At 40.1% G+C, this 69,595-nt stretch overlaps 6 protein-coding genes across 15 annotated transcripts in view; all 6 read left to right on the top strand.

The window, feature by feature from the left end:
• Nucleotides 1-3,126, top strand: part of LOC115796038 (solute carrier family 22 member 5-like) — a 15,403-nt gene extending 12,277 nt beyond the window's left edge. For both annotated transcript variants that reach the window (XM_030752244.1, XM_030752245.1), the window contains exons 5-10: nt 240-381; nt 557-651; nt 798-1,012; nt 1,112-1,294; nt 2,293-2,428; nt 2,806-3,126. In XM_030752244.1, coding sequence (XP_030608104.1) covers nt 240-381; nt 557-651; nt 798-1,012; nt 1,112-1,294; nt 2,293-2,428; nt 2,806-2,893 — 859 coding nt within the window. In that variant the 3' untranslated portion in view covers nt 2,894-3,126. The remainder of the gene's footprint in view (nt 1-239; nt 382-556; nt 652-797; nt 1,013-1,111; nt 1,295-2,292; nt 2,429-2,805) is intronic.
• A 1,419-nt stretch (nt 3,127-4,545) lies between these two features.
• Nucleotides 4,546-12,922, top strand: map2k2b (mitogen-activated protein kinase kinase 2b). The gene is made up of 11 exons (XM_030752252.1): nt 4,546-5,469; nt 5,551-5,761; nt 5,875-6,021; nt 6,601-6,678; nt 8,810-8,861; nt 10,053-10,177; nt 10,418-10,631; nt 11,123-11,175; nt 11,281-11,342; nt 11,488-11,533; nt 11,760-12,922. The coding sequence occupies exons 1-11, from the start codon at nt 5,381-5,383 to the stop codon at nt 11,868-11,870; spliced, it is 1,188 nt and encodes a 395-aa protein (XP_030608112.1). The 5' UTR covers nt 4,546-5,380; the 3' UTR covers nt 11,871-12,922.
• A 3,381-nt stretch (nt 12,923-16,303) lies between these two features.
• On the top strand, nt 16,304-42,199 carry tcf3a (transcription factor 3a). 7 transcript variants are annotated; one of them, XM_030751704.1, is made up of 20 exons: nt 16,304-16,879; nt 20,567-20,666; nt 21,076-21,148; nt 28,720-28,793; nt 29,431-29,506; nt 30,140-30,180; nt 30,318-30,453; nt 30,847-30,896; nt 32,267-32,366; nt 32,773-32,900; nt 33,032-33,182; nt 33,291-33,349; nt 33,462-33,540; nt 36,124-36,200; nt 36,290-36,454; nt 36,589-36,700; nt 36,862-36,991; nt 37,224-37,465; nt 39,514-39,660; nt 39,754-42,199. In XM_030751704.1, exons 2-19 carry the CDS (start codon nt 20,613-20,615, stop codon nt 39,651-39,653), a joined length of 1,887 nt encoding a protein of 628 aa, XP_030607564.1. In that variant the 5' UTR covers nt 16,304-16,879; nt 20,567-20,612; the 3' UTR covers nt 39,654-39,660; nt 39,754-42,199. The 7 variants fall into 7 exon arrangements, with proteins under 7 accessions (XP_030607564.1, XP_030607562.1, XP_030607561.1 ...); XM_030751702.1 differs by lacking the exon at nt 37,224-37,465 and adding an exon at nt 38,861-39,102 and having other exon boundaries at nt 32,773-32,909; nt 36,293-36,454; XM_030751701.1 differs by having other exon boundaries at nt 32,773-32,909; nt 36,293-36,454.
• Nucleotides 42,200-49,449: 7,250 nt separating this feature from the next.
• Nucleotides 49,450-53,715, top strand: uqcr11 (ubiquinol-cytochrome c reductase, complex III subunit XI). The gene is made up of 3 exons (XM_030752192.1): nt 49,450-49,588; nt 51,069-51,199; nt 53,400-53,715. The coding sequence occupies exons 1-2, from the start codon at nt 49,455-49,457 to the stop codon at nt 51,187-51,189; spliced, it is 255 nt and encodes an 84-aa protein (XP_030608052.1). The 5' UTR covers nt 49,450-49,454; the 3' UTR covers nt 51,190-51,199; nt 53,400-53,715.
• A 695-nt stretch (nt 53,716-54,410) lies between these two features.
• Nucleotides 54,411-61,294, top strand: mbd3a (methyl-CpG binding domain protein 3a). 2 transcript variants are annotated; one of them, XM_030752117.1, is made up of 7 exons: nt 54,411-54,612; nt 56,304-56,460; nt 57,537-57,674; nt 57,867-57,957; nt 58,077-58,254; nt 60,332-60,487; nt 60,617-61,294. In XM_030752117.1, exons 1-6 carry the CDS (start codon nt 54,599-54,601, stop codon nt 60,480-60,482), a joined length of 729 nt encoding a protein of 242 aa, XP_030607977.1. In that variant the 5' UTR covers nt 54,411-54,598; the 3' UTR covers nt 60,483-60,487; nt 60,617-61,294. The 2 variants fall into 2 exon arrangements, with proteins under 2 accessions (XP_030607977.1, XP_030607976.1); XM_030752116.1 differs by having other exon boundaries at nt 60,332-61,294.
• Nucleotides 61,295-62,338: 1,044 nt separating this feature from the next.
• LOC115796194 (RNA-binding protein MEX3B) lies at nt 62,339-67,077 on the top strand. 2 transcript variants are annotated; one of them, XM_030752486.1, is made up of 4 exons: nt 62,339-62,704; nt 63,227-63,797; nt 65,521-65,762; nt 65,863-67,077. In XM_030752486.1, the coding sequence occupies exons 2-4, from the start codon at nt 63,290-63,292 to the stop codon at nt 67,075-67,077; spliced, it is 1,965 nt and encodes a 654-aa protein (XP_030608346.1). In that variant the 5' UTR covers nt 62,339-62,704; nt 63,227-63,289. The 2 variants fall into 2 exon arrangements, with proteins under 2 accessions (XP_030608346.1, XP_030608345.1); XM_030752485.1 differs by having other exon boundaries at nt 63,224-63,797.
• Nucleotides 67,078-69,595: the final 2,518 nt, after the last annotated feature.

The raw sequence follows: 69,595 nt of genomic DNA, 5'->3' as shown, positions 1-69,595 counted from the left end.
TTGTTTTGTTTTTCAGAAACAAGAATGGCACAAAAAAGGTGAATGAAAATATTTCCTCAAAGTCAAAGTTCACTCGTGATCGGTTCAGACATGATAACACTGTTGTCAGTCAGCCTGAACAACATTTGGGTGATATTTGTGTTAGATAGCCTGTGTTTTCACTCAGTCTAGAAAAATCCTGTTTTGAGGTGCATGTTTTTCCATATGCTCTATGAACTTTTCTCTGCTTGTGTGCACAGCTTGATTCCCGAGTCACCTCGTTGGCTGTTGCAGAAAGGTCGAGTGGAGGAGGCTGAGCTTGTCATACGTAAGGCTGCCCAATGGAACAGAGTCCCCGCCCCTGAGGTCATATTCAGGGCTGGGGACTGCTTGGAGCTCATGGTACTATTTTTTTTAACTCTTTGTGCTATGAAAGCCATTGTGCTCCAGTATGAAATATGCTCTAAATTGTAGGAATCACATGGTACTTTTCCACCATGCAATCTGAAAATATATATTTGGCATGATCAGCAGATGTTGCTCTGTAATGTTCTGTTTCTTTCTTTGTCTAATTCAGCAAAATAAAGATGAAGAAGAGCAGACATACACTTACATGGACTTGATACGCACCCATAACATAAGAAACATAACAATTTTTGGTGTTTTCATATGGTAATGTGTTTTCTTTTCTATGTTCACAACTTTCCTGAAACGTACAATAATGCCAGATATTGTGTTGGGAAATGTGAACAGTCATCACATCATTGCGTTAATTATGCAGTGTAATGTAAACACACTGAGTCTTGATTTTTTTACAGGATGTCTGTTACCATGGTCTACTATGGTCTCTCGCTCAATAGTAGCAACCTGAATGGAAACATCTACCTCAACTGCTTCATCTCTGCAGCCATCGACATCGTAGTGTATGTAGCCACTTGGCTTCTGATTAATAGGGCCCCGAGACCCACTTTCCTCTTCTCCACACTGATGTTCTGTGGTATGATGCTTCTGGTTATAAAGCTGGTTCCTGAAGGTCTGTGTGCAATATCAACCATACCAGGAATTAACTAGTAGGCAAAATACATTAGGACATTGTTTATACCTTTACTAATCACTGCATTTTTCTTTTCAGACATGCCTGTCATGTTCCAGGTGTTGGCTTTGGTGGGAAAGATTGGTGTATCTGCTGCTTACTGCTTTATCTACGTGTTTTTCACTGAGCTGATGCCCACTGTGGTCAGGAACATGGGCTTAGGGATCTGCTCCACAGCTGCACGAATAGGAGCCATCATCTCTCCTTATTTACTTTACATAGGCAAGTTTTCTTTCCTGTTTTGAAGCTCTGTTTGTTTTTCAAAGTACTTAGAGGGTTGCGGGGAGGGATCAAAACTGAGAAACAATATGTATGCATGCTTAGGAATAATCTACTCCTATTTCAGTTAGTATTTCACTTTGCTAAGAGGGTCAGTGATGGTGGTGCAGTGTTTAGCATTGTCGCCTCACAGCATGCCACGGAAGAACCTGTGACAAGGGAACTGATGTTAATATGTAAAATCATCTGAGACCACTTTCAAAAATATATAGTCTACTTCATGATTGAGCGTTTAATAAATGACACTATGCATGCAGTCATTATATGTAATCACCAGTGATTATGTGAGATCACATCCTCCTTTCTACTGCAACCTAGAGTTTTCAGGTATGACTTTAAGATATATCTTAAAACATTTGCAGCAAAACACGGTCGTGATTACATTTGAAATATAGACATGATATAGTGAAATATCATATGAAATATAGACTTGAAATTACTATTAGTTGGTAACATTTGTAAAGACAAGGCTCCTTTGTGTATTATACACTTTCTTGATGTTTTTCTCATTGTCTCTGGACTTTAAATATCTTTTTAATTTTGAATGCCACTGGCAGCATCGGGGCATTTTCCTTCCTTTATTGTGTACAATAGAATTTTGCATAGTGACATTTTCAACAGAAGCAGCAGGAAAACATATATGTGAAGTTAACATTAATCACAGTCTGCTGCGAGCTAGGTGTTTGGTTTTATTTTGACTTTTTTCCTCTGTTATACTGTATGTTCTACACTTTATTGAAATTTCATTTTCCTTTTTTCCGTCTTGTTTTGCTGTTGCACGTGTAGTGCTTAATTGGTTTTATTTTAAATATATTTGTATATTTTATAATTTAGTGCTTAATGCCTGTGCATTGTGTACATTTTCACAAGGTGAAACTCCTTTGAACAATGAAAAGATCTCTCACAGTTCAGTTTTAAGTGCCTTTTATTTTTTCTTGTAGGTGTTTACAGCAGGATCCTTCCATATATTATTTTTGGCACAGTCAGCATCATGGCTGCTGTTGTTAGCATGTTGCTACCAGACACCAGAAACAGCAAACTCCCTGACCTTATCACCCAGACCAAACACATCAGACGGTAGGTTGGTGGTGGATGCAACGAGTTCAGATTTCTTTCTCTTCTCTTCTCTTCTCTTCTCTTCTCTTCTCTTCTCTTCTCTTCTCTTCTCTTCTCTTCTCTTCTCTTCTCTTCTCTTCTCTTCTCTTCTCTTCTCTTCTCTCTCTTCTCTTCTCTTCTCTTCTCTTCTCTTCTCTTCTCTTCTCTTCTCTTCTCTTCTCTTCTCTTCTCTTCTCTTCTCTTCTCTTCTTTAAAGGTGTAATGTGTGTGGGTGTGAGAATAAACATGACCTGACATGAAGATGGTTGCTGAACTACAGGTTACTCCCTTTTTCAGTGCACTTTAACAAGTCTAATATCTTTGTTCCTTCTGCCTCAATTTCTCTTTATATCTTTAAGCTGCCCCTGCTTTTCAAAGGAAACTTCTTCAACCCAATCGGATCCCACTGAAGGCAACAAAGAAGCGCACAAGAGTGCCATCTGCTGAAAGGAAATCATACCACAGGAGTGGAGTGACCTCAGGCATTTGAGGCTGCATTGTTATGGCATAAGATACGTCTGTAAGACGTTAACCCGAGGAAGGTTCACTGAACTTCTCTGCTCTTGTCACACAGAGTTAATGATATATTTACATTCCTGGGTTTTCCCCATCCACAGTTTATTACCGGAGCTTTGGTTTTTAGGCTTCATCTTTGTTTGTTTGTTTGCCCAAATGTAACATTTTATGCACTGTTTTATTTACTTGAATGAAAATAAATGGCACCTCACAACAAGGTTTTCTTGTCATTTCTTTAAGTAGTCTTCAGGAATAGTTCTCCAGGCTTCTTGAAGGACATTCAAAGCTCTTTTTTGGATGTTGTTCTGTTCTCTGTCCACACTGCTTCAATAATGTTGAGGTCTGATCTCTGGGGAGGCCAATCCATGACTGATGGTGTTCCACTGTGTGTTTTTTTCTATCCAGGTATGTTTTTTACTGCATTGGCAGTGTGTTTGGGGTCACTGTCACATTGAAAAATCAAGCCATTCCGAATCAGATGCTTTCCTGATCGTATTGCATGGTAGAAGAAAAGCTGACAGTTGACAAAAAGCTCTCCAACACCACTGGCTGAAATACAGCCCCAAACCATCCAAACTGTAACAGGGCCTCAACTGTATTTTGCAGATGGCTGTAGACATTCATTGTTGTACCTCTTTCCTGACCTCCTCCATGCACACTGGCGTTGATTTAAAGCATTTGAACCATTCCTCTGAAAATGGTCAGGTACAAGGACAGGACTGAAAATCACTGAAAAAGCAGGCAATAGCCTGAGAACTACTGCCCATGATGACTTTAAAAAAAAAAAAGTCTTAGCAAAGTCTGGGTACTTGGAAGCAGAATTTAAAGAAATGAGTGGTGGCTGGAGACCTTTGCACAGTAATGCACATTCTAATGTACAAATTCTCAGACCTGCATTTTGTGCTTCAGGTGGTCCATGGATGAATTACAACCCAAGCAAAACAGGCAGCTTGGCAAGGCTACAGATTCAAAAGACTTTCAAGCTGCATGGTCAGCTTCATGGTTATTTTCAAAAGTCTGTGTTTCTGATAATATACTCCAGAAGCAAGGCATATTACTTTGTCTATCCTTATGTCTTTGAAGGCAGGGTAACAAACAAAACAACTCTAAAACTTCTGTTTATTTGTTTTGTTTACAACTTTTTTTTCTTTTTTTTTTTTTTACAACTTTCTTTCTGAACAATATGACAACCAAAAAAGGCACAGCATTTATCCACAAAAGCCCTTTGTGCAAAAGGTTGCACGTTTGAAGAAAAAAAAACAAAACACCAGTATTTGATGTAAAGAAAGGAATGTAAATACACAAGTAACATGATTTAAAAAAAAAAAAAACTAAATCATAACCTTTATCTTTTAAAGAAAAGCAGATCTCAAATTTATTTTAAATGATGAAATAACGCAACTAATCTACGAGATTTCTTGTTACTGTTTGTTTTAGCGACTTATAAGAGATTATATTAATTCGGACATCTGTATATGCATGGTTTGATTTTAAAGTATCTATTCGTTAGGTGACATTATATCGCCGTTACACTGCTGGCAGTACAAGTCTGTTACTATCAAACATATCGCGAGATCGGTCCCACGATCACTCCAGGCGCAGTGTGCCGTGCTACTGACTGCGCTGCACCCCCATCATCATACCTGCCGAAGACACTGGAACCCGGTGTCTGCGGCACACACCTGCCAGCGGAACGAGCACACTGGGATAAAACAGCCAGCTAAGCTGATATTTCTAACTTAAATAAGTGGGGAAAGGCACCGGAAGAAAATTAAAAGCAGCCACCTGCTCTCGGCTCGCATTAAATGTGCGGCTCTCACGCAACAGCTAGCAGATGAAGTTAGCTAGCTAACGTGTGGGTGCTTGTAGTTATGGCTTTAGCTATGAAAATCTTCTGTTTGCCTTTACGTTGTAGCTAGTTCAGCGTAGATTAATTAAACGTTTACATTTTGGCGCATGTGCGGCAAGTTACCGTCACTGATCCAACGTTAACCTAGCTGACGCTAGCCAACTAGCTAAGGTTAGCGTCGGATTACCGTATTGACTTTCATAATTTGATGTTCTGCTCTTCGTGTTGTAAATCAGATAGTGTTAATTTAAACAGAGTCAGAGGTGAAGCCGGTGTTGAATTGAAGACAGAAGTTAGATCAAATTTATTCAGGCTAACAGTCCTGGCTGATAAAAGCTAAACTGACAGGAAACCTCAAGTTAGTGCAGGTATCGTCTAGCCTACAACACAGTGTTTGCCTGTTAGTTACAATACAAAGTTACATGTGCTAATCACAGATAACTTACCTTTCCAGTAATTTCTACGTCATAGGTTAGGTGAATAGGTTTATTTAAACGCAGTATCTTATCATCTGTAGCCCGGAGTAAAGTGTCGCTCACTCCCAGTGCATAGTTTATCCTCAAGTAAACATGGCTCCTAAAAAGAGACCAATGCCCTTAAACATTCCTCCTACTGGTGATGGATTATCCACCTCCACCAATACAGAAGTTGCATCTGAGTAAGTTAACCTGCCGTTTTTGAAAAATATTGCAGTTGTTTGAAAATATCTGTTGTTCGAAACTGTAACTTAATTTCTCAGGGCCAATTTAGAAGCACTGAAGAAAATCCTGGAAGAGCTGGACCTGGATGAACAACAGAAGAAAAGGCTAGAAGCCTTCCTTACTCAGAAGGCCAAGGTTGGCGAGCTGAAAGATGACGACTTCCACCGTATCTGTGAGCTGGGTGCAGGCAATGGAGGAGTGGTCAACAAGGAGTGCCACAAACCTTCAGGCATAATCATGGCCAGAAAAGTGAGATTTTGCCATTACTCATCCTGGTGAAAAAGTCCTTGAGTTGTTCATTCTGTTCTGAGGGATCACACCATGAAACACATTCAATATAATTTTTTTTTTTTTCTGTTTAGCTTATACATTTAGAAATAAAACCTGCAATAAGAAATCAGATCATCCGAGAGCTTCAGGTACTACACGAGTGTAACTCTCCCTACATTGTGGGCTTCTACGGAGCTTTTTACAGTGATGGAGAGATCAGCATCTGCATGGAACACATGGTAAGAGCTCAAGGAATGTATTCTCATTTTGATCCTCACCAAGATATAATTTATCTTCTGTAAGCATGCTGAAGTCTTACACAAAGAAGGAGTAGATTAATTTTTTTTCTGTAATTAGTCAAGATTTTACCTGAATAATTAAATGGTCCTTTCTAAAATGCTCTATACATTTGCCCTTTTTCTTTGTAAATGAGTTGCATCTATAAAAAATTTTATATGTATGCAGTGGTAAATTGTTGGAAGTGGGTTAATAAGGCACACAAGTGGTTTTGATGTCACTTAATGCTGTTCCTTGGGGAACTAAAACTGCAGGTACCAGGCTGATGTCCAAACTCTGAGCACACAGGGGAGTCTAAGTCTGAGAGTCTGCGTATTTATTAATCTGCAAAATGATCATTAAAGTTGATGTTTGTCCTTTGTTTACATTAGGTATTGAAAGTCAGTGCATTAATGTTTTTTTGTTTTTTTTTAAACAAGTAGTTATGCTTTTGTAAATATGTAGGTCTTTTATTACATTTTCATTTACTTGCTGTCATTTTAGCACTTTGATTCTGAGCTCCTGTAATCTCTCTTGTGCAGGATGGTGGCTCTCTGGACCAGGTGCTGAAAGAAGCAAAGAGGATCCCTGAAGAGATTCTGGGCAAAGTCAGCATTGCTGTAAGTATACTTTTATCTGCTCTAGTGTCATAATGTTGATAATAAGGGGCAGGCATTAATGAAACACTGCAGTGCTTACATAGTTTTGTTTACATAAAAAGTTTAATTTAGACGTTATAAAAAATCAAGTTCTGTCATCACTGTGTTATGGCCCTTTCAGTTTACTGTAAATAAACAAAACACTTGCTTTCCACCCACATTATATGCATCTAGACCACATGTGTCAAACTCAAGGCCTGCGGGCAAGATCCCCCCCCCCCCCCGCAAGATAATTTAATATGGCTATGGTTAATGGCCTGCCAGTAAATAGCGCTCCCGCCACTTAAGCCGCGTTTCCATAGGGGACAACTCTGCGCGGTTTGACGGCGTTTCCATTAGTAACTGGTACAAGTTTGCAGGTACTTTTTCGTACCCACTCACCTGAGGTTCTAAGCGATACGAGGCGATACAAAAATGACAGCATGCCACTGATTGGCCAGGGAGTGTCTTCACTATCGGAGGCATGAGAGCGACTCCTTCACCAGAATCAAGCCTGCCATTTTTAAAACCCGACAGCAAGAAACTGGAGGCACGCAAAGCACCGGTTGAATCCCCAGACCAACAGTTTGCAGCAGTAGGTTTGCAACATGAGAGCCATCTGAAACGCTAACACAGCATACATATTATAACCCTATACTGCCGGGTGATTGCTGCTGAGGCACCAGTTACCTGCCCCTACTAGCCAAACAGCTGGTTAGCACAGAGCCGGCAGGAGGGCTGATCAAAGGAACTTTGAATTACTGTAATAACGCGACCGTTTGTCCTATTGGAAAAATTCAAACAGTTTCTGAAAGCTGAGAAACTGCACTTCACAACCAATATAGGGTAATACTGCGGTGTTATTACGGTAATTGTTGCCGTAAGTCCGCAAACGGCAGCTCTTTTGAAGTACACTGAGCCGATTATGTTCGCGGTATAGGGTTATACTTAACAATGATAACCTTCATCCATTAACACATTGTACGGGGAGTTATGCATGATGATGATATTAAACTGGCATTAGCTGTTAACTTGCCTCTATCTCATCTATTGTTGTGTTGTGTTTTGAGCCGCACACGAGTCAGGTCATGAGACTACTGCCCGCGCTGCTATATTGACTCCACCCACACTGTGGTGGTCCTCAATTGCAATGGAAACACAACACGACCGTGCCGAGTTGCGTTGACCGAGTCGACCCGTGCCGAGTCGTCCCGTATGGAAACGCGGCTTTATACTACAAATCCCACTATGCACTGCAACAGTTGCCGTGCAAGTCAAGCCCTGTGCATTAACCTGTTTCCCTGCATTGCCCATGACACATTGATCAGTGGTCAGCAGATAAAAACATCAGTCAGCACTTTTTATGGTGACATTTAAGCTAGTCTCACCCCCAAAAATGGCCAAATGAAAAGTGGACTTTGAAAACAGGTGGGAGGCAAAGGACCTGTTCGTTCATATCGGAGGTAAACCCTGTCTCTTTTCCCCACCTGCAATGTGCAGGGAAAAGAGTGAAATTGTGGGACGGATGTGGGAGAAAATGCAGAAGGAGACAGAACGAGTCATAAGCACCGTAATACAGACAGTGAACTTTATAAGAGGCAAAGGTTTAAATCACCGGCAGTTTTGGTCTTTTTCTGGAGGAAATAGCTTCTGAATTTGGTGACGTGCCTTATCACACAGAGGTGCAATGAGCTGCCTGAGGAAATCTGTCAGTTCATGGAAAGTAAGAAAGAAATGGAATAAGAGAGAAAACTAAATAGTTTGTTTGTTGTTTCTGGACTTTTTGCTGATATCACATCAAAAAAGAAATTTGCAAATTTTTATCAACTTGAAATGTCCTCATTTTCCCTGATGATATTTTTGATGAAAAATACTATATTTTATTTAATGTGTTGAGGAAAAAGTTGCTGTAGTATGGCCATTCAAATTCATATTGCTGATTAAAATATTTTCAGTTTTAGACAGTTCAATAAAGGTTAATCCTGATCTAAACACTTGGATCTGGGCTGAGTTTGGTCTGGTTGGTTTTTTTTTGTTTTGTTTTGTTTGTTTGTTTTTTTAACATTCTATTTAAGGTAATTGACTTCTTTTATTTTTCTTCCTTTTGAAACAGGTTTTGAGAGGCCTTGCCTACCTAAGAGAAAAACATCAAATCATGCATAGAGGTATACGCATTTTCATTAAGTTAATGATTGTATTTAGCATAATTGAGTTTTATCTGTAAGCATGATGTGCAATAGTGGAGCAGTTTGTGTTAAGAATTACCATTATAGAACAGGATGTGAAATTGATTTCAATTCATTGGTCACATACAGCCTGTTTTGATCTCAAGAAGGTCAAATCAGTAAAAGAGCTGCATAATAAGTTAACATCTTACTCTAAAAATCGTAGTGTATGTCTGTTCCCTGACCCCTCTTAGATGCATTCATTAATCTTGATTAAACTAACTCTATAAACTGCCTAGGGTACCAGGATTATCTGCATCTTAAATAGCTTTTGGGAATTATTTTTATAATACTCAGATGTTTACAAAAGATATATAGAATGCCTTTATTGTCATTACACAGAATGTATAGACTGTACAATGAGATTGGAGGTATTGGAGATATTATGTGTAGTAGCTGATCTCAAAACAAATGGCTACATTACCTGTATTTTGTTGTTAGTAGATAAATTCAGCTAAACAATTTCTAGTGCAGTGGTACTTCGGGGTCACTGGAATGTGTTATGCATATCTGTAAATAAGTGTTCATCAAACAGTGACATTAATAATACCTGTAATTTATTATTTTGTCTTATGAATATGTAGCTTGCAAAGAAGAAGGATAAATATATGTATTTATTACTCATTTCTTCTGTGTTTATGAACAGATGTTTCTGTCTATATACAGTGATATAATGAAGACAAAAAGAATAACATGATAAATTAACATGTCTTTGTTTTAATACAAGCAAAGCAAACAAACCTGCAGACTAGTTCTTTTAATTTAAAGAAGTACAAGCATGCTCTAAAAACTTTAATATTCAATAAATCATCCATTTACAAAAACAGATGAACAGCCTGAAATGTCTTTAAAAAATAAATCCAAGTTCAAGAATCTGTAATGCATAAAAAAAATGTATGCTACATATGCATCGCCTATCACAGTGGACCTACAAAAGCACAAAACCTTCACATAGAGATTTTAGAACTATAATAATTGAAACAAGTTTTTGGGCTCTAGAAATATTTTTCATACAGATTCACTCCTGGGTAGTAATACTGGCATCACCTTTCCAGCAATAGCAGTGCAGCTTATTGGAAAATAGGAGATATTAATGACTTTACTACAATAAAATTTCCTTTTTGCCCTCAGATGTGAAGCCCTCAAACATACTGGTGAATTCACGTGGTGAAATCAAGCTGTGTGACTTTGGTGTGAGCGGGCAGCTTATAGACTCCATGGCCAATTCCTTCGTTGGGACGAGATCCTACATGTCGGTATGCTTGATCCTCTTCATGAAATCAGTTCACATACAGTTTCAAATCAGTGTTCATTTTATGTGAGGTGTCATATTAACTCAGTAACTTCAATTATTTTCTGTTAATTTTCATGAGGAGGCGTATCCACTGGTACATATTTAACTCCAGATTAATTGAGCCTTTGAACAGTGTTCTACAGTTTTGTATTACTATAATACTGAATTATTTCTTTTTATGTGTTATTTGTTTGATGTCTAGCCTGAGAGATTGCAGGGGACTCACTACTCTGTGCAGTCTGATGTGTGGAGCATGGGCTTGTCCCTTGTAGAGCTGTCAATTGGACGCTATCCCATCCCCCCTCCAGATGCTAAAGAGCTGGAGGCCATATTTGGACGGCCAATCTTGGATGATACCGAGGGAGGGACACACAGTACGTCCCCTAGACCCAGACCACCGGGTAGACCTGTCAGTGGTAAGCAACACAATCATTTATTTATTTATTTATTTTATTTTATTTTGGCCACAGCGGCTTTTCATGACAGTGGAGAGAGACAGGAAATGGGGGGAAAGATACAGGGGAAGACACGCGGGCAAATCAGCGACAGGTCGGGACGCGAACCCGCGCCGCCCGCAGCGCAACGCGACGTGTGTATGCGGTCGCCAGCTTCACCACTAAGCCACCCAGGCGCCCGCAACACAATCATTTATGTACATGTTTCAGGTGGCAATTTGAAACTGCAGTAGGCAAATTTGCTTGCGCACTGCTCCAGGTTTCCACCTGAGAAATCACGTAAGCTGCTGATATCAGTGAATTGCACACTCTGATTTATGAACCTGTCTGCTCCATGATTGCGTGATGCCCCAAAGGAATATTTGGTGTGTTTTTAATTGAAGCTTTCTTTTCTCAAGTTCTCACTTGTTTTACATGATGTTAAATTGAGTTCATCATGGTTTCTTTCCTAGGCCACAGTCCAGTAATGGCTATCTTTGAACTACTAGACTACATAGTCAATGAGGTAAGAGTACAAGAAGTTGTCCAAAGTAGGATTTATTGTCAACCATGTAAAATAACTAAGGAGTTATTTTCTGCTGTTTACAATTTTTTTTCTTTCAACTTTCAGCCACCACCTAAGCTACCCCATGGTGTATTCCACCCTGATTTTCAGGATTTTGTGACAAAGTGGTGAGACATTTAAATTTCTAAATATTGCTTACTTTTCTTTCTTTTTTTTTAAGTGTAAAGCTATAACAATTAATCATAAACATGTAATCTAATACTATGTCACTAACTTGATGGATGATCATGATCTTTCTTCTCTTGTGTGCAGTCTCATCAAAAATCCCGCAGACAGGGCTGACTTAAAAATGTTAATGGTGAGTGTCCTCAGTTTGAGTTTTAGCTCCCACTTTCTTTTTTGGGCAGATTAGCAAGAAGTAAAATATGTGACAGGCATAGATCACTAAATATATCAATTTTTATTATAATAAAAACTCCATAACTAAAACAACAGTGCAGTTTAATTTAGTAGAAACTATTTAGTCAGCAAAAACAGAAACAGATAGTTCTTAATGTGTTGTTTATATTTGTGTTTTGTTTCAGAACCACACTTTTATCAAGCGGTCTGAAGCAGAGGAGGTGGATTTTGCTGGGTGGCTTTGTAAAACGATGGGACTGAACCAACCTAGCACTCCCACACGCACTGCGGACTGAGCTACGTATATTCACTCAGACATTAAGTAAAAACATGGAGAAGCTGCTGCCTAAGACCATACTCTCATATTCTGTATACCCCTTGTTTTCCGCATCCTCCCTCAGGCGGACCTGTCAACGCTTCATCTTAAAATCAACTCTATTGATATTTTATCCTGAAAATCACCTTCCAGGATGGATACTTTAACTACACAGAAATGGTTGTTGGCAGTGTTGACAACATAGATTATTGCAGATTTATTCAGTTCAGGATTTGGGCCTTTTAGCCACATATCTAGGCCACTGCTGCTGCTTTTTTTTTGGGGGGGGGGTTGGTGTAGCTTTCTGAAATCCAGTAGATAGTACACGTACTGTATAAAACTGGGAAAGATATCCCTGGAAAACTACGTAAAACATATCAAATATTTGTAATTTCTTTTTCCCCCCAATGCAGCTTTCCAGTTTTCTTGTCTGAAATTTTCTCAAGTGCTCAAGTTTTCACACATGCACTCTAGAAAATGTCGAAATAATGGATACTCTCCCAGCTACTCTGTATGGTGTAGGCGAGTGGTGGCGCCAAAGTAGAGCATACAGGAGAGAAGGACACACAATGAAATATTACATACTGTTCTATATCAGGATTGTACTGGAGACCTAGCAGGCTAAAGACTATTTAATGATGGATCCTTCTTACATACAGCTCCACTGGGTAATGTTTAGTTAAGGGCTGCAGTGTATGTTTGAAAACAGCGTTACAGTACAAGTATGTCAATCCCAGTTATTACAATCATGGTCAGGCTGTATCTTTGTGTCTACAGAAAAATATACATATATGAATTGTTTTTATGTCTGTTATGCAAATACACTGAGAAATGTAAGAATGAGCTTATTTTACTGAATAGGTTGTGTGTCTACATTATAAAGAGATGTTTCTGAAGTTTCCTGCTTTTCTTAACGAGGCAGATTTCTACAAATTTTGAAATGTCTTGAGGTGAAGCACAATGTTGAATGCATTATAGCATGACCCTCATGTCAAAGCCAAAAATAATAATTAAAAAAAATGTTTTTACAAACTTGAAAACACTCTTTGCTCCTTCTGTATTAGATGTTGTTTTTAACAAGTTCAAACACCTTCTTCGTGTTTTTCTTCTCAGGGTTAGGTAGTGTAGCAGAAGGCTTCCTTTGGAAATCCTAGAAATACAGCCCTGTGCAGTTCCTGCTTTTATGCCTTGAATAAGCTCCATCATGGCTCACTGGGCAATGTCAGCATAAACAAATTATCTTTTTTTTTTTTTTTTTTTTTTTTTGTATACCTTCTAAAGTAAATAACAGGATGTGGATTGGCCATGTGCATCCTGTGTTAAGGCATTTTGCCTTTATGTCCTTTCACCACCAGTTTAAAACCATAGATTGTTATAAAGTCTTCAAAAACTTTGTAAATCATAATGGTCAGGTGATGAATAACTGGGTATGTATTGTGACATGGAAGCATGATGGCTTCATTTGCCATCATATCTGTGTCTTACACTTGTTTCACCAGAAGGGGGAAGTATATTAGGTGCAAAGCACTGAGGACCAATATGCCTAGGCTGAGTGGTGTATTGTGAGGACAATGCTGCAACAAAGATGTAACAAATACATGATATTCAAATTAAGCTAAATTTTGATAGTGACCTGAACTGGGGGGGATATCTAGTGTTGATTAAACTCCTCTTAAATGGACGTCAACTTCACGATTAAAATGTAAGACACTGAGCTGTGAGAATGGCACACTGTTGCAGTATGCGGGGTGCTGACGGGAGGGGGACTAATGCAGCAGAAAAACGGCAAACGTCTGCAGTCATTAATATGCAAATATGCAAATGAGAGGGTAATTAAGATTGGGCGTTTGTCAGTGGCTCTTTGATTGCTAATGAATTCCAATCTGCAAGAAAGGGGGAGGGGATGATGAGCTTAAAAATTAGGAAAAAGAACAGGATGACATTGTGCTCATTTTCTTACAAAAGTAAGGAAACGAGTGAACGCAGCATGAAGACTTTTATCATCACTATAAATGTACCAAACATTAAAGTTTTTTGTGGGGTTTTTTGGCCTTGCATTTGAAAACATGAAAAATACCTTTCATGAGAAGTGCTGGCCTTAAAAATCAGTTTCAGCACCAGCAAACACCTCAGCATAATAGGGTGGGAGTGTGTGCCAAGACAATTAACCATCCACACCGTCAGTAAGCATTTAGCATGGCAGGCTTGAGCCACCACAGGAAGGTAGAATGATTTCTGCTCATTAAGAGTGATGTGGCTGACCCCTGTTGAGAGAGATGCTCAGGTATCTTGGCGGGGGGATGTGCACTTGGCAGCATGGTGTGTGTCACAAACAGTGTTATTTTGGTAAATGGGGACCTGCAGTTCACACACACACACACACCGCTGTTATTGCTGTTTCAGTGGTCCCCTGACACTTGTACATCTTCCTCTCCGTGGCATGTGAAATGAGAGGACGTATACGTGAAATAAAAAAAAAATTAAAAGCGAATTATGGTGTAAGACAGCTGCTCGATTGGTGTAATGACTTCATCAAAATGCTACACTCAGCTTAAAACCTGCTAAAAACCTTCATTCGGTGACTCTAATTGGCAGTGATTTTTTCTTTTTTTTTTTTGCTGAATATCTTCCCAAATTCTTGAGCTGGGATTGCAAGTACAAATGTTCAAGCTAGTATATTTGGAATCATATGTTAGCAGCTGATCATAGCATTGCTCTTTTGGGTGAAGAGTAAGTTTGTGTTTGTGTGTGTGTGTGTGTGTGTTCGGGGGGGTTGGGGGCTGTATTTTTTTTTTCTTTTTTCTTTTACAGGAAACAGGAAACCAGAAGTCATAACAGGATGCCCCAGGTTTTGATACTGTACCTGATGCGTGGGTGGCTGCATGGGGGTAACCCGTTTACAAAGCCTTAGAGTTTGTGACTACAAGAAGAAAGGGCCCAGGAAAGAGTGGGTGGTGAGGAGGGTATACGCTTTGGGGTTAGGAAAATGGAGTTCCACTCTATATATAGCCCTTTTTTTTCTTTTTTGCAGCGCACCTTACAACCTTAATGTTGCATTCCCTCAATTCCCTTCGTCCTACTTCTAAAAAGGCAACAACCCAAACGTTTGATGTTTGGTGTAGAGCTGTGATATGATCGCTTCCAAGCGAATACGTGCACCAACTTTCCCCAGGTGTACGGTAGGAGCTTTGCACTGAATCTGTGACATGAAACTGGTTTTGTCACAATGAGGTTGATGTGCTCACACTGACTGAGTGCTCCTCCTGCAAAAATCTAGAGCTCAGTTTTTGCCCTTTCAGCCTTTACTTGTTTAAGTGTGTGTGTTTTTAACAATGTAACTGAGCATAGATGGCCATTTGCTTTGGGCAAGTAAACAATTCGGGTGTAATTTTCTTTCTTTTTGCAATGCTAAAAATAAATATGAGGGCTATTGAAAACCTCATGTTGGCTTGATTGTGAATTTAAAAGGGACTGCATGATAACCAGTTCCATAGCTAATCACTTACAGGTGTGTGCTTGAGTTGCATGTGTGCAATGCATGGTGTGCATGTGCATGTGACCACAAAGTGGATGGATGAGTTTTCTCGTAAAGGCCAGCACAGATGTTGCTTGGGGTTTTTTGTTTTTTTTTTTTTTTTCTCCTCAAACCGGTTGAGGTTTTTCTCTAGAAAGTCTCAAAACAAACTGTGTTTACATACCCACTAACTTATCACAAACACCAGCAGGGCTATTTTGGTGAGTTAGATGCTGGCTTATGCTATAAAGTTGTAATTTCTGTTTGACAAAAGCAAGTAGCCACAACATTACTTTTCCCCTGCCTCTTCTGGACTCACTATGCTGGGTTCTGTTTTGTTTTTGTCCCTGAAATTTAAGAAAAACTATTATATTTTACAAAACTGAAAATATTATCACTGGTATCACAAAGTAATCTGAATGCACAATAGCTTAGGCACATTATTGGACATACGCATTTATTTTATATCTTCCTGCTGTCTTAAAACCTTTAGATCTACTTAAACCTATTATATGTTTAATATCGTCATACACATGTGATAAGTGCAATTTATTAACAGCAAGGTCACCCCATAGTTTAGCGTCTTTTTTCACGAATTTAAACAACATGGCCAATTAAGGCAAACTTTATTATAATCTTACACATGTTTACCTTTAGTGAGGATGGACTCCCCTAACTGTTTGACACTTGGGAACATATATCGTAGCTCGGGTGCTGTTTGAGAACAAAATTAAAATGCAAGAATGCCCATAGGCAAAATGAGACTGCCCCCGAAGGTCGATATTTGAACATATTTGGACGGCCCACATGCCAATCAAATTTTCCTCGCATCCTATTGGTCCTCCCTCCGATATTATCGTTCCATCTTCTGCTGGTCTGGTCTGTTGGGCTTTCCGCCGTCCTCATCCGCCAGTTCACATAGATCCTCCACTGTCAAATTGGTCTTCAGATCATTTTCTGTCTCGTTTGTAGCAACGAAAAGCTGACATTTTGCGGTGTTTACGATAACAACTGCATCAGTACATAAGCACGCTACCGAAGCGTGCTTGACTCGATTTTTGTTTTGAACGTTTTTTTGTTTTTTTTTTAAAGCTGAAATCGGACACCGCTTATGTTATAGCGTCCATGTCCTCCCGCAGGCTGCGCTGCGGAGTGATATTACATTGGAACCGACAATGTGGAGGCTGTTAAAATGTCTACTTGGAAAATGAAATGGTTACAGTTTCTTTAACAGTGAAGAAAACGAGTAACGCAACAGTTATGGTTCGTGTGACAGACGCGTGTTCAGCTGCGTGACAAAGACGACAGCGAGTCGAGGCGACAGAGGAGCTCTTCATATTGTCTTTCCTCATCTTCATCAAGCCCACAGTCCGGACCACGGGGGGAAGGATCTTATCCCTAACTTTGTTTTTTTTTTTTTCTTCTGTACTCGAGCCGCTCATTTCTCCCGTCGGATGCCACATTGTTAAATTCAGGTAAATACGTGCTGATATACATTCATAACAAGCACATGCATGTCAAACAGAAGCGGTTCGTCATGTTGTTAGCGGATTAATAACCAAGTTTTTTTAGCGCATCGTTGAAGTTGAGCTGCGTGTGCCACAGCCGGGAAAAGTGGGGTCCTGGATTTTCGGCCTGAGCAAACTTGTAGTGTTATTACTGAGTACCGGGAGGTTGTCTGTGTTGGAAAAGACTTCTTTGTTCACTTCAAAGGGCTGTAGCGTTAAAGCACATTAGCATATGACCAGACCGAGTTAGCTCCTCCAGGATTTTGCTGTCCGTAGTAGTAGTAGTGTGAAGGTTTTATGGACACACACGTTAGCCGAGAAGCGTTACCACAGACAGGCGTTGCTGGCTGCTTTTGTAACATCTCTACTTGTAGTAAATGCGAAGCATTGCCAGCGCTTATTGAGATATTTTTTTGTTTGTTTGTTTTATTAATGTATGCCGGGACACTTAGATAAACCCCAAAGTTACGCAGCTAAAAATACGCCAGTAAAAAGTATAACTTTGGCATTATTTTTGCCCCCTTCAGCCTCTTTATAACCGTTAACCACAGCAAGAAGCAGCAAGAACACAGCTAAAGGGTTTAGTTTCTATTTCCCACTTATTGTTAAACCCCTATGCAAGAAATTATTTTATAGCATGTTAACATTACATATTATTTTTGTTGCATTTCGACCGTTCAGCTGAAACTTTGGGAGGGGGTACGGGCGAGTCTTTGTGTGCATCAGTGTCTCGTTCTGGTGCTCGATGTGAAAGCAGGCAACAGGTTTTTATGTCCTTTTAAACGTCCCGCAGGATTTTTAACCGAGCGATGAGCCAGTGAAATACAGGATCGCTCTCTTTTGAAGCCAGGTTTCAGGACTTGTATGGCTATTTCTGCCCTAAAACTTTTTTTTTCCCCCTCCTCCCCCACAAATGGGCAGGCCAAAGGTGGGGGTGCTCAAGACAAGCGTATGCAACTTCCATTTGTTAGGAGGGGCTGAGCAGTTATCCCCCATTTTGACCTCAGCTCACTGAGAGAAAATGTTAGATTATATACTGTCAACGCAATGTTTCTAAACCCACAGTTTCTCCCTGCTGGTAAGTCCGCAGTGCTGTTGTCACTATTTATCTGGCCTTTCTCGTTGTTAGAGTTTGTGTTTGCATCTTCTCTTGACTTCAGAATAAAGTAGGTTTTATTGGCTTTATTGTTAATGTTTATTGTTAACAAAGTTTTGAGGTTACTCACAATATTTCCAAGTAAATGTTGCACTGCTGTAGAGCATATGACAGTGGTATTCAAATTAGTCATATCTTAATGGGTTGGGCAGTACAGTTGTAGCTGTCATGCATAACTAAAATTGACTGGCTTTCCCCTTTTCTAGTGTAAATTTTTTTTTTTTTTTGTAGAAGAAATGCACATCTTCAATCATGTTATTAAAGTAATTAAAAAACAAAACAAAACGAGAAGTCATCGTAAGAAATATATTACAAATGGTCTTAAAGACTCACAAGTGTATACCCCAGCCTTATTGTTGTTTTTGTCTTTGCTAGTTTTAGTGTTTATTTGTCCCGCTGATATTCAGTACAATAAATAATATAAAATAAGAAAAACATAAAGGGTTATTCATCAAAACATCCTTTAAACAATTTGGGGGCACACCACAAAGAGGTCTCTGCCTCCCTCTGAAGGAAACTCACAAGGACTGATTAAAAAAAGTATATATATGTGTGTATTTTAAACAATTTTTAAAGTGTTTTCAGTTTTTATAAACTGGTATAAAAAAAAATAAAAAAAAACAGGAAAATGCATTGACTTCTGTTAAGTAAGGTGGCATAAACTCTTGCTTTACATAAACACCAGTGGTGATTATGTGCCTAGTCACCCGCCAAGGCTCATTTTAAGCCATGAAAAACCCTGACATGTAACACTCTCAAAAGATTGTAGACACAATGACACCCTCCTAATGGTCATCATTTGAAGATTGCTGAAGTGTATTCAATATTAAAAGCTGTGCTGGTGACAGAGATCTCAATGTTTTGTTTTGAATATATAGTTTTCAATGTTTTTACCATAATTTGTCATTAGTATTAAGGACCAAAGATTCAGCTATTGTTGTTACTTATTATAAATGAATTACCTGCATGAATAAAATAAAATCAAAAAATGTATATCTTCAGTTTGCTTTCAGGGCAGCTTTTAGAATAACACCATTTTCAAATGGTACAAAATAACGTATTTAAAGTGGCAAGACTTAAAACAAAAACGTTGTTAGATCAGAGGCAAAGGACTGAACCCCTAAAGTGAAAACTTGTGGAAACACTGCTGATTTTGTTTTGCGATTTTGAAAACTTAATCCTTTCATTAAATGTCTACCCTAATTCACTATACCACTGTCACATGGGCTTCTGTTTCCTGTTTATATTGGCATGTGTGTGCCCAGTGTATGCAGTGTTATATTCAATTAGTCTTTGTATAGAGAGAGATTATTTCTGAGACTGTGCTAAAATGCTGGTCTGAATTGATATTGCTTTTATTTTAAAATAATGCAGTTTAAAAATTTATACTTGCGTATTCATAGTGTTGCTGTATATTTGCTTGGCACTACTGATCTCAACTGAGTCAATTTTGAATTTAGTTGACATCTCTGACACAAAATTAAGACATGATTTCCTCCAGGTGGCATTTCTTCTTCTCTCTCTCTTTTTTTTGGCTTGTGGTTTGTCCACATTGTGTAGAAATGATACTTCTCAAGGTGTTTTCCACCCTCAGACTGCATTTTCTTTGATATTGGCTGGTTTACAGTGCGTGTTTAAGACTCCAACATACTGTTACCACTCTGTAAATTTTACTGAAAACAGCACTTGGGTTTTGAGGTAGGAAGGAGGAGTCTTGAGTCCAGGGCCTGGCTGACAACAAGTGCAGTGTGGCCTGTGGCTGAACCATGTTAGATGTGGGCTACCAAGAAAATTCTTAAAATTAGTTCAGTTTTTCATAACTTGGTCAGTATCTCTGTTGCTTTCTGGCAAGAGTGTAGCATTTGAATAGTAAAATTATAAAGCTGATGATTTTAACTGTAAACGCTCACTTAGTTGTGTTACAGGTTATGTATGTCTACCTTTGCACTATGCCATTTAATTGACTTCCCTCATGCTTTTACAATGCCTATATTACTAAAGTGTGGGACTGTGAGAAATAAATTTTATATGGACTTTGTGGTGCAGATCTATATATTGGGTTTATTGTAATGTTGCCAGGTATTAAAAAGAGGTTTTGATTACAGTCTTGTCGCTTTTCACGGGTTTTTATTTTGTCATCATTTGTTGCTGGTTAGATTATATTTTATTTAGCACCCTAATATTTTTGCATCCTTATATCTCAGCTTTTTCATTGGGGAATACAGTTCCATCATGACCATTAGGAGTGGCGAATGGCATCGTGAAAAGGACACTATATTTATACAGTTGAAGAAGGTGAATGATAAAACCTGCAACCTGATCTGAGTGTAATAACCAGTGTATATGTTTGGTTTTTATATTCACATAAGTATTTTTATAATTGGACCATATAACCTCCCTTTTTGGATTGGTATTGCAGAAAGCATCAGTTGTGAGAATAGTTAACCATCTAACAAAGACGCAAAATAAACTTACACTCTCCTTACTTCTGCTTGTAGTCGCTCTCTGAGACTGAAAAGGCCACGTGAACAGCAGCAGCAGAGAATGGCTGCAGTGGAAACAGACAAGGAGCTCAGCGACTTGCTGGATTTCACCGCGGTAAGATTTCTCCAGAGACTGCTTGAATTTGTATAGTATGCATCTCATACAATTCATAATACTCTCACAGATGGCAGATTATTGTGACTTTCATAACAGATCTTGCGCAGTTGTCAGGTAGCTTGAATATGAATGGCATTCATGTTTGAGTATGGTTTGGAGGACTGCAGCATTTACATCAGCAACCTTTATATGAGAACGTTGTTATGTACCTTTAATTTTTGGTGTTACTTGGTCAAAGCTGCATTGTGAAGATTGCTTTATGCCTGTCATAGCTGCTGGTTAAACAGGATAGGATAAAGGATAGGGTCGTATAAATTATTACCCAACTATCCTTTGCACAGATGAGGAGGGAAAGTCTTACACTGACTTCCAGTGGTTTGTTTACGCTGTCATTCCTCTCTTTCAGATGTTTGAGCTTCCAGTTTCAAATGGCAAAAACCAGCCGACAACTCTCAACAGCCCTAAGTTTGGAGGTTCAGGTGAGGAAAAAACTTTTAGACATTTGCTTTACCTCTGAGCCTTCTGCTTCAGATCAAATTCCCTTTAAAGATATAATGCAATAAATACCAGTCAGATTTTATTGTTGTCTTTTCTCTCAGCTCAAGCCTAGTGAGATATAAATTTTCATTATTATACTCCCTAGTACACTTCTTGACAGTAATATAATCCAATGAGGGGCTTCTTCCAGTGTCAGTATCCCACCTTCACTCACGTTTTTGTGGTTTGAATTGTAATAGAATAGTTCCTGCTCACCTCGTCTGGGTTTCAGACTTGATTATTCGAAAAAACGTCAGGAACGATTGTGATCTTATTTTACGTTATGCAGAACAAGCGTCATCTCCCTTACACTTCCTCATCCTCACCTTGCAGGTGTCCATTCCCTCACCTTCTCAGCTGTTGCCATTCAATCACTTAAGGACAAAGGCGGGGGGGGGGCAGCCCAGTTAATCTCCTCTGCTTACTCTGTGAAAAAGTGTATTCACTTGTCCCGTAATCTTCCACCCTACTTTTCTTCTCCACATAACTCATTTTCACCTAGATCTATTATCTATCCTCATCAGCAACCTCACCAGCCTGGCCATTACAGTTAGTTTTAAGACATATGCGCTGCTTACAGTGAACAAAGCCTCAGAGTTGCGCACAACCACCTGGTCTCCAGCTAGTTTTTGATCCCTTATGTGAAAAATGAGTTTACTCTGAAAAATGTATACTTGTCCATACCTGTTTATACTGTACCAAACTCCTCACCCTACATGGACATTTCTCTGCAACTCTTGAACTTCTGGACATGCAGTAGGTTTTTCAGCTGGCAACAGAAACAAAATGGGATATTCAAGGATAAGATGAAAGATGAAGGCATTCATTGGTTGGGTAGGTAAAGTTAATCTAGTTATTTGAGGGCCACTTGCATGTTCTTTTGTTATGGCAAGGTGCTTACTTACACAATAGACATGGACATAATCAATCCAACGGCTGCCAATAGTATTGCTGCTTCAGCTCTTCAACAATCATCCCGTTTTAAAAAAACAGCGGAAATTTTGTAGCAAGAGAAATTTCTACTTTAAGCTCCACGTGTTCATACATACTCTCTATTTACTTCAGTTTATGTAGTCTCGTTTTAGCAAAAATGATTATTGATGAAACATACAAAGAGTAAAGTAGTTCATTTAGATCTGTTACTTTTTCCTGCTGTGAAAATTCATCAGTATGTGAGTCTGTTACAATAGGCCTGTCTGGGCCCCTTCTTTTCCATCGAGTTGTTTGATTAGTCTAGGATCGTGAAAGAAACACCAGTTTCCCCATTAAAAAATAATCAGTCTAAGCGGTCAGCCAATCAGTGTCATAGGTGGGGCTAAGGCAGGTTGTGGGCCAGAACAAAGGAGGAGTAATGACAAAAGTAGAAAACAAAGTATCCTTCAAAGGAAGGAGAAATGACAACCGTGGCTTCATAGACAGCATTTCTTCTCATTTGCTCCTGACATTACGGTTTGTTTTTACTTTGTTCTGCTTCACTCTTAAAAGGCTAACAGAACCAGCATATCAACATGGTTATCGATTAGTGTTGGCTTAAAATGGTGTTAGGATCCAGTAGATACATTGGACCCTAGAGATTAGTAGAGAAATTCAGGCATCTCTGTAACAAGCTGAAATTGATCATAGTGAATGTTCTTTGTGGCATGACAAACTGGATTAACTTAACATCCCTTTTGCTTATACTGGGTGAATGTGTGAGAAGCTATTAAAGGGTTGATTAAGCCTGTCTGGGGCACAGTGCTTAATAATTTGATCTAATCTAATCAGTCTAAAAGATTGCGACATCTGGAGAAATTAGCAGCTTATATATGTGTGCGTGTTTGTTTGTGTGTGTGTGTGTGTGTTTTTTTTTTTTTTGTTTTTTTTTTTTCCTTTGGTACGATGAAATGACTTCCTGGAGTCGTGTCATGAGAGTGATGTTACGAGATCTGCCACCATCAGCCCAGCCACAGAGACCTATACTGAAACCTGTACTGTTTCTGCAACAGGCCGAAATACTGTTGTGTGATTGCAATTGTTGACTCTTTATCAGGAAATGACACACAACCCCTATTTTGTTGTTTTCATGTTTCAGTGTGTTAAAAGATTCTTGCATTTCACTTTTAGAATAAAAGTTTGTTTCTTAGGCTGTTGAATTTTTTTTTATGTAGCACATGGTCATACTTTTTTACAAGAAACTTTAGCAGTGGGGTAGGTCAGAGCAGTACACCTACATAAAAATTTGGAATAATTTAGAGGAAAATGTATTTCAGTCTGCAGTTCACATCTTTTTTTGTAAAACTTGGTGATGTTAAATAATGTCTATTCTTCTGGTTACAGTGGTAGGATTAGGGATGGGTACCAAAGCCTGGTAGTAAATGGGCAGCAGTGCTAAACCATTAAGACCTTAGTACGTTTAAGTGTCAGTTTTCTTCTCCATACTCCATCCTGTTTGTGAAGAGCAGTGACAGTTGCAGCATACACAGACATATACAGAAGACATAAGAGAGAGTCTCTTGCATGGGGGGGGGGGGGGGGGGGGGGGGGGGGGGGGGGGTCATGAACAATCTATGGAAACAGTGGAAGTGCATCTCATACAGGGCAAGAAATGAACGGTTTTCATCTTAGTTCATCTCTCATTGACTCACACAGGTTATGTTTGGATCAGTAGTTTAATGACATACTTAAACATACCCAGTCAACAGCCAGCTGATTGGGGATGTTTGAATTCAATCTGATATAGCATCATCTGTCATTCTGATAGTCACGGTGTTATGTTCAGAGCACTCGTGGCATAGGCACATTCAGTGTTAAAATCTTTGATTTTAACAGCATGTATACAGTTAATTCAAGAAAATAAAGCTGTAAAAAACAAACAAAAAAAACGAAGTACCATTAAAATACTGACTCAGTAAGCAGCATCATTAAGCGTAGCGGTATTGTTTAAGCCTTAACAGTACCCTACATATGATTTCTTTTATGCAACCCAGCTTACTCAAACTGTTCTTTTATGTGGAGCAGCTATTTGTTTTCTATGTGGGTATGTGGACGTTTAACATGTGGGGCTGTGGGGAGCCTCCCTTTTTAGAGGCTTCAGCAGTGATAATGTCTTCTTTGGTTTTATGTCTGTTAAATTCCTTTCACTCTTTTTTTTTTTTTTTTTTTTTTTTTTTTTCCTCAGTGCACTTTCATTTTTTGATTGCTGGAAACTGAGAATCCTAAAATATATTTTTAAACTTTGGGGAGAAATGCAGAAGGGGAGGAGGTAAAAATTTGCATGAAAAGTTTCATTTTTCAGACATGTTCGTGATTCTCAGCGACTGAAAGTCACAAGTTAAATCCGTCCATCTGCCCATCCATTTTCTTACCCGCTTATCCAACTTGGAGGCTCTTCCAGGTGTCAGAGTGAGAAGCAGATTTGGTCATTAACATTTTAATCCCTGACATTTAGTGCTGTTAAAAATCTAAAAAAAAAATTCACCTAGTTTCGGAAGATTTTTGAATGTATTCCAAGGGCAATATGTCAGTGGAATAGGTTGCATTGTGTTGCGTTTGAGCAGTTGCCGTGACTCACGGGTTAAAAACAGTCAGAGCTTTGCTATTGTGCATTGTTCAGTATTTCATTAACAGTGTTCACTCTCTTGAGATTTATCTGACATCATGCTTTGTGTCTGTGTGACTCATTTTGCCAAGGGAAGGAAGAAGTTGTGTAGACAAATGGTGCACTCAGTTATAGGTGCCTGGGGCAGTGTTCCTATAAAAATGAAGACATGTCTGCAAGTTTGGTCAATGTATGTGCCTGGGTTTTGCTCATGAAGCCTGTGACTCAGGCTGGCTGTCTGTTTCCAGTGTCTTTCTTCCTGTGTAATTATAGACTAGCCATGCTTAAAGGGGCGTTGCATGCTGGGAGGAGAAGTGCATTGGGGTTCTCCAGAGACTTTGTCTGATGTTACTCACCCTTCTCGTCATTTTCTCTTTCCAGTTGTGGTAGTCTGTCTGAATAAGCGCACTACTCATTATTTTCTCATGATCGTAGCACTTCAGATGGTGTTAACGGAAATGTGATTTGTAGAGAGCTATATAATTTCAAGTCACACAATAGTTTAAAACCCAGATTTTTTTTTTTTTTTGTATATTTGTGGAAAGATGTTTATATATATATATAAGGTTTTGTGTAGTATTAGCAATCTGATCAGATGTGTCTATCAAAACACTCAAAATTTTCCTATAGAACTAGATGGCATTTTTTAAATATTGGTTCAGTAATGGGGCCAGAGGCATAAACAAAAAAGGAGGAGGAAGATGAGTAGCACAATATAAGAAAAGGTAATGCATTACGAAGAATATGATTTGTCAGAAACAAGAAAGCCTTGTTGGAGGTAGTGAGAAAGAGAACAGAAACATGTCCAGTATGTGCTTATATTAGAGACAGGGTCACATTCTGTAATTTTTACAGATCTAAACATGCTTATGACTGCTGAATGGCTTTAAAACAGAGCAAGTACACACATTGATCTATCCATATCAAATGACACAAGATAATGTAAATTTGAGAAAACAACCAGAGAACCCAGTTTTTCTGGGCCATAACAGTTAAACTGTTCATTAAACTGCATTTCTAGTAAGGTTCTTTTTTTTAAATATAGTTGAGTGCTAGTTTCTCTGATAAAAATATAATAATTAATGCTACTATTTTAATTACTTCATCAAAGCAGTGTAACAGATTTGGTTACTTTTAAAATAACTTTCCTAAAAAGTTTAATTGGGACTGATTGTGGTTTTCATTAAGTTATATTAACAACATTATGTAACTTCCTGTAAATAGGGGGTCATGAGTCCTTTACCTACTACATAGTGGAAAAAAATCAGCACAGGACAGGTGTGTGTTTTGCATGATCTGCTGTGGTTGGAGAAAACCAGTGGGAAGCAACAGCATGATGGGAAAGAAAAAGAGCAGTTGTGAAAAGGTGGCACTGAATTTTCTTTTTTCAATTTATTTTAAAAAATATTTTAGCTTTCATCCTTGAACCTCAACCAATGACGTTAAATTTGCTTTTATCTTCAACACCCATTAACGCCCCTGAGTATTTGTAAAAAGGTCTTCGGTAAATGACAGGGGTTCTAGAGGTTTCTGAAAAGTAGAGCCCACTAAAAGGGGTAGGTGATCTCTCTAGAAGATCTTCTGGGATAAAAAGATAATACAGTTAATCCACATAGATTTAGTTAAATTTATGATCACATGATCCTAGACGGGGTTTTTTTGTTTTTGTTTTTTTGCTGCAGAGATACGTAGTATCTCAAAACAAATACAATAGGTTAAAAAAAATTTTAATTAAAATATAATAGTGAAATATGTATAAATTTAAATAAAATTAAGTAATAATTATAGAATAAAGGAAACTATTTCAAATTCAAAGCAAAATAAAACATATGGGTAGTAAAAAAAAAAATAGAACAAATATCAGATGACATTGAAGTGGCTCAGTGTGATAGTGTAAAGAGTAGTGGACAGTGGAGGGTTGAAATAAAATACTCTGCTTCTCTGTTAGACAGATGTGTTGCAAGAATAATTGTTTAACTGTCCAACATGTGCATAGACAACTGCCTGGAAGGGGTTAATTTAATGCCGTACAGCATGGAGACAAAGCGGATGTTACACGTGCTACTCCAACTTCAACTACAACACACGCTGATCACACTGAGTATCTGGGAAAAGGTCTGCCAAAGTGACAGGGCTTCTAGAGGTTTCTGAAAAGTAGACCCCACTAAAGGAGTGTGTGATCTGGGTATCATTTTATCTTTTGAGATAAAATGTAAAATCACAGTTGATTCCCACAGATTTTGTGAACTTATGATCACATGATTTTAGACTTTTTTTTTTTTTTTTGCTGTAGAGATACATAGTAACATTACTATATATGTAATGTTACTACTGAAATTATACAAATGGCTTCAAAAGTGGGTGGCTGTATTCACAAGCCACACAATTTTCAAGATCAGCTCAGCTATTCTTTGTCTGCCATTCTGTTTTCAGGTTAACAAAATAATTTGAACTTCTGAGATACACAGTGGGCCCACTGAATGTTGTCAAACTTGTGTCACAACCAGTCACACTTTTGCTAAATTTAGTAAGAGTGGACAGCACAGTTTGTTTTTTTTGTTTGTTTGTTTGTTTTGTTTTGTTTTTAAATAAAGCAATGATTGCTTGGAAAAACATATGCCAAAATAATATCATCAGTGATAAAAAAAAATTGTCAGGTTGCCTACCCCTACTTGAGTATCATGACCATTATAATTCAGGTTTCTCTTTCTTCTGCCTTACTATTTTCTTTCCTATCATAGAAGGGAAAATGCCACATGTTAATGTCCTGCTAATTAGCGAGATAGGTGTGATATGGAGCATGGTTCTGAATACATGGTATTAATGTCGATAAGTCAAACAGGCAAGCTTTAATAGTCCACTTCTGTAAGCCAACATTTCATTCTACAGTGCTGAATCTGTAAGTGGAAATTCGACTCCTTAAATATTTATAGTGCAGTTTTTTTTTTTTTTCAGAAATGCACTTTTAATCCACAGCAGTATAATGCAGAATAGAAAACACGGAGTTGGAGCCTTTTCTTGTATGGAGTGTGGGTACTGCTAACTTACAGCAGTAGCAATTGTTTTGTACATTTTCTTTATCATCTTTGATTGACATGGAGAGTGACAGGCAGCCATAGAGAGGGGACAAGACATTTTCTCCTTCATCTCCCATTCTGCTGCTGCTGTTTGTATAGATCACAGTTGTCACAGCAATCTAGCAGCTCTCAGCACAGTGGACCCATCACTCTGCTGTACTGCTGATCCTGTCATGATTCTAACCCGCCTCTACCCCTCTCCCCCTCCGCTTTTTAATTAGACAACAAAACAAAAATATGAATATTCATAGACCTGAGCTTCATTAATATGCACAATTATGCAAATCAGTTCGCAATTAAGCTTCAGCTTCCCCCTAGAGATGCTGTGTTGCGGTACGAGAGGAGATTGAGAGAAAGGGGACGGGCAGGAATTTCTGCTTCACCAATCCTTAAAATCACCCCTTTCAAACACATTCACCTCTTTGAACGCTGAGGTGCTCTGGCCAGGGATGACGTGTGCAGTCTATGTGAGATTGAGACCTTGAGTCTGTGTTAAGGCGAAGGTGTAGGCCAAGTGTGAGAGAATAGATGGGCTGTGCATGACTGTTGCCATGGAAAATGTAAAGGAGTGGAGTGGGAGAATGAAGAATGTCGAGGATGATTCTGGGAGCCTCATACTGGGTGTTAATTATTCAAACTTCCTACAGCTCATATCCACGCTATGTGACAGCACTGTCACTATGCTGTCTCTATGTGAGCTGCAAAGTAACGCTTCTCAGTGGAGGTTACTTTGAGCTGTCTGAAAAACCTGTATCAAAGCAAGTTCACTCAAGTTAGACATTTCTTTGCAAAGCTGCAACGTAAATCTGTGTCAAGAATTTAGCGGTTAAGAGACCTAACCCAGTGCTTTGTCTTGCAGGTATAGATGAGAGGAATGGGTCCAATTCCTGGGGAGCAGGGGAACAAAATAGTTCATCTTTCAACCAGGGAAGGGTACGGTTCATTCTCACCTATTACACCAAACCTAGTCATATAGGTGCTTAAACACTATCCCACAGATCACTGGTTTGTTTCTCACTGGTATTACCCCTTCAGTTTGCTCCTCTCAGAAAAAAACCCTAACGTTACAGCCCAGATTCCTGCCACTCTCAATAACTGGAACAGCCCTGAACCCATTGAAATCTAATTTTAATGGGCTTATCTCTAAACCATTCACATTAAAACATATTCATAGTTTAACCAGAACAAATCCAGAATGGTGGTATCAGGAGCAGTAGAATAGGATTAGATATTAATTAGAAGCTTTCTAATTACTTTTTTCACAGTTTATAGAAAGTCAATACAGCAGGCCTGTGTTGTAGAATCATATTCAGAGTCTCTGGCAGTGAAGTTGTTAAGCTTGAGAGTAACAGTAGACTAATAAGCTGCATCAGCTTTTATCTTAGATTGAGAAAATAAACAAAAAGTCTCAGATGCTTAGGCCCAGTAGGGGGTCTTTCTTAGACCCAGGAGCTTGAAATACATTGACAGAATACTTTTATCTGCAAGAGTTTATTTTTCTTACATGGTGGCTTTGGTCTTTATTTATTTTTGTTTCTATTCCTAATACCTTTTGCTTTCTTTCCCTCAGGGTTATGCAGAAGAAGGCCTTTACGGTGAGCAGGAGGGCATGGCTTCTGCTCCCATATTTGGATCAGGGATTGTTGGTAAGAACTCTTAAAACTAAACTGAAGCAAGTCATTGCAGCACAAACACCACAACTTTCACATTGCTTGTTTTACAGACCAAAGAGAGACAAATGTTAATGATGATAATAATAGAGCTTAATGATGGAAGAACACTGTGACTGAAAAACACAAGTTTATATGAATGGGTAGTGTGACTGAATCTGAAAGAGGAGTTGTTTAGTCGACAGAACAGCTATTCTTTGGTTGGACAATAATATATCAGTTTAAGGCAAAATGTTTTTATGGCTTAAGTGACTTGTGGGGAGGATGTGGAGGAGGGGTTTGTTTGTGTGCCGTTTGTGTGTTCAGTGTGTGTGTGTGTGTGGGTGTGGGTGGTTGGGGGGGTAAAGGGCACCCATGCACAAATAAAGCTGTCCCTTGGGATTACATTGGCCTATAGCTCCCCTCTGTTAACTGGCAAGGGAGGGGGGCAGAGTTTGTGAGCACAATTGCCCCTGAAGCATTTATAATGGGCCAGTTTGTCTTTTTCCTTTTTGCTGTCCACAGCCATAAATACCGCACGTCATCACATATACTTACATACTAGAAGGCATCCAGATAGAGAAAAGAAAATTGCCAGATTTTGATTTTTCATGCACTTTCCCTCAACAGGGAAAGCAGAAAGAAGACCGTACTCGTCACTTGGAATCCAGGTAGATGAATTTGAATGGGACATGTTTGCTGCACTGTCATCCCCATTCTCTTAAACTTCTTTTCACTATTTTTGACACTCATTCAGTTTTCTTTCTTTCTTTATTTCAATTCACCTCTCATATTTTGCACTCTGTAGCCGGCCTTCATGCCCACTGAGATACCCATACCCAGTCCTGATGCCCTATCCCCATCTGGTGCAAAGCCCAACTCCCAGTTTTATTCCTCCTATGCGGGAAGCAACCCTCGCAGGAGACCCTCACAGGACCCCATAGGTAAGAGTGCAAATCATTGTTTCAAGTGCAGAGTTGAACATTTAGAAACTGAATCTTGTGTCACATTTATCTTGTCTTGTTCTGATCTATTTTAAGGTTGTGTGTAAAATCACTTCTCCTGTTGAGGTTTTTAAAAAAGTGTCTGAAAAAAATCTCACTTCTTCTTAGTGAGAGAAAATGAAATTTCCGAGTACTCAGGGAAGAAAGTCAGTGAATAACATCAGCTTCATTATCTTTTGATTAGACATTAATGAGCACTAACAAATGTAGATTGACAGATTGATTCAGCTGGACTTCAGCAGCAAGAATCGCTGATTGTATAGTCACTTGTGCAGTAGGATCTTTTTGTGTAAGCTGGCTGATTAGATTTTTTCCCCGTCTCTGTCCCGACAGAATCACAGCCAAAAAAGATCAGGAAGGTGCCTCCTGGCCTGCCCTCCTCTGTGAGTACCAACATCCATACTTCAGCCCCGTACTGTCTCTCAGCCCTTGCATTCATTCCATGCGAGCCCATGTTTTAATGTTTTACGCCCCTTTTCACATTCCATTTGGCATCTGAGGCAGCTCCTTGGCTTGCAGAGCAGTGTAAAAGCTGCAGTACAGGACTTCCAGCTCTTACAGCTGTGCATCTGCACCACCACCACCAAGTAAAAAAAGGAATTGGAAAAAAGACACTCATTCACCCAGTCCCTCATTTGCAGTATGTATTTATGGTGTGTTGTATTTGTAGGCCCTTTACTTTATGACCACATTTCTTCCCTGCTGCCAAATATACTCGTTAGATCACTAAAGAGAATTCATACTGGGGTTTGATGGTTCTTACTCCTCATTTTTTCCTCCCACTCTTGCTCTCTGGGCACCCTATTTCCTCATTTTCTCTATCCCCACCCCCCCACCCCCACTACCATCACCCACAAACAACATCCCCCTCTCCCTCCCCCTCCCCTCTATCCCAGCTGCCAGAGAAGTTGGCTGCCATCCAGGATACGGCAGATGGTTCAGTAATTAGGAGTGCATCTCTCCGTTCCCTCTTCTCCTCTCCCCACTTTTCCTCTCCTTTTTTCTCTGTGTAATCAAATTACAGAAGAAAACTTCAGTCCATTTGGGTTTGAGTTTGTCAGACACAGTTTGATACTTGAATTTTAACAAACAATAGCCCTGATTGAGAAAGTTATGGCACCATCATAGAATGCACCAAATCCAACTGAAGCTTCCATTATACAGTCATATTGTAGCGCTGTGTCTGTAAACCATTCTCAGCATGTTTCTGTTTATTAGCTTAATATGTAAAAATGGTGGCCAGGGCCCATAAAAGTGCTGGCATGATTCATTCAGTACACACACCACTCTGTGCTCGAGCCTGCAGAAATGTTGTAATCCTCTGTTTATTCAATTTAAGTAGTAAAACCAGATAGAAAAAAAATTGATCCTAACCTTGGATTGAACCCAGACTTTTAGGGGCTATAATCAGGTACTCACTGCATATGTCATTTAAATGTTTTTATGTTTCAAATACCCCAGATAGTTTTTTGTTTGTTTTATGTAAGGAAAAAATATTTTTTGCTTATTCGCAGAATTAAGTTCAGAGAATCATCCAGAGAAAGTTTGAGCAAACCCACTTAAAATGTGTTGAGACAAATGCAAATTAATTTACTGCAGGCCATCCCTGCAACAAGTCACCTTATAACTTAGCAGTTATTTAGCTTTATCATGCTAAGTGTTCACGCATTGAAATTAACAGTGTTTTGGGTTTGTTTTTTGTTTTTTATGTTTGTTTGTTTTTTTTTATTTTGTTTTGTTTTGTTTTTTGTAGGTTTATACATCAGCCTCAGGGGAGGATTTTAACCGAGACAATGCTTGCTACACAGGCTCCAAGACAGGAAACGTCTACCCACCACCATTCTTTATGCAAGGTCAGTTGAAACAACATGTTTTGAACCTCCCCTTGTTCTCTGTGTTGGGTTGAAAAGTTCAGCCTGACCAAAACACTTTTATAAGGTCTTTGTCAATTGAGAGGAAAATTGCACACCTGTAATAGACAATAAATACCTTTTATTTTCCTTCGTAACTCGTACAGCTGGGAAATTAGTTATCTGCTATATTCTTCTGGAAGTGCAGATGAACTGTAGCTGCTGTAGTTGTTTGCCAGTAAACACCCTGTGGTGCCTGGGTGTTCAATGGTGCATCACGGTTGAATGAAGTGATCACAGTAATGTGACATGTCTCATATGTAGCCTTCATTGTCCTTTTATCTCTTGTGGCTGGTTTTCCCTCGCCCTCATTGCTTCCCCCCTTACTCTGCTGGATGTTCCCTGACAGAAGGCCTCCACCCGCCCTCCGACCCATGGGGCTCTGCCGGGTCGATGGTTCAGCCTGGTTATTCTGCCGTGCTGGGCAACACCCCCCATCTGAGCCAGCATGGTCCCTTCACTGCCATCAACCCCCAGGTCAGACTGGTAAGATCTGCATTCTCACTTAGGTTTGTTGATGAGGTCGACAACACACATGTTGACAAATGCATCATTAAGAGCTTCTGTCTGTCTCTCTTTTTAAATTGTTTCATGTTTTTGCTTTCAAGAAACGGCAACCTCTGCCCCTCTCTCCTCAAAACTACCCCCTGCATGGCAGTGAAGTGAACGGGGCTCATCCTGCTGGCTTCCACTCTGGCTCCAGCAGCTTTGGAGTCCCCAGCCACACACCCCCCATCACTGGCAGCGAAACCATTATGGGTAAATCCTTTAATGTGTACGCTTTTCTTCTCGAAAAGTGCTGTTGATGTTTTCTTTTAAAGGAACTACTATTCTAATTCATGATTATCACCCACCCCCCAAATTTAGCAAATCAGGGTGCAATACCTGGAAGTTCAGGTGACGAGATTGGAAAAGCTTTGGCATCTGTAAGTGATAATAATGGACTATAAATATTAAATATGATTGTTCTGATGCATAATACACAGGAATGATCATGTTGCATTTTATTAAATTAAAGCCCCAAAATTCTGTGTCCAGATCTATCCTTCAGACACAAACAGCAACGCTTTCCCTCCGTCCCCTTCTACTCCCTCTGGCTCTCCTCAGGCTGTATCAGGTGAGTCAGTGATTATAGTCCTTTAACCCTGAGGCCTCAAGGTCAGGTGGCTGTTTTGTAGCTTAGTTTGTTCAACCCATTTATTTGTTCTTTCCTGTGTTGTCCTGCAAGGCCATGATAAGTACTTGGAAACATTTAATGTTTTTATTCTAAGTCTGAACAGTTTGAAGTGACATTGTAGCTCCATCTGTTGGGCTAAAAGTGGAAGTAAGCCTTTAATTTTGTGTGTAAAGGGATGTTAACTTTTTTGTGTTTTAGGTTCAGTCAGTGTCATCAATAAATTATAATACTTATCCTTTCAACTTACATTACCAGGATAATTAAACACTGCATTGATGTATCTTGTGAGCTGCTGGATTTGGTTAAAATGGGATAGTGCTGATTACCATCTTAAGTTAGAAACATGGACTGAAGTAATCTTAGTTCATGAACTTTTGTCACTTGTGTCATTGAGTTCATGAAGGCCTTTTTCTTGCATTGGCACTGTACAAACATAGAACTGAGATAAGTTTGGCATCCAAGACTATCTTGACATTCAGGTCACCAGATTTGGCTGTAAGTTAGTTGTAAGAAATGTCTCTTATCACCAAACTGTTGCCACATTTGTGTGTGTGTGTAAAATTGTATTTATTTATTTTTTCATATTTTTAAACCTTTGGCATAATTGCAGGTTTTTCTGGCACAAACAAGGGTATTTTATTTGGATGTACTATAACTGTGGTGATATAACTACCCCATTCACAGCTTAACCTTCACTTGATCTTTCTCACACACACACCACCCAAATATAGCTTATGAGAGAGGAAGGGAAAATACCGTAAAAATAAAAAGAGGGGTGGGTTGCTTCCCTATTTGTCTATGCATTTAGTCCATGCATGATCTCATCTCCACCTAATACATCAGCACTTCTGTTGCTATAAAAAATAAAAAAGTAATGAAAGCAATACATATAAGATAGAGAAATAATTTTCTTTGAAATTTTATATTAAGTCTGTACTTTGGGAATGCCATTGTATATCTACTGTATCTACATCTTTACATTTACTGTCACATCACAGCAGTTTCACATGTTCAGTTTCATAAAATTACAGACCAGTTTTTCTCAGTTTCCCAGCAGTTTGATGGTTGGCTGCACATGACAGTGAACATGGTTGGTCTGCTTACAGTGAAGGCAGTGAGTCTGTCTTACCTTATTCAGAAATCTCTGCATTTCATTTTTATTTTTGACCATTAAAACATACATTGCACTTAATAACTAATGATATCCACAGTGAACTGTGATCTGTAATTGACTTGGAGTCAAAATTACTCATGAGCCATGTGGTTAAAACAGAACAGCTGTTTAAACAGTGAGTTCAGATGATGCTAGTTGTTTGTTCAGCAGTCTTATGTGATGGAGGGGGAAAAGCTTGAGATGGTAATTTTTGCATTTTCTGGTCTAAAGCATCTTCCAGTGGGTAGCGGTTCATGTTATGGATCAATGTTTTAGTCTTACAGAAAATGAAACTAATAATGTTTTTCAGGTCAGTTTCATCAGCATATAAATTGGTAAACTGTTTGATTTTCCAACTAGGTTTAAAGTATAGATAGAGGTGAGTACAGCCTATGCCATATAATTTAAATGTCAAACGAATTAAAATTATATCACTTTGAATATTGACATTAGTCAGAAAGAGACTTTCCTCTTAGGAATAGCCAAAAACAAAAATGAGTTCCTAAAAGAAATCAAACACAACAAAAGTAGTTAAACTGGTACACAACTTAAAAACCAGATCACTAATACAAAACTGAGTACGCCTGTTATTTCCAGTTAGCCTAATTGTACAACCATTACATGCCAGTGACATTACAGGAGATCTTTCTATTTTGGACGGACGGGGCTGTTCTTATCGCTATGTCTGCATCATGACTCCTCATGGAAAAGAAATACTAGAAGATTTAAAGGCCTGATAGGCAGCATTCACAAAAATGAAAAATCATATCACAAAGATTGTTGACCAACTAAAAATCAGATGAAACACAGCTGCAGCAGAAATCAGAAGGCAAAGGCCAATATACTACACAAGCTGACTTTTATAATCTAGCTCTGAAAAACTTTGAATGTGTGTGACAGCTCAGATGGTGAGATGGATGTTGTGTAATATCAGTCTCTACAAGCAGCCCAATATTGTAGGATGGAGCTTCACTAAAGAACATTAGAAAAACCCTCCTAATTAGTTGGTTTTATATGAAGTCCCTTTGTCTGTAATGTTTAATTCTCTCTACATAAAGCTTTTAAGCTGCTGGGCAGGTTGTTGAATCATCTTGTGAACTTGCTACAGTTCTGCTGGGGATTTAAGCTGCTTCTTCAGTCCCACACTGGGTCAGTGATGTTGAATTCAGGGCTGTGTACCAGGACTTCCTGTTCCACTTGTTGCCGAAGGTGGTTCTTTTTGACACTTGTTCGGGGTCGTTTTCATGCTGCACATTGAACTTGGGAAAGATTAGTGCTAATCTTCAACTGAAAGGCCAAACCTGCAAGGACGGCTACATATTTAAGGGCTTTTTTTTTTCTGAATATCCCTGTGATCTTGGTTTCTCAAGGCTCTGCATCCCAGTGGACTCGATCTTCTGGTCAGGCCACACCTTCACCTAACTTTGATGGGGGAATTCAGTCTATGGTGAGTCAGTTTCTCACTCTTCATTTTTATGAGAGAGCTCTGACTTCTGCCTTTATGCCTCATCATCAACTGTTCTTCTTTCTCTCTAGCAGAGTAAACTGGAGGATCATCTGGATGAAGCCATCAATGTCCTTCAGCGTCATGCCAACGGGCCAGGACTTGCTGAAATGCACGGTTTGCTCACATCAGGCTTAGGGTTACCGCTGGCCTTCGGCAGCGCAGCTGTGGGACTTCCCAGTCGCCTGCAGGGAATGGTGAGATTTATGAATAGCAGGATAGAAAAGCTGACTAAGTTTAATATTTAAGTTTAAATTGAAGGTATACCGTGAAAGTAGCATACTCATTTTGCTACTGTTATGCCAGTGTTAAAAATAAGTGTTGTTTCAAGGTGTCCAGTCACCATGAGGACTCTGCTGGTCTGCCATCTAGTGGGGGACTTTTGCATGGGCACCATGGGTCTGCATCTGTGCCACCGGGCTCTCAGCCTGAAGGCTTTTCAGGTATGATTTTCTCTTCGTGGTACCTTTCTATTTTGTACAGCATGTCAAAGAATTCTAATACTACACCTCCTTTTGACTTTTTAATGTTATTTTTTTTTTTGGTTCTTTCTGTGTTTTATAAGAATTTGTGCTCAGTAGCTTTGTTTCTGAACTGTGTGCAGGCCTGCCTGGTAACATAAATCGTTCCGCTGCTGCTATCAAACAAGAGCTGAATGAGGACGATGAGAACTGCTCCATGACAGACAAGTCAGAAGACGAGAAAAAAGAAATGAAATCCCGCCCTCGTACAAGGTGTCCAGAATCTTTTTAAACCTTATTAATGTAATCGTTTTTGTTAGAGATTACTCTTTATTGGCTCAGCATACTGTTGTAAATTTGACAGGAACTCAGTGTAGTTGGTATTTATTGCTAAAGATTTTGTAGCTTTAGCAATATGGTGTCTTTTATCAGGACAGATGTACACTAGTGAACTGTACCCATACTGTTGTTTCCTACCTCCTCATCTACCATGACTCCTCACTAGTCTGGATGATGAGGATGATGATGATGAAGATCTACCAGTGGAGATTAAGGCTGAGCGGGAGAAAGTGCGGAGGTTGGCAAACAACGCCCGCGAACGGCTACGTGTGCGGGACATCAACGAGGCTTTTAAGGAGCTGGGCCGCATGTGTCAGCTCCATCTGAACAATGAGAAACCACAAACCAAACTGATCATACTGCAACAGGCTGTTAACGTTATACTCAACCTGGAGCAGCAAGTTCGAGGTCAGTGGGTGTCCAAGGAGGAAGGAAGTGGAAGGGAAGGGCAACTTTACAAAATAAAACTCCCATATGGCTTCACTTTGCAGCTCCTGCCATGTCCTGCTATTCTGACATTAAAGATGTCTTTTTGGGATGATTATTACTCCATCTGCAGTCATAAACATACCACGTGATTTTAAACATTAATCTTTGTGCACTGTTTCCTAAAATGGCCAAAAAGCAAAGACATGGGAGCAACAAGTGAAGCTGTGTGGCTGTTTTTAGGACAAGCCCATTCTTCAGTACATCTTAAAACATTTTCATTTTTCTGTAATGCACACAGGACTGCTGTGTGCTCTGCATCGCCTCACTTATAGCTAGCTGCTTGTTTCCAGGGAAGGTTGCTTACATGTCTGTCTGCTTCACTTTTTGACTGCATTAACACTTTTTTGTTTACTCATTTGCTTTTTTTCTCCTCACTGTTATCTCATTATGTTTGTATTCACCTCTAAAGCGATTTTAAGTTATTTCAGCGTTTTAATGTCCGTTTTACAATTTCCTCTCACAGTATGCTTTATAGCATGAAAGCAGGGCTTTGTGCTGTGTATTACCTTGCTTTCATGTTTGTAGCACTGTCTTTGTGCTGCATGTTTTGGTCTTTCAAGCATTAACTCTTTAACTTTGCTATGCTGTTTAAAATAAAAAAAAGGTTTCGCCATTCACTCTCCCATCCCCTTTCATTTTCTTTACAGATGGCAGCAGCGAACTACTCTTCCTCTCATTCAGATAAATACATCTCCTGCTGCTGATGTATTTAACATGATGCCTTCAGTGTATCTCCTCATGTTTTTCTTCTGTGTCTTTCTACGTAATGCATTTGGCAGAGGGTGTTGCTTCCTCTCTCTCCTTTTCTGTCTCACTTGCCATAACTTTTCTCATTCTGCTGGACAGTCACAATAATCCCCTCAACTTCCACCCTGGACCCAAATGACCAAAAACTATTTTTTGGTGATTAGGTACCCTAAGCCTGGTCATGCTGGTCAACTGTTGCATTTTGATCCAGTTTGGGCTTGAAGTCCCTCAGTGTTGAGCTTCCTCAACCCACACACTGAATGAAAAGGTGTGCATTATAATTTTTTCATATTTTGCCCACGCACACACTCCTGCAGTACAGACCTGCTCCACTGAGATCTTCATTAGAAATGTCACTGGTCTCTTTGTGGGAGTTTGCAGTCAGTGTCAAGATCAAAATTTTCCAGGTAACAGAACAAGAACTCTGATAGGGAACAGAACAGTACTAGTTTAAATTCTTTGAACCAGTGTAACTACAATTTTAGCAAAACCATCTTACCTAGAGTCAGTGAGGGTTGTGATTTGGGTTTGTTAACCAGCCCCTCCAACCCCCACTTGTCCTCCCAGCTGCAGCCTTGTCTCTGTGACCGATGAGAACCTGACGGCTGAGGAGAAGGAGCAGAGGGAGCGTGACCGCCGCCTTGCTAACAACGCTAGGGAGAGAGTGCGTGTTCGTGACATAAACGAAGCCTTCAGAGAGCTGGGCAGGATGTGTCAGGTCCACCTGCAGAGCGACAAGGCCCAGACCAAGCTGGTCATCCTGCAGCAGGCTGTCCAGGTCATACTGGGTCTGGAGAAGCAGGTGCGAGGTAGGTCAGCCAATACATTACGGTCTGATCCACACAGGCAGCCAGCCATCTTTCAGACATAGCTGAACACAAGTTGTCAGTCACCTAAAGGACAGTCTCTTCTTTAATTCTGTTCCAATGTGTGAATTGCGGCTTTCTCTTTGCCTGTATCGCATACAAAAACAAAAGAAAGGAGACGAAAGGGAGAGCATCTGAGGAAGTATATCCCTGCTTTTCTGCCAAACACCTGCAGTTCTTGCTATACTTGCCATTCTCATGTCTTGCTTTTCTCTTTTGTCATATCCCTCTTCTATAGTAACCCATTTGTATGCTCACAACTCTGCTTTATGGTCTTTAAGGATTTCTCTAAGCCTAAAAAGTCCAGTTTTCTGTGTTTTTAATTAATATGTATTTTTTTATTTTTCTTCAAAGAGCGTAATTTGAACCCAAAGGCCGCCTGCCTCAAGAGGAGGGAAGAGGAGAAAGTGTCCGGTGTGGACCCCCAGATGCAGCTTGGTGGGGGTCACCCTGCTGTAGGAGGAGATGGACACAACCCTGTGAGCCATATGTAACTCTCAGGTGAGTTTACAGTGAGAACATCTACGTCTTTTACATTGTTTTCAGCGCTTGTTTCAATAGAAGATATTAACCTTTTTCTCTTTTCTCTTCTAGTTCCTGTCGATTGTACAGCCCTTAGAACAAGTGGCCTTAATATTTCATTGGCATGCATCTCAGCGTGTTAATTGACTGTTGGGAAACACACGCACACACCTTACTGACAAAGCAGGTGGCCACATTCCTGACGATGAATAACAAGTACACCAATACAAAAAGTGAAGAAGAAAGATTTATTGATCTCCACATAGCAACACATTAAACCGAGGACACTGGTTTAAAGAGTGTGGAAACTGGACATAAAACATTATGATCATCATGGTTTTGTAAGACATTTTAAAAATTGCTTTATGCTTTGGGAGCAAAACTTGTTTGGATCAAATGAAGCATTTGGATCAATTGCTCACGTGAGCAAAGTTAGGATTTGTATTGGTGGATAATTATTGGCATTCCCATCAGAAAAGGAGGTCTTACATCTTCACAAGCAAAGAGGGCGGATTTGTCTCTGTTCAGTTATGCCTGAAGTGGGCTTAATGCATAGTGTTTGGTTGATGGAAATCATAAATATGCTCTTGACTGAATTACAGAGGTAGGTTTGGAGATATCCTGCCAGTAAGAGCTTACTCCTCTATTTGACATGCTGGTAATCCGGGCTGCATTTCCTACATTTATTACCATGGCTGAAAAGGCGTCGCACACTCGCACTGGGTTCATTTCTGCTCTTGAACTGTGGATACCTGAACTCAAAGTCCTGTACGTCTGTTACTGTCACTGCCATGCAAGTGGAACGGAAAGACTGCCGGAGAGAGATTCACTGCGGACATGAAAACGTGACTCAGTGCAGAACCCACAGTGCTGTTGAATCAACCGCGCATACTGACATCCCAACCCCGCCTGTGAGGACTTGAGCATCGTTCTCAGTTTCAGCTGCATCAGCCCGCCCACATCCAATCATGAATAAAGACACTGTTACAGCATGATAAACCTACTTAACACAAGTCTCAGAGCAGTTTGTGTTGTGGTAAATTACATTTTGCTAGAAGACAGAAATAACTGAGTATTTAAAGGGATCATGAGTGTTACTGCTATCTTTTGGAGAATTTATTGCCACTGACTGACTTGTTTTGGTTGCTCTGTGTTGAGCGTTTGTTGTTCTGTTTGTTTTCCTTCCCCTTTGGAACAATTGCAGAGCCTGTTACAAGGATCTTCATTTTGTAGAATTGATTTGTGATTGTTTTTGTTTTTGTTTTATTTTTTACTCTGTAAAATAGTTGTAAGAGTTTTGTTTGTATCATTTGAAATGTTTTGTTTTTTTTGTTGTTGTTTAAATTGTTTTAAGTGTAAGATGACCCAGTTTAGATTACAGGAACAAAGTGAGGTGTTTTCTTGGGTGCCAGGTGTGGGGGGTAGAAATGACAAGAATCGTCTGGCTGCAGCATCACATGTTGTGACTATCTTATTTTATTTTTTTACTCCCTATTTGACCACAAACCTGTCAGGCTGTTTGTAGTTTGATTGTTCTGCTGTTTGACAGTTTTTTTCCTTTGGCTTACCCCCTTCTGCTTCAGGCTCTTTGAGCCTGTTGATTAATTTTGGAGGAAGGGGGGGTGGTGATCTGCACAATCTGCAACAACATTTGTTGTTTCATAATAATATTAAGCTTAAGATGAATCAAAAAGGGTGGCCTTGGTCATTTTCCTGACTGCGGGAGTTTTGATATTGGTTCTCACCAGTGCCTGAATACGTCTCTGCTACACAGCGGATTTAAGGAGTTCTAGGTTGTACCTTTTTATAATAGAGATGTATAAAAGCATATACACTTCAGTAACCCTTGTCAGCGTCTCAAATACCTAAATGAAGAATCACACTCCGTGACGTGCTTCTGTGTGTGTGTGTGTGTGTGTGTGTGTGTGTGTGTGTGTGTCAAGAGATGTAAGCTGACTTATCTGGTCTACAACTTTGATGCTGAAAATTGTACATCTTTTGTGTTCAGATTTTTACTTATGATTTTGTTCTAAACTGGCATGTGAATTGATACATATGTACAGCTGTATGATATGTCCTTATCAGCATTATCATTGCAAGCCGATACTGAAATGTAACAGTATTTCTCATTATTTCACAAATTTTGCCTATCGGGGTAGCCTCAGATATAATTTTTCTTTACCACTTATTCTGGTCTTTTCCCCCCACAACAACATTGTGTTTTTGTGATGTGGTTTATTGCTACTAAAGACTTTTTATTTCTTTACATATGAAAGATGTGTCTGCAGTAACCCTGTATCAAAACACAAGCACCTGACCTTTTCTGTCCTCCACAACAGGCGACCTGCTACAGATCTGTCTTCACTCATGTTTGGGGGCAACATCTATGTAGGCTAAGTCCTCAAAGTGCCTCCAGTTTCCTATTTTTTTATATATAAAGTAGATATTGAGAACTGTTGTGTATATAACAGTAATGTAGCAATAAATGTGCCATTTTTAATAAAACTTTCTCTTTTTAGTGTCTTGGTTTTTGAAAGTATAAATGCACTCAGATGCTTTTTTACTGGGTAACCCAGGATCTGTTTGATCTACTTAAATGTTCTGCAGCCATGTTTTTTATACATCTCTAAAAATCATTTGTGTCAGATATGATTTCCACATATGAAAATTTCAGTTTATCTGCTCAAAAGGTTTTAAAATCAGTACATCCTCTGTCATTACAAATCCAGAATCTGTGAATACTTGAGACATCTTGTACATCCATACAAACATCCATTCTTAATGTCTGTGCAGTGCAGGCGTGCACACCTTAGGATGGGTCCAGAATTTGCTTCTGTGCACCACCATATTGGATTTTAAACGATGTGTGCTTGAAGTGCCGATTTTCAGCTTTAACTCAAAGGGTTTTACAAAAATTTGCATTGTTTAGAGTCATTTTTATTAATAGTTCTCCATTTTCAGAGACTCGAAATTAATTGGACAATTAACAAAGCATCATTGTTTTAGACGTAAGGATTGTTTTAACTTGAAGTCTTTGAATGAATGCTTGAAGACGAGAATGAATGGACATCACCAAATGTTGTGGATCCTCTCTTGAGATGCTCTGCTTAGGGCTTTACTGCAGTCATCTGCAGTTGCTTGTTTGTGGGTCTCTGCCTTCAATTTTTCTTCAGTAATGAAAGCTGCTTTGTTGAGATCAGGTGACTGACTTGGCCATTGAAGAATATCCCATTTCTTTACCCTGAGAATATCTTGGGTTGCTTTTACTATTTGCTTTGGGCCATTATCCTTTTACATTGTGTAGTACTGTCCAATCAGTTTTGCAGCATTTGTCTGAATCCAAGTGGAGAGCATAGCCCAGTACACTTCACAATCCATCCTGCTGCCTCTATCAGCAGTCGCATCATCAATAAACACTAGTGACCCATGATTTTACTTTGAAAGTTTTGCTGTCTCTGATAGGTTTGGTTTATTTTTTTCAGATTTTTTAGAATCAATTTCAGATATTATGTCTGCTTCATTTGGCATGAAATAACAGGGGAACAGGCCTCACCTGGCCATGAAACTGCATATCAGCCAATTGTCCAGTTATTTGGAGTACTGTGGAGTATTTGAGTTGTATAAAAATGGCTGTAACTCTTAAATAGTTCCTGCTAAAATGTTTAAACCCTTTGAAATAAAGCTGAAAGTCTGCACTTCAATCATATAGTGATTGATTTAAAATCTAATGTGGTGGTGTGCACAGGCAAATTTACAAAAATGGTATCTTTGTCAAACAAATTCTGGCCCTAAATGAATGCAACATGTACATTTTACTTTTGAATTGGAACGAGAGGTTCTTCCAAACCAGCCTGGGGACCAGGTTTGCTCTGGTTTCCTACAGAGAGACACAGCAAGCAACTCTCACACAGTATGACCCCATAATTCACTGAAAACCTTACACCTTAAACAAACGAATTACAAGTTTTTTTATACGCATGCTTCATTCTTATCCATGAAATTCAGAACATTCAAGAGAATAGCAACTGCTGAAATCAGATGCAGTATTTTTTAGTGTACTCAAGGCCAGCATTTTTTTTTTTTTTTTTAACACAGTCCACCAGGGAGCAGACAGCGCTGTCACCTCTTAGTGTCCATAAATCCATCACGCTCATATCAAAAATGTGGCAACAACGAGCATTGCTGTGTTGGATCACTGCCTAGCCTCCAGCATATATTCTGAGAGGAACTCCCCAGACAGGTGCTATGAAAAGGGGGTTGGATCTGGAACCTGAAATACTGAGGCAATATTCAGATTTGTGTGATGTCTCTGTGCTGCAGTGTGGGTTCATCATCCACCCTGATGCACCTCACCTCGGAGCCAGCCCTGATGCTAAAGTCTTCAACCCAAAGGAAACACCGCCATTTGGGTTAGCTGAGGTAAAGAGTTACGATGTTAAAAATGCCGCACAAGCTAAACACCTAATCGCACTTAAAGGTCAGGCCTGCCTTAAGAAGAGTCACAAATACTATTATCAGGTTCAAGGCCAATTGGCTGTAAGCGGACTTCAGTGGTGTGATTTTATTACAGATTCCCACACTGACTTTACAGTTGAGAGAATCTTTAGAGATGAGGAGCTTATCCTGTCAATGAGAGAAAAGCTTGATCATTTCTATCATGACATTTACATGGATGTCTTAAGCTCTAAACCCTGAGGAAATAGTTTTAGTTTAATGTTGAAATTAAACTGATATGCCTTTTGTAAATATTTTCTGTCAATGCAAAATGGACCTAAATAATTGTTTGTACTAAAATTTATATATCATTGCTCCATGTACAGTGTTCAATAGAATTATTAAATGAATGTTTGCAAGAAACTGCCACAAACCTCGTTTCTTCCACAATGGAAGGTTTAATTTGAGCATTTCGTCTTCTCCACATACTTCATTGTCAGATGTATAAAATGTACAAAAAGATGCAATTTAAATGTAAAAGATGTGCATATGCATGACATCAATTCATTCATTAATAGCTTTTTTTTTTTTTTTTAAAAGCACAGGATAGATCAAGAGATTTCATTTCCACACAGCTGCTTGCAATAATGAATGTTCATCCAAGAAGTGTGACTTGGCAGGGAGGCTCTAGACTGGTTTGTCTCCTTTTAGATCAAGAGGCCCCTGATAGTTTGACATTAGGCAGCAGATGACCCACAGCTGATTGACTGAACCTACCATAGAAAGAGGAACAAGACCATCCCAGATACGGTACTCCTTCACCCTTCGTATGGCCCTCTCTACTAAAATCCTCAGACGAGCAATAGCCTGGGTCTTCTGGGTGTCCACCATACTGAGCTGAGTGGATTTCTTCAGTGGAGGGATGATGAGTGTTGCCCCCATCTCTGACAGAATCTTCTCAATCTGGAAACCCTTGTCAGCCACTGCTCTCCGGGCTGAAGTAACATTAATATCTGTGATTTACGAGTTAGCCTGTGTACAGTTTGGATACAAATGTGATGATCCCACATGGAGCGATGCCAATTAGACCTTTAAAGGTGGTGTGACTTTTGTAGTTGGAAAAGGTTTCTGACTGTAGTGTGAGGGAGGATGCTGTTTCACAGCAGATCTCAGTGCAGTCTATTATCACTCTCACCTGAGGGCAGTATAGCTTGAACTTGTCAGGCATGGTGGGCTGAACTTGCTCTCTTGTCATCCACTATGGTAGTGAGCCAAGAACCTGGTAAAGGTAGCTAGTCCATGTTAGGTTGATGCGACTAACTGTGGACAAACTGACCTCAAAGATGGATGACAATGTTTTCTCCTGAAGTCCAGCTGCAACAAAAAAATATAAATAATTCATCAATGAGCGGAGGTTTTTGCTGAGGACTAGGTGTTTCTTCTGCTGTTCACTGTGCCTTGGACCAGTACATAAGCCTTGATGCAGAGGGGTAAACTGACTCCCACAACACAGTGAAGACCTCCTTTGAGCTGAATTTTGTGTAGTAACATAAGTCCTCATCTGTGATACAAAACTTGAAAATCAGTGGCTGCTGCTTCTTAATTGTAAGCTGCTGGATTTCCATTTCTAGTGACAAAACTTGGAGCTCCAACTCTCGAATTCTCTGTGTGGCACTGCCCAGTTTACCTGAGGGAAAAGAGAAAGCATAAACCTTAATAGACATGACTCATCCACCTATCAGTTTCCACTGTTTTCATTACCGAATGCTGTTGGTGAGCTTGACAGTTCTGTCAAGCTGACATACACACACTCATTTACATACATACATATATATATATATATATATATCTCAACAGCATCTGGTAATGAAAACAGTGGAAACTGATAGGTGGATGAGTCATGTCTACAAGACACTTTCTGTAATACTAACCTGGAGAAGGATGGCAGGCATAGTCGTGTTCTTTTGGCACTGCACCTGCAGGCAGTGCCTCCTGTGTGTAGTCCCCAGGGTCAGGCATCTCCTGGGAGTCATCCAATCCAGCAGCACCAAGATGCTTTCTTGCTCGCACATAAACTGACTCACGAGCTTGTGAGCCTCTCCCTAGAGGTGGAATATGTTGAGACACTTTATGGTCATGACACATTTTTTGTTATAATATTTTTAAAAATGTTCACTGTCCTCCTCCCTTTACCCCAATCATTCCAGTGAAATCTAGATGGCACCGCTCCTTGTCTAATCCGAATTCTTCCACTGGCTGATATAGATATATAGATCCTCTGGGGCAAAGCTCTGACTGCATATGGCAGGCCGTTTTAACATAAAATCCATTTGTCTGACTATCCGTAATTATATTTCAGATATCTAAAACTGCATTTTGACTAGACAAAACTACATTTTGACAGTCCAGAATGGTAATTTAAGATATCTGCAATTACATTCTGACTAGTAATAATAATAATTCAAGATATCTTCAATTACATTTTGACGAGTCAAAATTCCTTTCAAGATATCTCAAATTACGTCACCGGATTCGTTATTTGACGGGTCACACATCCCTAATTACAATTTAAGATATCTCAAACGTAATTGTGACTAGTCAAAATTACATTTTAGATATCTGAATTTAATAATTGCATGTAAGCCCCCTTGTGCTGTCCAAACAATTGCCTGTGTAGAATTTCAGGTGGCTGCAATGGCACTGGCCGTTGTGGACAAAACTGAGAGAGAGAGATGTGAGAGATAGTGTTTATTTGTCACATGCACAGTTATACACAGTACAATGCACAGTGACATGTATTTTGTACCTGCAACCATATATACACACACATATAAATAAGAAGAATAAAAATAAGTAATTCACACTATACACTATATAATATACACTATACACACTTTACATGGAATTATAGAATATTGTAATATTTACATAGTGCAATAATAGTCCAGTTAGGGCTCAGAGTTGAGCAGACGGATGGCTTGTGGGTAAAAACTCTTCTTCAACCTTTCAGTCTTAGTCCTCAGGCAGCGGTAACGCTGGCCTGATGGGAGCAGGGAGAAGAGAGTGTGTCCAGGGTGGCTGGGCTGTTTTAGGATCTTCATGGGCCTCAGCCTGCACTGCTTGGTGTAAATGTCCTGCAGGTCCGTTCAGCTGAACGAACCACCCTTTTTAGGGCCATGAAATCCTGCTTAGTGCAGTTTCCCATCCAGGTGGTGACGCTCCCACGCATGATGCTCTCGATGGTGCAGGTGTAAAAGTTCCTGAGCACCTTGAGTGGGAGCTTGAAGTCTCTCAGCCGCCTGAGGAGGTAGAGACGCTGTCTGGCCTTCTTCATAGTGATGTTAATGTGATGAGTCCAGGACAGGTCCTGTGAGATGGTCACTCCCAGGTATTTGAAAGTGTCCACTCTTTCTACCTCAGCACCACTGATGAGAAGTGGATGGTAGTCCCTCTGCTGCTTCCTGCTGAAGTCCACGATCAGTTCCTTTGTTTTGCTGACGTTGAGCAGAAGGTGGTTCTCCCAGCACCAGTTCTCCAGGTGGGAGACCTCTTTCCTGTAGGCTGTAGGCTGATGCCTGTAATAAAATGCAACAATATAAAAAGAGCTCTTCAGTATGGGATATGCGGAGAGAGCGAGAATCGTGTACTTAAAGACTGCTTATAAAATCTGCACAGAATCTCTGATTTTATGGCAGGCTGTTTTAACAAACTGCCTTATAAACATTCCGCCAAAATGCTGCGTAATTCAAGATATCTCAAAGGTCATTCTGACTAGTCAGAATGTTAATTTAAGATATCTTAAATAGAAAAGCTGTCTAATTCAAGATATCTGTAGTTCATTTTGAGATATCTTAAAAGGCATTTTGACTAGTCAAAATTACAGTTCAAGATATCTCTAATTTAGTTTTGCCTAGTCGTTATTTGCTTTCAAGGTATCTAGAATTTAATTTGCACTAGTCAAAACTACTTATCGGCTATCTAAAAATACATTAAAGATATCTTGAATTATGGTGTAATTTAAGATATCTTTAATTATAATTATGACCAGTCAGAATAACAAACGAGATATCTCAAATTAACTTTCTGACTAGTCATAATTCAATTGTAGATATCTGAAATAGGTGTTTCAGATAGTAATTCGTTAAAGATATCTTGAACTGAAGCCTCCATTCAACTCAATGGTAAATCTGACATCATTTCGACTAGTCAGAATGTAGAGATATCTCAAATAGGTATTTTGACTAGTCAAGATATAATTAGAGATATCTTAATTTACTAATACGTCTAGTCATAAATCAATTTAAGATATCTGGAATGTAAGTGTGGTGAAACGGATTTTATGTTAAAATGGCCTGCCATAGACTGCATACGTAGGTGCTCCCATGAAGGATTTTAAAACTTGGCCCCTCATCTCTCCTGATCGCTCTCACCCAATGGTGATGTATTTCTGTGTCCACTGGAAAATCGTGGAAACTCAAATATGGAGTTTTTTGTTTGTTATTGGAACAGCATGGCACACTGCAATAACAATGTCTTGATGACTGTGCCATGCTTGTTAGGTGGGCTGCTGCTGATAAACATGGACACAAGAAGAAAGCAAAAAGAAAAACTATGAATCACAAGAGAACGTGAAAATGGATTCACATATAGCTTTTAAGTCACTATGTAAAACACTATTCTAAACAACTGTGTTGGAAGATATCAATGATTTTAAATTAAGAAAGAAAGTAAACTTTTTAACAATATAGCATAGCACTGACAGGCAGCAGTGTATATTTTAGCTACCTGTGGCTAAAGTTGCTGCTAGCTAGCTTACTTTCCAATCGGAGACTGTTTCTTTTATACACGGTTACAGAACGGTAAATTGACAATGATGGATAACGGTACCACGGCTAACTAACACGTAAATACTGTTATTATTAACCTTACCTTTCACTATATCATAAAGATGATGAGCATCCTTGAATTTTCCGGACAAGTCTCTGAGGTGAAATGACACCGGAAGTAAAGATACCCTGCATCGAGTCAGAACGGAAGTTGCCTGACGTAATTGTGAAAAGCGTCTATTTGTCTGTGCAACGTAGTACAATGCAAGCTAAAAAAACAAAACAAAACAAAAAACCCCGCAAATAAACAACTTTTCTTTGGAAACACCATATGAAAAACGCAAAAAAAAAAAAATTGTGAAATACTGCAATTTAAGCTTGGTTTCGCAACATAAAATCATGCTCCGTTTTGTTAATTTAAAAAAAAATGTTTTGTTTGTTTTCTTCATCCTTCAATATTAAAAGCTTTTAATTTTAAAGCAAACCGAAGTACCGGTTGCGCGTGCGCACTAGATGTGGGCTGCCAAAGAAACTCGGAAGTTCTTCCAGTCTTATAAAGCTGCACGTCCTGTGTTAGGAGGACAAAATTCAGCTAAAATGATCAGTAAAGTAATCGGTCAGAAATATGTGGCCATTGCCAAGTCATGGTAAGACGTTTTTACGTTGCGATTATGGGGACAAACGGGAAGAAATCGGACTTGGTTAAAAGAAACGTGATGTGTCCTTAGCCAGCATTAGCCTAGCCGAGGTCATGGTCGTAGGGACATGCCGACTTTAGACTGTTAAACGTGTTGTGATTTGTATGTATAAAAGAGAGTGTGCTTTATCTTTTCTTTATTAACTCCGGCTTTCTGCCTGATAACGTAGCAAGACTAGGAGCTGCTCTTCTAGAGACATCGCGCTCCCTGGCTAAGCCATCTTATCTTAGGTGTTTGATTTGGTTAATAAATGGGGTCTAAAGGTGGATGTTGGAGTCATCTCTTTGGTTCCTGGTGTCGGATTTGCGACAACCTAAGTATGTGAGATGGAAAAAACAATCAAACTTAAATGATTTTATCTTTTAAACCGCAAAGCAAATCTCATCTTTTTTTAGATGGTGTACGAAACGAGTATCCAGAGTGAAGTTCACTCATATTTGGCATCAGGCATAACTCATCCTGGCTTTGCACTTCTTTTTATATAATTAATATTTCCTAACTGATTGCAGTGTGACCTGCTGATACGGATTTTCTTTTTAAGAACTATAACTGACACCTTATACAAATAAAAATGAACTTTTCCTTTAGTGCAAAATATTATTTTAATAACAGAAATTATTAAACTTCACAATTCTTTCCAAACTGCATGAAGTCTCTCATTGCTTTGCAACTAGAATGAGGTACAAATAATGAACTGAAAATGAGTTGCTGTACACCCACCTTTACCTGGTGTATTTTACCTTAGCAAACAAAAGCAGGTGCAACAGCTTTATATAACAAAACAAGTGTCAGTTCCTTTCATCATTTTCCACTGTATGTTTATAACTTCACCAGACATCGACCTTTTTCTCTTCTTCACCCATCTCCATAATTTTCCTCATAACTGCTTTGATCCTTTGCTCATACCGAGGCTCACAGTGAGGCTACTGGTTCTGACCTATGGATAGCTTTGGCTTTGGCCACTTTTCCTATTTCAGCTTCTTTAAAATGTCCATGTTTAAATATTTCATTAGATTTGTTGTTAGGAAGGTTTTCACACTGGTCCCCTCGCAGGTTACTCTGGCAACCTTTGTGTCTTCACGCACTTCCATACTAACAACCTTGCATGTGGATGGGAGTGTATGTACAACTATTTGCCTTCGTTGCTGCTCATGTGTTACACATGCATGAAATGGGCCCACTCGCAGTCAGTCATATTGGAGGCTGACCAGCCAGTCAGTCCCTGGCCAGGCACTTGGTGCATCTCTACTGTTTAACATTTATTATACCAAGTACTATTTTTCAGATTTTTGTGTTGATTTCCTAAAATACTAATCCACTGAAATGAATATTTGGTTTTACCTGGTATTTCGCCGTTCAGTTTCATCAAGTCGATGTTGACATTAACAGAAAGAAAAGTGGACAAATTTTCACTGTTTTCTCTCCACAGGCTCCCAACTATGGCAGTATGGGGCACAACTGGAGGCGTAGCTCTGGTGTACTTCACAGACTGGCGATTGGTTTTGGACTATGTTCCCTACATCAATGGCAAATTCAAGAAGGATGAATAATGTCTGTCAGGTTAGTCCATTTAACGGGAAAGGGACAGAGTCAATCAAGAGATTATCATGTATAGTTGAATAATAAATAATCATTTCACTAGCAGGGACCACATCCTCAATTAGATTGACAGTGCTTCTTGAAAGAGAATGGCAGATGGAGTAAAAGTAGAGCTAGGCCCGAGACTGCGGTTTGGGGAAAGTGAGGATTGGCGGCGGCGTCTGGGGATGGGTAGATCTCCGAAGAAGGCATCCCCCAGAAGCAGTGATGGCTGAGCCTTATGAAGATCTTGAACATTGTTGCAAATATATAACTGGCATGCTTGCAATGACCAGTGGCCTGTGACCTTGACTATGTGGTCAGGGATGCCTTTACGTGAAGCTGTCATAGCGGCATGAAAATGAGAGCAAACAGCCTATTATGCAAGAAAGCATATAAAGTCACATAATCAAAAGGGGCGTGTAGGAGGTGTGGTCCTGCTCCTGAAATTCAGATAAATTATCTCCAGTTCTGCAAGTTTATTGCTGCCTTTTGCACAAATATGTAACCAGGCTACTCAGTACCAGCTTTGCTTTGAACTTGTTTGAACAAGCAAGACTCATTCCTCACATGCTGCAGTATTGTGTAAAACAAAGTGTTTTCAGCTATCTTTAACAGTCAGTACACATACAGAACTTTATTTTTACAAAACAAACAGGTTTCAGAAATAATTTAATTAAAAAAATTTTTTTTTTATTCTTACCATCTTTTGGGAGGATACTTCGAACTGTTAAAGTCAAGCTTTGTTTTTCAGTAATTATTCTTGACAACGCAGCAACTGATTGAAGTCCAGTTTTCAGAGGGATGTATATGATTCTAAAGAAACACGCTGCAGTCTAGTTTGTTTGGGCCACCAGTCGAGCCTTTCAGCACATTCAGTTTTTCTATCAAAAAGGTTTTAGTCACGCAAAATGAGTTAATTGAGATTTTATTTACCAAAGCATAACATACATTTTTGTTCATCAAGTGCTAGATTTCAGCCACATACAATAACACAGACTTATTTCTTGTATTGTATACAGCCCAATAATGAGTAACCACTTCCCCAAATCAAATTCTGAGCCTAGAAAAACCATGATATTACATGTTTGTTGGGCATAGATTATTTTTCCCCCTCTTTACTGTCATGACACACAGGCTGTCTACATAGTGGTGATAGTCATGCCTCAGTCCAGAGGTAACAAGCTGGAGGGAGCCCCTGTTTTTTCACAAATAGACTCTGTTAATAAGTATTGCCTGAATGGCTCAACCTAACACAAAGGGCACACTGCAATAATATAAATATATAATATACTTTTATTAAAAGTAAAAATGGCCAAAGTTGGAGCTGAGATTGAGAAGTGTGTAAAGCAGTTTCTACAGTTCAGTAGATATTAAGGAAACAATGAAACACTTTGTCACGATGAGCTCTGTCTTTATCTGAGTGCTTGCCGTAATAATGTGAAGACTGAAATGTGAGATGTCATCTGACACAAAGCTGCCAAGGGGTCTTTTGGTTTCATTTATTCTCAGTTACAAAGTGGACATTCAGAAAGGCACTGAACAAATTCAGGAGCTCGTTATGCTCAGTCACTGGAAAATGGTAGCCATAAAAAAGAGTTTCTGGTCTGATCAAATTAAAGAGTTTTAGCCGGAATGTTAAGTACTACAGCTCTAGAAAAAATGGGTACATTTCATCAGCTTGCTAATAGAAATTATTGATGATTGTGACAACATGTTTGCTGAGAGCTTTTATTTCACTTTTTTCTGTTTATTTTTGTTCCCCCTTTGTGTGTGTGTTTTCTTTGTGCTATTTTTTTTTGTCATATTTTATTTTATTGAGCTAAGTTTTATTTAAGCTGTGCTGTCATGTGTTTTGATGTGTTTAAAAGTTTTGGAATAAATAAAGTATATATTAAATTAAACTGGACAGTTCAGAGATGACACAAGACCAGGATTAAGGAAAGTGGCCTGTTTTGAGTCTGTATGTAGCAGCTCCTAATGAAAAGACTGTGACCACAGGAAATTTCAAACTCATAGGCATTTGTTTAAGGTGCTTAACATTGAATCAGGCCATGGACAGGGCTGGATGTTGATTGAATTTTGGATGATACATTTTTTTTTCCTACGGAGCGCACTGAGCATCCAACTTTGATCATTTCTTGAACACATTATAACACATGTACCCCCCTCCCTCCCTCAGGTCAGCGCTGTTTTTTGTTGTTACGCGAGGACCTACAGAATGACCACAGTGCTGCAGCCGGGACCTTCCACTGCACTGCAGGCCACCAGAGCCCATCATCTTCACCCTGCAGCTCATTCAGCATTGAACTGTTCACTACCAACATGCCACAAAATGATCTTTGGGCATTTCAGTGTTCTGCCAGTGAAAACACGAGCGGACGCTTTTCTTTTCTTTTCCTGTTCAGTTTCAGGACGGGTATTTATTGTAATCATCTGTGCTCTGTGGGTTTGATTCTTGATGTTTGTGAGAAGAAGTAAAGTGTGTGATTAAATTATGGCTGTTTATGTATTTATTTATTTTTACTTGCACATGGTTAAGCGTTGTGTTCCTGCTTAAGTTAAATGTGCATATGTGCATGTAGCAAATTTGCTTGTCCCGAAAGGCCATAACTGCTCACAATGAAAAATAGTGACAGTTTTAGTGTTAGCAAACTATAAAAGTTTTGATTTAAGATAATGGAACTATTTCTTCCATCTCATTATACAAACTGAAGGTTGCTGTGAAGCTGTAGGGTGACCAAAACCTCATCTGTAGTATAGTTGTAGAAAAATCTATGCACATACAAAGTGAATGGATGTTAGTAGGGAAATTTATGAGTACATTAGTATTCATACAAAGTATTCATGAAATATTTTGTTGACTAGCAAAAAAAACAAAAACCTGTTTGACTTGCACTGCATTTTAACCAGCTGGCCCATCTGCTCCAACATCAAAGTAGTGTATTTATATGATTATTGGGCTTTAAATATAGTTTGATTATTCAGGCTCAGAAGTGACTAAAATAAGATATACAATTAAAGTACCATTGTTTATCTAAAATGCAGTTTTGAGCACTCATGAACACAATGAAAACATTCAAGTGTAACGGTAGACTTGGTTATTTCCCGCCTCTGACACAGACCACGTGAGATCTTTGTATGTGTGTGAGTTTCACTTTCGGACTAGTTTACAGCGGCGTGGCGCATGTATTACAGAGCTCATTAACTGATCTGGCGGAGTGATCTTACACATGTAAAGGTCCCGAGGTGACACAGACAGCGGGCACCGACAGCTAGCACACAAAATTCATGCCTGCAGTAATAATAATTATCAGGTAGCGGGCTACTTGTCGTTTTTTAGCCATATACACGGGCGGACACATCGAGACAGCCGGGACCATGGAAAGAAAAAGGTAGGATTTTTAAAATTTTTTATTTTTATTTTAATGTGTAGTCGAGTGAGTTGTAATAATGAGGAAATGCACGCACACAAGCATGCATACATCCGTGAAGCACTTTAGAAACATTCGTCAGTAAATGAACAAGTCCGACTGGAGGAGAGGGGAGTTAATTTGTTTATTTGGAACATTGCTGTTGTAGATAAACACAATCCTTAAAGCGCGTTGAGTTCGTTACGTTTGAAAACTTGTAGCTTCGAGCAACAATTGACACGCTAGTTGCGACGACTTTGACGTCCCGGTGCTGCTAGCTTGATTAGCTAGCTAAGTTTCATTGTTTACACATGCTTGAGTTGCGGTGCGCAGGCCCGGCACCGCGTCGGCGGCGCGAGCGCTTCTAACTTGAGGACAGCCTCATGTGGGGTTCGCCATGAGAGTACTTCCGACACGCTTCAGTTAGAGGAGACAAAAACATCCACGTGGGTGTTTTTACTTTCTGGTGATCAAACCGGCTTTAACGGCTGCAGATGTGCTTGTTTGGCGACTCTTGACTCGTCTTAGCACACCTGTTGTGGTGTCATGCTCAAAAAGTGATGGCCGAAGGTTTTTATGTCTAATCTCCTTGTTTATTTTGGTAAATAGGCTGTAGTCACCAGCATTTATAGACGTCTTATATAAATAAATTCACTGAGTCTGCATTACTGTGCTCTCTACATTATAATCAGTCCAGTCCTTTTTGCGCAATTTCTGCTGCTTTCTTTTATTATTCTTAATTTTTATTATCAATTAAACTTTTTATTAAAGTTAAAAGTCACTGATTGCAGCTTCTACATTTTGACAAATGTTTTTGGGTTTTTTTTTGCTGGCTCAAAATGGCTTGATATCATTCATGAGAGATGGTTAACAACAAAGTATTTAAATCCCTTTTTTGCAGATGATTACTAATGTCTAGTAAGCTATTAAAAAAAATACCTATACATTGTTTCCCTTTCTAGTAGTGTAAAGGAATATTAGTGCACATAATAAACCTTTCATTTATAAAACAAATAATGAACACCCTAACATGTCTTAAGAAAAATAAGTGCCAGTTCAGTAGGTTTCCCATATTGTAAAGAAATGCTGCTGTAGTAAATCAAATAAAGCTGTCAGCACAGCCCTCTGGGCTTACAGGAGAAATAAACACAATTTCTGTGAAGTCTGGCAGCTCATTACCCAGACTGTCCTGTAAATAAAAAGAAGACATTTTCGTTTTTTTCACAAAACATGTTTTTCTTTTTTACTCTAGATTCAGTGATAAATAGTGTGTGTGTGTGTGTGTGTGTGTGTGTGTGTGGGAGGGGGTGCAGAAACATTTTCATTATTGAATGGCTACAAACAATAAAATGTGCCATTTGATGGTTTATCTTTTACTTAATATGGTGATTTTTCGGTTAAACATAATAAATTGAGCAGCATACGTTGAGCAGTTTAGTTTTGGCATGTTTTATTTTGTTGAGCTATTCTATGCTATTTAAGCTATTTTGTTGTAGGTTGTGTTTAATGTTGTGGCTGCTCTAACACAGGAATTCCGTAGTTTTTGGGATAAAGTGTGTCTTGTCTTATCTTGAAAAATTGTACCTAGTGTAAGTGGAATCGATGTATCAAAAATGTTCAATCAATCCCTGGTGGATGCTTGTTTTGATGGGTTTTTCTGTTTTTCTCTCTAGCCTGCCTGTTAAGCGTATTCTCAACAAGCCCCAGATATTCCGCGGTAGCCCTCATACTGATGTGAATGCCAGCCACCCCCGGGCTGGACAGTCACTCCTGACCAAAGGGCACCGCAGCAGGCACAAGCATCTCTATGACGTCAGCCATCAAATAAGGGTGAGACAGTTTGGTTTTTGGTGTTTTTTATGGTTTAAAAAATTACCTTTAAATTTACATTATGCCTCTCCAGATATTTTTGGATACTACAAAATTAGTATTTAAAGTCTGTCATGTGAATAAATGGTAGTCATGTCTCGTAAACCACTGTAAGTAGAATTTTAATTCTTTGTGAGTACAGTTAAGACTAATTTTGGTCCCGAGTCTGCTTCAGTTTTATGCTTTAGATGCTGCAAAAATCCATCCACAACTTCACCCAGAAGTTGCCATTTCATTGGACCCCAAAGCATAGTATTTAGCTATAAACATTATAACCAAAAGCACGGCTTAGGTCACATTTTTCTTCCATACTGTCTCCCTTAGGCCTTGTAGCAAACTGTGGTTAAAATTTCATAACACTCACAGGACCTGGTTGCATTGAAGCCATGACAGATGAATTACAGTAAAAACATTTTCTTATTTAAACTCTGGATTCTGAGTCACTCACTTGTTCACTTATTTGGCTTCATAATGAACAATTGATAGTTTTCTCTAATGATTTAAAACTTAAGATTCCTAACATGAATAGATGCACATTCTATACGATTTGAACACTAAATGTGCTGTACTAGGTCTCAAATAAGGAGTGATTTTGGATGGTAGATTATTAACTGTTGGCATCTATAGTTAGCTCATAGTTGCTACAGACTGCATTGTTGTCCTTTACCAGCAAACCTCCCCCACAGATGGGGTTTTATGATTGACCGTTGACTGTGCTGCAAGTGGTAAACCTTGTAACATGAACATCATTACAACTTTTTATCTCTGCTGTTAAACTGAAGGAGAGATGTTTTCCTTATAATTATTTATTGCATTTGTTTTCATGCCACATTGTGTCATAGAGATCACTTCACTGCCTTGTAATGTTTTAACAGCTCCTTCACAATAAAATGCGGGATGCAGCAGTCACTGCTATTCAAGACTGACAGCAGTAAAAATAAAGCAGTAGTGTAACTGTTTAGGCTTTAATGGTGGATTTTCAAAAGTCTCATATGGTAGAAAACTGATGAAAAGCTGTTACATTGTCTCCCTTAAAGGCCAAGCCTGATTTAAACACAACACTACCAGTTCGACAGACAGCTTCCATCTTCAAACAGCCAGTGACCAAAGTAACAAATCACCCCAACAACAAGGTGAAGACAGACCCTCAGAAGGCTGTGGAACAGCCAAAACAAGTAAGTCAGAGAGCAGAAAAAATGGTTTCAGGTCTCTTCTGTAAGTTTTTCTTTTTTTTTTTTTTCTTTTTCTGATGGTGATTTCAATTTTGTTTTGTGTGTGTGAGAGGGAGTGAAATATACAGTTTTGGAAGAATTGTACCTAAAAACTTTAAAAAATCCTCCTCATCTTTACTTTGCTTCACTCTTTAGCTGTTCTGGGAGAGGAAATTGAGCGGGTTAAATGCATTCGATATAGCAGAAGAGCTGGTCAAAACTATGGATCTTCCCAAAGGCTTGCAGGGTGAGGTTAGCCTAAGAACTTGTCACATATACAATACCAATCAAATGTTTGGCTGGTACTGTGATTTAAACAAACAAACAAAAAAATTTTGCAAGGTTGACCCAATTTTCTCTCCTTAGCGGTGGGGCCTGCATGTTCAGACAAAACGCTGCTGTCTGCAATCGCCAGCGCCCTGCACACCAGCCCAGCGCCCATCACTGGGCAGCTCACTGCTGCAGTGGAGAAAAATCCTGGAGTCTGGCTCAACACCACACAGCCTCTCTGCAAAGCCTTTGTAGTGACTGATGATGATATCAGGTGAGAGGTTCACATATTTAATATGAAGGAGCTCTGGTTTCCTCACTGTAGGATTGACTGTTATTAATTATTAATACATGGGAAACTGATAAAAGCACGAGTTCGCTGCTGGTGGCTCTTTCTGTGCTTCCTTTTAAGGTGTCAAATGTAAATCAAGTGAACTCTAAAAGTGTAGTTCGACATGTTCCACAACTACCCAGCAGTAAGGGGGTGGGTTTTTTCCTCCTTAGATTAAGTAATATTGGGCACGTGCTGCTGTTTTCAACAATCAGTGACTTCTGTTCTCATGAAGAGTACTTCAGCACAGGTATTCCGTATAATTGAAGTGTCAAGTACTTATAAAACTCTACATGATGAACCAATGATTTGGATGTTTATTTGTTTTTGTTTTTTGTAAAAAAGAGGAAAAGGGGAAAAAGTCTTCCATGTTTTTTAAAAAGAAAAAAGAATTATTGAGGAATTGGGCATGTTTTCCTGCTGTAACTATTAAGGGGCATCTACACTGGGAGTAATGCGCTTGTTGGACATCTCTTTGACACTGATAGTTTGTTCCTTGTGGATACGCCAGGCTCTGGTTGCCTAGGTGACCTTCTAATGTTTTTACTATCCTGTCACATGTAAATCAATAATATTCTTCACTTTCATATGTTATTGCTTCAATCACCTCAAAGTCCAGTTTATTTTAGGACCCACCCAGTTTACATTATCATTTTGTTTTTGTTTTTTTTGCCTATAGTTGTTTACCGAATGTCATTGACTTTCTGTGGACTCTGCGTTGCTACAAATCACTTCCTAAGTGGATGCAGGTTTAAGCAGCATATCGTCAATAAGCAAAGACACCTGACCTGTTTAAAGTATGAAGTGAAATTAAAATAGGGCCATTAAGCAAGCTGCAACATAGCCAGTTATAATTATTATTAAACTTTATTTAATCAGGAAGTGAAACTTGAGATAAAGAATCTCTTGTTGGCATGTCATGGACCCAGACAGGCAGCATTAACCTGGTATATATTTTTTTTGATGCCGGGAGAAACTGTCACTCCTAGTGGAAATGCAGACTCCACACAGAAGGGACTTGCCTGGGTTCAAACCCTGGACTCTAACATTAAAACCATTAAATAGGCTTTAAAATTGCACCATAATGTCACTGAGGACACTTACATCTAACCTAAATTTTATTTATTTATTTTTTTTAAAAAGCTGTCAGTAAACATGCAGACTGTGGTCTTGGTATTTACACTCAGTGTGAGCTGCACGTGGTAGCCGGTGGATTGAGCCGTGATTGCAGAAATTGCCAATTCCTGCGACGCAAATTTGTCAGTGTTGAGATTTACTTTGTTGCATTTCTCTGATGGTTTTGTAATGCATCATAAACTGCATTTATTAAGACAGATTATGACCCAAAATGAGCTGTAGTGTAGTGTTCATATGGTGAGCGCATTAGCCTCAGTCCTACATTAGTACACTGAATACATTTAGCTACACAAAGTTTTCATGCCCATAAGACATAATAAATATACTTTTGAAGCCTAAAGAGAGATCCCAGGCTACAGTTTTCTTCATAAAGAGCAAGGTGCAATTCAGATAAGAGGTTCTGCAGACATGTAACCACTAACAATATGATGATGACTCCTCTGACATTTTGGACATGTGACAATTATGTTGCCAGTGTAGGATCACATGAATAACACCCCAGTCACACAGGCCTAGAGACTGGTTTTCAACCATCTAGCAACCAGTTGTTGCTAGAGTTGAGTGGCAGCATGCTTTACACCACTGCATCCAACGCTTTGCATTGCACTCAGTGATGTAACGCAACTCAACCTCTGGAAGGTCTGAAAATGAGGAGTCACTCGAATTAACGTTAAAATGCTACAAACACAAATGATTTTCTGGACTGCAGTCAAAAAATCAGCAGGCTGGTCCTCTTAAGTTCACATGGTGGATTGAGGTTTACTGTGTGATGACCGCATGATCAGATGATATGCGCTTTCCTGCTCTGAGACTTGTTTTAGCTTTTGAATCATGAAAAACTTTGTCATTAATGAATTTGTGTGTCCTCGTCTGTGCCCCTCAGGAAGCAGGAGGACCTGGTGCAGAATGTGAGGAGGCGGCTTGAAGAAGCCCTTATGGCTGATATGATGGCTCACATAAAGGACACCGCTGCAGACATAGCAGCCGAGAAAGCAGAGGTGAAGGGTGAGCAGGCGGATAAGGAGGAATTATAGCCAAGGTATACAGAAAGGCAGTATAGCTGAATTTCTCTTGGTTCATCACTTACTACTTTTTTCTTTTTTCTTTTTTTTATAAACATGACCCACAGTACATTCCTAAGCAAGCAACTCTTCCATCTCTCCCACAGACTTGTTTGCGACAACTTTTGCTGGTAAAGTCTTAAATGCTCAAATTAACGGCTCCATGAAGGTTTGTATGCAGTTAAACTGAAGCAGACTTTATATGCAGACATTCTGCAGATTTTGCTAACCTAAACAAAGACTGTTGTCTTTAATATTTTTACATATGACAGTATAATCCTGAAAGGGTGCTCTGAGTTTTCATTTTTACCTCTACTAAAGTCCGGCAGCTGGTTATGGTGCTCTACACAATGCAGTGTTACATTTAGTTAACAGCTGTTTAAGCTCAGTGTTGAAAACGCAAACCTTTATGTATATGAGTGATGTGTGTTATGTTTTTAATTGGTTTAAAGAAGTGTTTTACTTCCTGCTGTTTTTTTTTTTTTTTTCTTTTTTCTAAATATTTTACTGACACTGTAAGTTACTGCATCATGTTTGGAGGCATAGAAATGCTGCAGTATTTTTACATGGCTGTCAATGACTATTACAGGTTCTATGGTTCAGACTGTTTTTTGTCACAATAACTTGAGTTTACATAGCTTTGAACATGAAGTCATGGTATTTGTATTTTCAGTGTTGTTTTGACAACTGCCATTGAGTTTCAGTAAAAGGTGTGTTCCCTCAGATAATTCAAACACACTGTTGATGTACTGTTTGTCAAATAAAAGCATCTCTTGTGCATCCTCCCCCCCCCCCTCTTTGAGTTTGTATTTATTCAAGTGTCTCTTAAAACAATACCTACATGCTCGAAAAGAGCAAAGCTTACCTCAAACTCAAGCCATTCCAAAGAAAAATAATCTCTCCAGCATAACCCGAGTCTATACCCCAGACCTCCTCCACTGCCTCACCTAGGAGGCATCCTTGTCAGATGCGCAAAGCACCTCAACTGGCTCCTTGCAGGGTGGAGGCGTAACAGCTCTACTCAATCCTTCCCGAATAACCGAGCAACCTTTTGGGCAGACAGTCCGTTGTAATACATGGAATGCATCTCCTACACTATTACAATGAATCATGGACTTAAAAAAAGGCATCCTGACATTTGGAGATAGTTTATCTTTAAAAATAGCACATGGAACAAATGACTATTAGTGCTACCTACAAGGAGACTAAAAACCTTCTCCCTGAACGGCTATGGAGCGGTCACTACATCTGTATAACCCTTCAGACTCAAATGAGAGTTGAATAGTCAAACCAGATTATATATATTTAGTACTAGGCATTTTTTTACTATAGTTTTTTTTTTTATAGACTTGATTTTTATTTTTTTAACTTTTTATTTTAGACTTAACAAATTTAGTTTCTGGCACAGCATAAGGTGCCTTAAACATTTCAATGCTTTGACATAGACCTATAGCACGTTTATGACTTTTGTTGTGTTTTTTTTAATATCCTAGAAAATAAATAGTGCATGAGCATCGCTCGGTGATGCTGTCAGACCACCCCAAACACCTCATTGGTAGCCATGATGAACACGCCCAACCATGGTCACATTTTTTGTTAACATAAATCAGTTCCTTTTAACAGTCGGGGTGCAAAAGCCTATACTGAAGAGAGGAGAGTGAACCAGTGCTGTGACAGACTCGGTGGGGGTGACAGTAGCCCTGGCTGCTGCATGTGGCCTTTGAACCCATTGTTGTGTCGCGGGTGACGTCAGTGCCGTGTGCGGGAGACGGAGCGGCGTGCGCCTGGCGAGACAAAGGCGGCGGACCGACCGGGGTCAGGCAGGAGTAGCAGCAGAGAACCGAGAGTCACTGGTTTTTTTTTTTTTTTTAAATAAACTAAAAGGTAACCGCTAACCTTGGACTTTAGCGGCGCTCTCCCTGACGCTGGGAGGAATGAAGAGGCAGTGACACCCCTGTGAAAATATCGTGAAGGCGTAAAAACAATGCCCTCTTTTCGTTTTTAAACGTTTTTTTTTTCTTCTTCTTCTCCTACGCCCCCCTTTCGGGTTGCTAGTTAGCCAGACCGCTAGCTCCTAGCTCTGCACAGCACAGTACAGCACAGCACAGCACAGGTCTCCTCCTTCAGTCTGCTCCACGTCTTTCCCTGAAGAACCGGGCTACGAGCGAAGAGGGGACCTTGTCGACAAAGGCTGGGTAAGTTCTCGTGGTTTCCTCACTTATTTAATTTTAAAAAACCAACACGACAGCTCGTGAATATGAGCACAAGTTCGACTGTCAGAACAGAGCTAAAAGCAGCTAACCGCGGCGCTCTCAAACAAAGAGGTCGGCAACGTGACTGAGTGCCGACTGTGTGGAGCTAGCCTGTTAGCTTTTGCTTCTTGGAGCTAACAACAGCTCATATGTCTTAATTTTATTTTTTTTAAATCTACATTTCAATTTGATCATTACGCACGGGACTGGCTGGAGTCAGCGCCCGAAAATACCTTATTTCGTTGTGTTAAAGCAGGCATGCTTTATCCTGACAAAAACAGCCTCCTGGATGGTCTCAGTTGTCAAACAGCAACAACAGACAAAGCAAGGCGCTCAAATCAATACTGTTAATGCGTGTTGTTGTTGTTGATCTGAGACTCCACGGTCCTCAGCTACATTTGTGTTTTGTGTGTAATATAGGGAAAAAACGCTTGATTTCTTGTTGTTTTCTTTGAATTGCAGCAGAGGGTGAGCTCACTCCCAACAAAACAAGCATCCGTGATCTGATGTGAGATCCACGGAAAGACTATGCCTAGTCCTTTATTTCACCCCGAGATTATGGACCACGACGTGGTGATTAGCAGCCAACACAACGGGGTCGGTCTGTCCAGGGAGACAGATCAGGAGTCCCGGGAAGAGGACCACCAAGAGGCGCTCCGCTTCGCGCTGGACCAGCTGTCACTAATGGCCCTGGAGAAGGTGGACTGTGGAGGTGGCGGTAGTGGAAGCAGCGGGCTTGTGGACAGCCTGGATGGGACCCAGGGTCCCGGACCCGAGAACTGCAACGGTGTGAGTGGAGGGGGTTTCGTGGATCTACAAATGCTGGACCATCCCAGTGGGTCCAGGGATTCTCCGACGTCCTGCTCTCCATCCCCGGAATATTACGGCTCAGGGGGATACCACATGGCTGGCTCGCACCCCATGGTCCACGGGGAACAAAGCTCCGTCCTCTGCAGCAGGAAAAGAAGCGTCAACATGACCGAGTGTGTGCCTGTCCCCAGCTCTGAGCATGTGGCTGAGATAGTAGGCAGACAAGGTAAGGATGTGCTGTTAATGTGTTTATGAGCAACTTGTTCAGGTAGCCTGCTTGTTCTTTGTTTGGGTGACTGCCTGGTGAGAGCTGAGTCTGTGAACTTTAGCTGTCTGAGCTTGAAACCGTGGTCCCGGGCTGCACTCCCCCTGTCCTGCTCTTTACTGGCAGCATAATGCGGATACTCAACTGAAATGACATGCCTGTAGTATTTATGTTGGCTTTAAAAAAAAAATCAGCATTTAGACAATGCCATGACAGATAGTGAAGGAGTGTGAGCGTGGTTGATGAGTAGGAGGGAGGGGGAGGGGAGGGAGAGGGTCAGACAAAGCGGCAGATTGTCGGGAGTCTGGACATGTCTAGCAGCCTGCACCAAACAAAGAAAATATCGCGAAATGTGCCGATTTTATATACCGCAGATAATAAGTGGCAGCTCCGATCACTGAACTCACACATTCACCTCACATATGCGTTTATGCTTTTGATTTATTTGCTTTGCAGAGCACATTTGAGATTGAAACAGGGCAGCAGGCGCACAAACACGGGACTGGGCGGTGTTACGCCCTGCACCCAGCTCTGTCTGCCGATGCTGCTGCTGCTTGCGTACGAGCCGCTACGTTTTATACGCGAGATTTTTTTGTTTTTGTTTGTTTTTCATTATTTCTATTCGGATATGCCCAGCAGTTGAAATTTACTCATGTTGTAGGTTTGTTTTTCCCGTCGCGCAGGCGGTAACGTTACGGCATTGTTCTCTTTGTTTGAAAAAGCCATGCTTTCTGCTTCCCAGAATGACATCACGCTCTGTGCGTCCTATTGGCCGCCGAGAATGAAGCGTCCGCATTTAAAGAAACAGAGTGCAATGTGGATGATGATGATGATGCTGCTGCTGCTGCTGGGAGGACACATGCAGTGCAGCAGTGGCTTAATGTGGAGGTCTTCATGAGTCTCTGCTGACTTTCCTGTCATTTTCATAAAGTAATCAGAGTAAGAAATCGTCATCTGCACTTTGAGCTGATGATAACTGAAGCGGCTGCTTGTTTATGTTAATGCTGTAGTTGCCAAATAATTAGGTACACTTACTGTAGTTTAGTGGGTCCTGAACTGTGGACATAGACCACTGCTGGGGGGGGGGGGACTGTGGATTATGTCAGAGTATGGTGCTATCCTTTTATTTAACTACAGTTCAGCTTGGACCCTTTTTAATTGTGTGTGTTTCTTTAGCTTCTGAGCCAGAATAGGTTTGAGGACCATTGCTGTATAGTCTTGCAGCTATTTTGATGGTTTTATGTTGTGAAAATGCTACATCTAGCTGCTCCCTTATTTACAAAGGGTCATCATAGCGGTTAGCTCTGCATGTTTGATGTGTCAGATTTTTACACTGGATGCCCTTCCTTACGCAACCATAAAAGATTTGTCTCCTTTTGGGATTAAACTGAAGGTTTTTTGTTTTACAGGCAAATGTATAAACCACAACACTATATACTGTCAGTTTTGTGTTGTTGAAAATATTTTTTGATATTTTAAGTTTGATGTTGAGGGTGTACTTTATGCCACTGCTGAGTTGCTTTGTAGAGACAGATGTTTCTGAAATAAATAAAATGGTGAGAGCAACTAAATGTTATAAACTTTACCAAGTGCAGCATTCATAATTGCCAGCAAAATCAGATTAATATATCTCATTAAAAAACAAACATTGCAATTGATGATTGTGTGCTTCTGAATTTTCCAGGGTGCAAGATCAAGGCCCTGCGTGCCAAAACAAACACTTATATAAAGACTCCAGTCCGAGGTGAGGATCCTGTCTTCATCGTGACAGGACGCAGGGAGGATGTGGAGATGGCAAAGCGTGAAATTGTGTCTGCAGCGGAGCACTTCTCTATGATCAGGGCGTCTCGCTGCAAAGCTGGAGGGCCTGGAGGAAGTGGCTCTCTACCCGGCCCACCAAACCTACCTGGACAGACAACCATACAGGTGTAGTACCCCTTCTGTGGTGCTGGGTCATGTGTTTTGCTTTTTTGTTTTGTTCTCCTTGAGAATCAGCTAATATATTTTTTTCTTATTATTGATCTAGGTGAGAGTGCCCTACAGAGTAGTTGGTTTAGTTGTTGGGCCAAAGGGGGCAACGATCAAGCGCATCCAACAGCAGACTCACACCTACATTGTGACACCCAGTCGAGAGAAAGACCCCGTGTTTGAGGTGACTGGGATGCCAGAAAATGTGGATAGAGCAAGAGAGGAGATCGAGACCCACATCACCCTGCGAACTGGAACCTTTGTAGACCTTCAGGGAGACAATGACTTCCACACTAATGGCACTGATGTCAGTCTAGAAGGCCTCAGCTCTCTGAGTGGGGGGCTGGGGGCATCTTTGTGGTCCAGGGCAACTAGTCACCATTCTGCCCCACCTCCTCAATCATCGTCCCCACCTACTGCTCTTTCCATGTCAGTGCACCACTCCTCTGGCAGGAAGATGTCCTCATCAATTACCTATCACACGCACAACGGCGGGATGAGCTCAGACAACTTCAGCACCACCCGGAAGGCCAATGAGGGAGGCAGCCCCACTAGTCCTTTTAGCACAAGCTCCAGTAGCGCTGGGGGATTCACTTTTGGGGGTGAATCTACCCCAGGACTGGCTTCCTCAGATGAACTGGGCTTTGAGTTCAGTGCTTCCAACATTTGGGCGCCTTTCGTCAACAGTGGAACAGGCAGTAAGACAGCCAGCTCCTCCCAGCAGCAGCCTCTGCGTCGCAACAGTAGTGGCCTCAGTGGTGGTGCCATCACTCCACGATTGTCTCCAACTCTGCCTCAGGACACGGGTGTAGTCCCTCTGGATCACCCGCTTGCCCGTCGTGCCCAGAGCGACCCCCTCAGCACTCTCTCCTGGCTACAGTCTGGCAGCGCAGGAGGTGGTTCCTTCTCTGGAGCATCCAGCTCCAGCTCCGGCGGCTCGTCAACTGGTTACTCCTCCTGTTCAGCCTCCTCCCTCCCCGGTGGGTCACCCACTGACTCAGAGGGAGGCAGCAGCGGTGTGGGCCTCACCTCTGGGATGCTGAGCCGACTGAAAGGCGGCTCCAGCTCTGGGGTTGCAGGTCTGGTTGGCGTCAGCCCAGGGCTCAACAGGGACTGCTTTGTGTGTTTTGAGAGCGAGGTGACAGCAGCCCTGGTGCCTTGCGGCCACAACCTGTTCTGCATGGAGTGTGCTGGGCAAATCTGCCAGTCAGCAGAGCCAGAATGCCCCGTCTGTCACACTCCTACCACACAGTGCATCCGCATCTTCTCGTAATGCCCTGGGCAAAGGGTGGGGTGGGGCTGGGGGGTAAAATTGTGAGCTGGGTTGGGACAGGAAGGGGTACTGGAGTGGGGCACCAGCTGTGGCAGAGACAATGGAAGGAGTCACACTAATAACCTTCTCACATACACAATGGACCATAATAAATGCATTAATAGAGATGATACTATAAGGATGTTGATTTATTGCTGATAACTGTCGATAAATGATGATGATAATAATTAATAGTGACTTATTTTCAGAGTGAAGTTAATTGAAACTGGTCTGCAGACAGTTGGAGCTCAGCCAGTCTCGGTGTTGAACTTACGGAAGGAAACTAGTGTCTTATCTCTCTTCAGGCCTTCATTTTGACCCAGAGCGGCCCGCGGGGCTGCCTGCTGGTCTGTCAACATTTCTTCATTCTGGCTTCTTCTTCAGATCTCTGCCTGCTTTCTCTCTCACAGCCTTTCCTTTTGACACTTTTGTACTTAACAGATATTTTTCAATGTCGGCGAGGCCTGCACTTTTCTACTCCCTAATTTTAAATGTTCACTACAGGGCGTCGCCTGGTTCCAACAAATCCCTTTCTCCTCTGCTCTCACTCATGCTGTTGTTTGTGGCACGAAGCAGCAAGGTTCCTCTTTTTTTTTTTTTTTTTTTTTTTGTTTAAGGTTTTTTTTTTTTTTTTTTTTTTTTTGGTAGATGGACATGTCAGGCACCTAGAAGAACAAGAAACCCGAAGGACCTCTTAAGGATCAATTCCTGTTTCTCTTTGCCACAAAAAAAATAGCCATCAGTAAGTAAGCCAAATGAATGTTAGTAATAGACATCTCTTGATTGAATTCATGTTGGATGAGTCTGCCCCACATTTCAAATGTGGCTGTCGCATTGATTCACATTAATTATCCTTTAATAAGTGAGAAACGTAGCATAAGTGAAGTAATGTGTCTGAGGTCAGTTCTCTGTGTTTGGGCTGCCTGACAATCCCTTTACAGCTCTCTCTCTCTCTTTGCTATATGCGAATATGAGTGTGTGTGTGTGTGTGTGAGAGAATAATGCCCACTTGTGCTGTTCTTCACATCACCACGAGAAGTTTTGCTCCCTGTCCCGCTCTCCTTCACTGCACACTTGGTCTTAAAGGAAGGCGATGCTCTGATCCATCCACACTACGATAGTTTCCCGCATCTGTTACACACAGAGCCGCCTCTTTCCTGTTTTCTACTAGTTTTTGACTCTAGACTGTCAAGTGTGTGTGGCTTACAGACATATTTTGAACACTAGGATAAGATAGGGCTTTTCCGATGTCACACGAGAATGTGTTGTCCAGTAAGGTTAAGGAGAGACGCCTGCTTCTCCTATACTAAACGATTGCAAGGGGCCTCTATTGAACTTTTTTTTTTTTCTTTTTTTCATGCACTGTAAGGCCCGGCCCCTCTAAAATAAAAGAGAAAAAGAAACAGCTCTAACTGTTTTTGTTAGGTCTTCCACCTGTCTCTCACAGCGAAGCTGTACGGCACTCTCTGACATCACTGTTGTATCCATATAGCGCTGTACTCCTGGCAAAATGTAGTGCACTATATGGCTGGTTGATTGGGGTCATGTTTCATAGCATTAATGAATAACTCCAGTGGGATGGGTACATCCTGTTTTTTTAATGTTTTTTATTTGTGTTTTGATTTCATTGTGAGTTTGCAGTAACTGCCTCCTGTAGTGTTTTATACTATGTGTATGATTTGGGCGACGTCGGTGTGACGGTGCACGGTTGCTGTTAGTGGCCCTTTTTTTTTTCCTGACACGCGTGGATTCAGCTCATAGAACGAGACAAAGCCATGACAGCTGAATTTAAAAATGACACACACCTAATTCTCAAGGGCTTCCTCTGACTGCACAGACACACGATCACATTTTCAGGCTCACACAGTAGGAAGAATCAACTTATCCTTTATGGCAGCTAGTAGCTAGGTCATCCAGGGCTTCCAGACACTCGTTGTGTTCAAATCCCAGCAGCTGCAGAATGTTGTGCTTGTTCTTAGTTCTTTTATTGTTTTAAACTGTCCCTACACAGTCATCGCATGGAGATCCTGTTGGTGTGTAGGGTGCTGCATTCAGGGTGTGATGCCATCACAGATCAGGATGAGTTGCAGGGTTTTAATATCAAGGAATCAAAGGTAATACTGAGTAAATGAGCGGGCAGATGCTGTTGCGCTTTGGTGCTCTAGTCTGTATGATTTTTTTTTTTAACTTATTTTTGTCTGTTTCCTACTTGGGTGATGAGGCTGCCCTGGTTGAATGCAGCAGTGCACTGATTGGTGTAAGGGGAAAAACAAAACAAATACAAACCCTGCCCAGGAGCTTTTTGTGCAGATGAGCTCATGGTGCTTTTGTTGCAACTGCCTGCACAAACACAGGTGAATATAAGTCGTTAGAGGGAGGCCATTTCTTACTCAGACTAACTTCTCCAATGCACTGTAGACCCGACAACCCCTGTTCTCATTCTCGCCCTCACCCTCCCCCTCTGCGGGACTAACTGGCC

This window comes from Archocentrus centrarchus, chromosome 17, assembly GCF_007364275.1.
Source record: "Archocentrus centrarchus isolate MPI-CPG fArcCen1 chromosome 17, fArcCen1, whole genome shotgun sequence".
NCBI classification, from domain to species: domain Eukaryota; kingdom Metazoa; phylum Chordata; class Actinopteri; order Cichliformes; family Cichlidae; genus Archocentrus; species Archocentrus centrarchus.
This window is presented reverse-complemented; position numbering and strand designations above follow the sequence as displayed.

Excerpts from the sequence above, each read along its gene's own strand:
- map2k2b (XM_030752252.1), top strand. The coding sequence starts at position 5,381 with ATGGCTCCTAAAAAGAGACCAATGCCCTTAAACATTCCTCCTACTGGT. Across the intron at positions 5,470-5,550 it reads AATACAGAAGTTGCATCTGA|GGCCAATTTAGAAGCACTGA; the intron begins GTAAGTTAACCT and ends TTAATTTCTCAG. Across the intron at positions 11,534-11,759 it reads CTGACTTAAAAATGTTAATG|AACCACACTTTTATCAAGCG; the intron begins GTGAGTGTCCTC and ends GTTTTGTTTCAG.
- tcf3a (XM_030751700.1), top strand. The coding sequence starts at position 20,613 with ATGGCTGCAGTGGAAACAGACAAGGAGCTCAGCGACTTGCTGGATTTC. Across the intron at positions 36,201-36,289 it reads ATGGGGGAATTCAGTCTATG|CAGAGTAAACTGGAGGATCA; the intron begins GTGAGTCAGTTT and ends CTTTCTCTCTAG. Across the intron at positions 39,103-39,513 it reads TCTGGAGAAGCAGGTGCGAG|AGCGTAATTTGAACCCAAAG; the intron begins GTAGGTCAGCCA and ends TTTTCTTCAAAG.
- uqcr11 (XM_030752192.1), top strand. The coding sequence starts at position 49,455 with ATGTGGGCTGCCAAAGAAACTCGGAAGTTCTTCCAGTCTTATAAAGCT. Across the intron at positions 49,589-51,068 it reads GTGGCCATTGCCAAGTCATG|GCTCCCAACTATGGCAGTAT; the intron begins GTAAGACGTTTT and ends TTCTCTCCACAG.
- mbd3a (XM_030752117.1), top strand. Across the intron at positions 57,675-57,866 it reads CTGTGGAACAGCCAAAACAA|CTGTTCTGGGAGAGGAAATT; the intron begins GTAAGTCAGAGA and ends TTCACTCTTTAG. Across the intron at positions 57,958-58,076 it reads TCTTCCCAAAGGCTTGCAGG|CGGTGGGGCCTGCATGTTCA; the intron begins GTGAGGTTAGCC and ends TTCTCTCCTTAG.
- LOC115796194 (XM_030752486.1), top strand. The coding sequence starts at position 63,290 with ATGCCTAGTCCTTTATTTCACCCCGAGATTATGGACCACGACGTGGTG. Across the intron at positions 63,798-65,520 it reads TGAGATAGTAGGCAGACAAG|GGTGCAAGATCAAGGCCCTG; the intron begins GTAAGGATGTGC and ends TGAATTTTCCAG. Across the intron at positions 65,763-65,862 it reads CTGGACAGACAACCATACAG|GTGAGAGTGCCCTACAGAGT; the intron begins GTGTAGTACCCC and ends TTATTGATCTAG.